This window comes from Gossypium hirsutum, chromosome A12 (genome assembly GCF_007990345.1).
Source record: "Gossypium hirsutum isolate 1008001.06 chromosome A12, Gossypium_hirsutum_v2.1, whole genome shotgun sequence".
Taxonomy (NCBI): Eukaryota; Viridiplantae; Streptophyta; class Magnoliopsida; order Malvales; family Malvaceae; genus Gossypium; species Gossypium hirsutum.
In genome coordinates, this window is record NC_053435.1 from 94,729,366 (window position 1) to 94,801,454 (window position 72,089).

The window sequence follows — 72,089 nt, forward strand, 5'->3', positions numbered from 1 at the left end:
TATAATCTCACAATCTCAGATACATATAGTTCCGCTAATCTCTCAAGTGTAAAGTTTGTTTTGACTGGAATAAAATATGTCTATTTAGTCAATCTGTCAACAATCACCCAGATCGAATCTTTCTTTCTTGGAGTTACAAGTAAACCAGATACGAAATCCATCGTGATTCGCTCCCACTTCCATTTAGGAATCATAACAGGTTGTAGTAAACCCGATGGTACCTGATGTTCTGCTTTCACCTGCTGACAAATCAAACATTTAGCTACAAATTCACAAATTTCTTGTTTCATACTTGGCCACCAATACTGTAACACCCCTAACCCCGTCCCGTTGTCGGAATAGGATTACAGAGTATTACAGGTCATTACAGTACATTTACATGTAAAACAAGGATAAATGCAACATTATACATCTAAATATAGCTTTAATGGGCCCACGGTACTTAATAAGAACATTTAAAACAAATCGGGGCTCGATCAGAAGCTTAGAAAATTTTTTCGTGAAATTTTAAAATTTCTTCCTTTGAATAGTACAACATGCCAGTGTGGCTGGTGTGACACGCCTGTGTGGCTGATGTGACACGTCTGTGGTAAGCTAACCGTGTGGCTCACACGGCCTGGGCACGCCCGTGTCCTCTACCCTTGGAGCTCTCTGACTTGTAGCTTATAAATCAACTAATTTCACACGGCCAATACACACGCCCGTGTGCTCAACCCGTGTGGCAACCTGTTTGTAGCATTTTAGGTGCAGGGGACACACGGCCTAACAACATGCCCATATGCAAGCCGTGTGTCTCACACGGTCTAGTCACACGCCAGTGTGACAAGCTGTGTAGACTCAAATGAACCTTATAATTCAAATTTACCAACCCTACAAACCTTAAATATCAAGCAATTTAAGATTCAATCTTTTAACCAATCCAAAATATGATAAAAACATACTTAACACTCATTAAAACCATCATACAATAATCTAGCACATATATTCAATATTCATTAACAAAACAACTTCAAATTTTGCATTTAAGTACCATTCAAAGCAATTCATAGTGGACTATATTATAGCACTCACATTACATTTTTTAACTATCTATTAACATTCTTCACTAACATCAAAACAACCTAGGTACATGCCATTCTTTAAGACAAGAAACTTCACAAAGTATTTGAGTTCGGGAGTTGGCTCGAATGCTGAGATATTAGTTACTTTGTACCTAATCTGCGCACGGAAACAAACCGTACGCTGAGTACACACTCAGTGGTATTTCTATAAACTAATGCGTAAAACAATAATAAGTTATGTATATGCATTGTAACTTAAACTTTTTACTTTCATAATCTTAATAGCTTAATCTCTTGCCTTCATCTTATAGCTCTTAAAATGTAGTTAAACAATTCTTTATTTATTTCATATCATTTGATACCTTTTAACAATCGTATAACAATCACAGTCACATAGTCAATAGCAGTCAGTCTTCAGTACTTTCATTTACCCCTATTAACATAACTCGGACATGGACGGATACACTGATCCAAACCACACACCGGGATATCATATAGTGTTTCATTGGCCGAAGCCGGAATACACCATAAGGGTAACAGTAACAGTAACAGTTAGGTACAGAGTACCTCTTCGAAACAAATCCAAAACAGTAACAGTAGTCGACACATATAGTGTATCGTTGACACATATAATGTCTCATCGACACACAATCGGAATATCCCTGAACACTTCCAATCCTATGGCATGCCAACTATATCCGACTAGCCCGACACTGTTAATAGGATATTTGAATCATTTCATTTTGATACAGAAACAGTAACAATTTCCATCACATCATTTATCATACATACTAACCAATTAAAAATAGCAATTACATTTATTAAATTATTAAGCATAGTTTATAGAAATACAAACCGTAATTCTCGAGTTTATTCGATAACCTCGTTCACTTTCTCCTTTCCCTTTTTCGATGACGTTTCCGGTGCTACGTTGGCTACATAATAATTAACATTTAAAATTATCAATGTATGTTATTTAATAACACACTCTTTTATTTACATGTAACTTTTACATTATTTTCAATTTAGTCCTTCCACCATAACCATTCTTTTTCTTCAAAATAAATCCTATATTTTCATTCAATTATCACTTTAAAATATTCCAAATCTTAAAATTTACAACATTAATTATAGAATTTTCTCCATTCAATCCCTACTATTACAAAACTTATATCTCTTTTTACAATTTAATCCTTCTCCCACTTCTAACTTGAATTTCTATCAATTAAACCCATAATTTTTTTCCATTTATTCAACTTAATCAACATCTAAAAATTCAATAACTTTCTAAATTTCAACATAACTCAAATAGTATTTCTTCCTAGGATTCCATAAACACCAAAATTACAAGAAAATGGATTAAATTAACTTACCAATCAAGTTTGAAACTCTAAAACCCTAAATTTTCTTTTTCTTTTTCTTTCCCTTTTTCCTCCTTTCTTTCCCTGCTATTCGTGCCTTTATTTCTCTTTTTTCTTTATGTTTTATTTCTTTTATTTTCTTTATTCATTCTTTATTTAATCAATATGTTATAATTATATAATATAATATAATTTACTTTATATCATTATTTACTTATATAATAAGTAAATACATATATATACATACATTTGTACCAATTAAAATAATACATATGTATTTATACTTACCACACCTTGTCATCTTACGGTATAATTGCTAATTTAGTCCTTTGACTTTTCTATAGTTTCTAATTAAACTTTCACACTTAATTCAATTTAATCCTTACACTAAAGTAACCTTAATTCAAGCTAATTCATTTAACTAAAATCTAATTAATCTCTCACTTAACTTCGTAAATATTTCTAATAAATATTTATGAATCTAATATTCAAAATCTTCCAATGACCTTAAAATTTGGGTCGTTACAAATACATTTGTTTCAAATCACAATAAATCTTCGTGCTACCCAGATGAATAGAGTACATACTACTATGAGCTTCAGAAAGAATATCATTTTTCAAATCTAAATTACTCGGAACGCAAATTCTGTCGCGATAACGCAATGTACCACTATCATCAACACTGTACTCTGTACTCAAATTATTCTGAACCATCTATCGTTTCAACACCAACTTCGAATCTTCATCTTGCAATTCTTGAATTTGTTGTAGAAACAGGGGTTTCGTTCTCAACTCCGCTAATACAGAACCATCTTTATTAAGAGCTAAATAAGCGTTCAACGCTCGAAGTGCAAACAATGTCGACTTTTGACTAAGTGCATCCACAACTACATTAGCCTTTTCCAGATGATAAGTAATAACCAGATCGTAATCTTTCAGCAATTCTAACCACCGTCTCTGTTTCAAAATCAATTCTTTCTGAGTCATCAAATACTTTAAACTTTTGTAATCTGTAAACACGTGACATTTCTCGCCGTATAAATAATGTCTCCAAACCTTCAAAGCGAATACAATCACGACCAACTCGAGATCATGTGTAAGATAAATCTTTTCATGTGACTTTAATTATCGAAAAGCATAGGTTACTACCTTTCTTGACTGCATCAGTACACAACCCAACACATTGAGAAACGTATCACTATAAACAACATACACTACTCTAGATTTAGGCTGAGTAAAGATTGGGGCTTTCGTCAACATTTTCTTCAGCTGATCAAAACTCTATTGGCACTTATCTAACATGAAATGATTTTAATATTGAACTTTAGATGTTAAAAGTTCCCTCGCCGGGCCTTGATCAAAACAGTAAGTCACATTATGACGAAGAACTCTCTCATGTCACGACGTCGTTCTAAAATTGTATATTTCTTGTAATTAAATCCTATTTCTATCCCGAGCTTAGCTTTAAAGTTTACGTAAGTTCGTGCAAGACTCAAAATTGATTCCATCGTATACTAATGTATGTTTTAGCTGAATTGTAATTATTAATTGCTAAGAATTGCTCGTATTTGATTGTAGTTACTTCGGTACAGTTTGTGACATCTCGTAACTTGAACTCAACGATCGGATCAGGTAACGAAGTGTTACATCTAACTTATGAACTAATAATTTATATATTATTAATTAAACTAACTACTTATATCACAAATGAATATTGTTATTTGTATTTTTGTTTATCATGTAAATTTTATTTTAATGAAACACATGGTGAATTTTTTTAAATTTCATACATAAAAAATTCATTGTAGTGTAACCTATAATGTTTTAAAATGTTTTTGATGTAAATTGCAAATTAAACTTGTTTGATCTTTTTGCTTTAAAAAGATATAGTAATGAAATTAATTATTGATTAAAGTGATATTTGTTAATAAAAATATAATTAATATATTATTTTATTAAATTCAATTGTATTTTAGGAATAAAGCTTACTTTATTACAAAGAACTTAGTGGACAACACATAATTTAGCAAGTAACACCTTTCTAAAGTTCTACTAAAGATAATCGTCACATCAAATATAATCTCATTTAGTAATCCCAACTAGCTAGACCCATTTACCTATAATAATTTCATCTAATACATTTCACACCCAAAACCAAGCTTAGAACAAGGCTTAGATTAGACTCTACAAGGAGATCATCATTAAAGGAGGGCCATTCTCAACCCTTCTCCGTCTATAAAACCTCCTCCTCCAATAAGGGAGAGAGGCAAACAAGTTGTGCAAAAACTCTCTCCCCAAAACTACATGACATACTTTCACCATCATAAATAGTAGCTATGCGCACTTCCACCATGTGAACCACCTTTTTCGTAGCAATTCTTTGCACCTCCAATAGTATGAACTGCTGTAATGAACTACTCTTATATTTTGTGTTGTGACAATTTACGTTGTCTATGGGAAGATAGCTCACCAGCTCAGGACGCTCTACAGCACAAACAGATGAGGTAGACTATGGGCAAGAGGATCAACACTAATAGGATCAATGGGAATATGGAAACGATTAGTATGACAAAAACAACTATTTTTTTTCTCAATTTATTAAGACATAAAAATTGGCAAATACACACCAAATAAAAAGCGCACAACATAGCTAATAACGCAATAAAACTAAGCTACCAATATTCTTTACCCTGATAAAATCACCAAATAAAAGCAGACAATATAGCTGATAAAACGATAAAACACAAAATTTATGCCACCAACATCCATCAATGCCTGATTTGGCCAAAGCATCTGCCCAACAATTTGCCTTTTTACATTCAATTTTAACTTGAACAATTGTAGATCAATCCTTTTGAAAAAAAACGACTATTACCAACATGACTACAACCAATAATAAAATTATCAACAACAGCTAGGGATAGAACATCTCAGAGCATCTAGGTCACGAATAGAATGGTCAACCAAATGACCAAAGGAGCTACCATTCGGGACATCAGCATGAACAGACTGTCGAGACGCTATCAGGATCACCCGAACCAACCAAGCCCCCTAAAAGGTAATCATCAATCATGACACCAAGGGGTTGAGAATCCAACTACGCAAAATCATACCCCGACGATGCAGCAGTACACAGAGATTTAAGAGCAGTTTAGGCTCTTATTGGAGAAATACAATCAGCAACAGGGACTATACAACAGAGTGCTCAGATTATTCATGAACTAAGGGTGGAGTAGTCTCCTCCAAAAATAGTGAATGTGAAACCAAAGGCATGAAGAAATCGTATCATTTGTGGCTGGGTGAAGGGAACACCCCACAAAAGAAGGAAAAAAGGACCTGAGGCGTGGTTCGGAGGAAGTACTTTCAAAAACTATAAACTTATCTGATATGAGCACGTGAACTATTCATAAAAATCAACTTCAAACCTAATTTTGTGTAACTTTAGCAAAATGAGATCAACGTTGGGGGTATTTGGTTCGAAAATTTCTATGAAAAAGTATCTTGACAAAGTGGTTTTTTTTTTTTAACAACAATAAGTAGAGAAAAATTAAAATATTTATTTTAAACATGAGGTTGGAAATTAAAAGTTAATTAAATTTAAATCATATTCAAATTCATTAATATTGTGATATATGAAATATAATTTTTAAACAATTTTTAAGTAAAGAATATAAAATATTTATAAGATTTAATTTGAATATTTAAATCATATTTTAGATATTAAATTTACATACAAATATAACACTTACAAATTAATAAAAATTTATAATTGATAAAATAATTAACTCAAATGTGAAGCATTATTATTATTATTATTATTATTATTATTATTATTTGTTCCTTAATACTAAATTAAATTAGCTGTAAGCTAAAAAAAACTATAAAGACATGAAAATTTTATAATTTTCCACCCAAAGATGCATTTCTAAAACCCAAAAACTAGATTTTATTTATTTGACTTGAAGAAGTAGTTGGAAAATAAAAGTTGATTAACATTACTTATAATGTCCAAAAGTGGTTATCCAGAGGTAAACAAAACTTAAATGGTACCACAATCGTAATGAGTTATAACTAACACCACTTATTGTTTAATAAAAAATAAAATCATTTTCTTTAATTTCTCTTCTCATTTTCAATAAGTGCAAAGAAATTTTAGAAAATACCTCCTTATAACTAACATAATTTTTAGATCAAAATTTAACTTAGAATTTAATTAAATACATTATATTGATAATTTTTTTTATTTTAAAAATATTTTAAATATTAATGTAAAATTATACTTTTAATACTAGCAAACATACACATATATTTTAATATTATATAATTTTCGTATTTTAGTAATAAATAGTATTTTTAATACTTTATTTAATATATTTTATATTACTATTTTAATAATAAAAATATTATTTTTTGAGACAATGCTTAAAGTAGACCTGTTCATGGGTCGTGCTATCCGTCCAAGCCCGAAGGTCCTCCTGAAATTTGAGAGTGTTTGAGTAAAAATATTAAGCCGAAAAAATAGACTTGGACAAAAAAATTAAGTCCATTTAAAATATGAGTTGGGCTCGGGCTTGAACATTCAAGGCCTAAGCCCAGCCAGACCCCTTTTTAAAGTTTATAGTACTTTATATTATGTTATTTTTGTATATTATGTAATTTAAAACACATTAAAAAAATAAACCTATACTAAATATCTATAATACTACTCTAATGTAAACATTAAAATGATGTTAAGATGACTATATAAAAATTTTCAATAAATAAAAAATGTATAACATTATTAAATATTAAAATAGTATAATATAAATATTTTTTTAAAATAATATGAGTGAGCTTAAAATGGACTTAAGTTAGTCTTTTGCAAATTTCAGTAAAATTTTAAGCTTGTATTTTGGGTCAAGCCGAGCTTGGATAAGCATAAAAAATGTTAATATCATGCTTAGACCTGACCTGACCTAGCCCATGAACATTTCTAGTCTGAACTACCCATAACTCACCAAATCTTTGAAGTGAAAAGTATCAAGCATTTAAATGCATTCATACCAACGTCCTTAGAATTGTTATAACAACAATAATATCAACTGAGTTAAGATAAATAAAATATCATTATTAATTTTTAATAAATATATTTTATAAATAATTATTATATTAGAATATTTTATTGGTAAATAAATACTTTAAATATTTTAATAGCAACATTTAGTACTAAAGCATTATGTTAAAATTAAATACATAAAATAATATATATTTTTTCATTCTTTAGGTTGAACGGAGTTTAATTTAACTGATTGATGCAATTTTCTTTTAAATGACACCCCATTAATTTAGATTCTATTTTTATATCATTTATGTGTATTTTATTAATCATGTTGGAAGTTTGTAATTTTTGTATTTTTATAAATTTTTTAAACATAATAAGACAATTTTTTTTTATGGATTGGATGACTTTTCATTAAGAGTATTTAATTTTTTTATTTCGATACTTCGCATGAGTTATATATATTAATGTATGCATACCTAAATTAGTTTGATCTTAACATAATCTTAGTCTCTTTAGTTCGTATAAAGTTGTGGTTGTCTAAAAAAAAAATTAAAAGAAAGCTTAAAATAGAAATGTTTGGTTAAGAACTTAGGAATCTGAAATCAGAATCATAGAGAAAAGACATTATTAGTGGAATGAAGAAAGTGGTGGGGGAAGATGAGTTGTTAGTCACTTTGCATTCACTTTTGCTTACCATATATCCCAACCCCATTCCATCTTTTCTTCTATTTTATCTCCAACACTTACTCTTGCATTTATGTAACAGTGAAAGGTACATTTAAAAAGCTCATCTTGTCTTAACCTAATAAATTTGACAATGGGTAATTTGCTCCCTTCCACTCCCCCCCCCCAATCATTAACCACAGCCAATTTTTATCTACTTATATGCTCATTCCATTTAGTGGAAGATGCTTTAGAAGTTTTGTAACGCCCCTTACCCGAGACCGTTGCCGGAGTCGAGCACAAGGCACTACTAAACTTATTTGAGCACTTAACCAAATTTAGATAATTTATATCATACTTTTCAGACAAGCTGTCCAACTGCGTCATAGTTGCTAAATAATTCATATCTCAAGTTACAAAACTCGAAACCCAAATCCGTAAATTTTCCCCGAATTTATACTCATATATCTACTTACCAATTTTTTTTTATAATTTTTGGTTGGTCCAATTAGTACAGTTTATTATTTAAATCCTCCCCTATTTCAGAGTTTGGCTACTTTGACGCCTGTGCACTACAAACCAAATTTCTCTCTGTAAAAAATTCAAATAACCATGCCGTTTGTTTCTCTTAAAAATAGACCCAATGAGGAATCCATACATATACAGTATGACTCATAATTATTTTTGTGCAATTTTTAATGATTTTCTAAAATCAGAACAGGGGAACTCGAAGTCATTCAGACTCTGTCTCACCACAATTTAAATATCTCATACATTAAAATCCAATTGCATGCACCGTTTCCTCTATATGAAACTAGACTCATTAGGCTTTAATCTCATTTTTTTTTCCAGCCCTTAACTCAATTTTCACAATTTATGGTGAATTTTCAAAGTCAAACTACTGCTACTTACCAAAAACTATTTTAGTACAAATATTGTTAACTAGTTCATAACATCTTTACTTCAATTCATTCAAACTCTATACATGCCATATAAATCTTTAAACATAAAACAAAAACTACCAGAATTGATCTGAATAGTGTGCCCTGTTGTGTTGATCCGATCTACCCACTTCACTTCAAGTCAATCTACATAAAAATATTAAACACACACAAGTAAGCTTATTGAAGCTTAGTAAGCTCATAGGCATATAAACACAAATCATATCAAATATCGTACACAATCTTATATCTATTAGTTTAACTATTTCATCCTCCAAATCACAATTTCATTAATAACTCATTGGAATAATTTCCATATGGCTACTCACAATTTAACTCCCTTAGGCCCATTTCTCATTTACTTCATTGTCAATTTAAGGAACAATAAGGGAATTGAGTGCTTCATTATCACATTGCCATAGTAAACTATGGACTTTCACATTGTTACGCATCACACACCGAAGCCATAGCCTTGCCATGGTCTTACACGGTTCACATATCATACCGAAGCCATATCCCAGATATGGTCTTATACGGAATCACATTATCACATTATACCGATGCCATAGCCCAGCTATGGTCTTATACGGAGTCACAGTATCACATTGCACCGATGCCATAGCCCAGCTATGGTCTTAAACGGGCACACTTAGCACATATTTTTCGTCAATTCATCAGGGTCACAGAATAGAAGCACTCAAATCCATTGTTCCTACTAATTTGTACTTTTAGTTACACATTATTCATTAGTTAATGCAAATTGATAGTATTCATCAACAATAAAATACTTTAACAATCATAAGATTTTCATATCAAAACATTGAACCTTTGCCATATGAACTTACCTGGACTAATTTGCAAAAGTCGTAGAAATTCAGGGACTATTCTTGAATTTTCTCCTTTCCACGATTCAGTTCGTTTTCTTGATCTATAATTATAAAATCATTCCTTCATTAGCATCCATTTCAATTCTATTTCACTTCACAATTTATGCTGTTCAAATTTCGAAATTGCACTTTTACCCCTTGCTCACATTCTTTTCTTGCTTATTTCATACCCAAACCGTCCAGCCATTAACCTTTGGGTCTAATTGCTCTTTAAATCCATCTTTTTAAATACTTAAGCTATTTACTCACAATTTAACAAATTTTGCGCAATTTTCAATTTAGTCCTTTTTAATTAATTAGCCATCCAAACGTTAAAATTTTCTAATGAAACTTTAATACTAACTCAATGACACTCCATAAATATTTATAAAAATATTTATAGCTCAATTTTCAACTTTGAGGTCTCAATACCTCATTTTTGACCCGTTTGACCTAATAAATTCTTTTAATTCACTAATTTCACCATTTCACAAATTCTTCTAAATTCTTACTTGACTCATAAATATTAAATTACTATCTTGTTCAATCTTATTTGTCAAATTTAGTGATCTCAAATCACCATTTCTTGAAAAATTCCCAAGTGATCTTCTCAGCCGGTACAACAGCTTCTATTGTTTCCCACCAGTTATAAGCTTCTTCTTTCAATAATGACACGGCACATATTAAGTAATCATCTGGTGAGCACGCCATTTGCTTAAAAACCCTCATTATACCACTGATTCATGAATCCATAAATCATATTTTTGAGTTGTTGTTCTCGCATCAATGAAATCGGAGCTTCACTACTTGTTCCTTGTTCAGAGGTTTGTACTCTGTTATTAACTTCTTCTTGCTCAGTTTGTTCTGGTCTATCTGACATCTTTTCAAATTGAAGATAGAAAAAATATGTCGGTAGAAGATGTCTGGATAAGAAGAAAAGAGAATTTCTCGACTTGCGACAGGGAAACAAGTCAGTGGCTGAATATGAAAGAGAATTTGTTTATCTGAGCAAATATGCTCGAGATATAATACCCACAGAAGAAGAAATGTGTATCAGATTTGAAGAAGGGCTTAATGATGAGATTAAAATGATGATAGGGGGCATTGAGATACGATAATTTGTTGTTCTATCAGATCGTGCTCAGAAGCTTGAAGAAGTATATAATAAAAAGATGCAACGAGATAGAAGAAGTAAAGAATCTTTCAAAAGAAGTGCATCTAAGTCATTTTCGGCTTTACCAGTGAAGAAATCTAAAGAGGAATTCAGTCGAGCCACTTCAGTGCCGGAAAGATCAGGAAAAAGTAGGCCAAGACAATCTGATTACAAAGCATCTGACAGACCTGCTGTTAGTGTGGGTAGTGTACAAAATACCCAAAGGCCTAAGTGTCAACATTGTGGAAGAAGTCACCCCGGTGAATGTAGAAGTAAGTTAGGGGCTTGTTATAAATGTGGGCCACTGATCACTTTATTCGTGATTGTCCCCAATTACAAGTAGAAGAAGTGGAACAGAGGGAGAAACAGAAAATTCGTCCTCAAAAAGGAAGACACTCTGGTCAGAGCAGTGCTACAGGGGCTACTCGTTCGGGTATGAAAGATACTGCTAGCCGATTAGAAGTTAGGGCTCCTGCTCGTACTTATGCCATTCGAGCGAGAGAAGAAGCAACAGCTCCAGATGTAATTGCTGGTACTTTCTATCTTTATGATGTTCCTGTGTATGCTTTAATAGACCCTGGGTCTACTCATTCATATATTTCCACTATGTTAGCATCTGAAAAAAACTTATTTGTTGAGCCTACTGATTATGATGTACAAGTTACAAATCCGTTCGGTCAAAGTGTGGTAGTTAATTTAATATGTCATAACTGTCCACTGAAAGTTAAGGGCTGTGATTTCCCCGCTGATTTGATGCTGCTACCCTTTTGTGAATTTGATATTATCTTGGGCATAGACTGGTTAATGAAACATGACGCGGTAGTGAATTGTCGAGAAAAACGAATTAGCTTGAAATGTCAAACAGGAGATATTGTTTTGGTTGAGTCTGGGAATTTGGATGACATGGTTAGAATGATTTCCTTTATGTCTGCTCAGAAATTGTTGCGTAAAGGAAATGAGGCTTATTTAGCCTATATTCTTGATACTTGAAGTTCTAAATCAAAGTTAGAGCAACTATCTGTTGTAAATGAATTCATGGATGTATTTCCTGAAGAATTACCAGGTTTACCACCTCATAGAGAAGTTGAGTTTGTGATAGATGTGCTTCCAGGAACAGCTCCCATATCAGTGACATCGTATAGAATGGCTCCAGCAGAATTAAGAGAGTTAAAAGCGCAGTTGCAAGAACTGTTAGACAAAGGGTTTATCAGACTGAGTATGTCACCATGGGGTGCACCTGTCTTATTTGTGAAAAAGAATGATGGTTCATTGAGGCTGTGCATAGATTACAGGCAGCTGAATAAGGTAACAATTAAAAATAAATATCATTTGCCTCGTATTGATGATTTATTCGATCAGCTTAAGGATGCTACAGTGTTTTCAAAAATAGATCTCAGATCTGGGTATTATCAGTTAAAGGTAAAGGAATGTGATGTACCGAAAACAGCTTTTAGAACTCGGTATGGTCATTATGAGTTCTTAGTTATGCCATTCGGTTTGACAAATGCTCCTGCTGCTTTTATGGATTTAATGAATCGAATTTTCCAGTCTTACCTGGATAGATTTGTGGTTGTGTTTATTGACGATATACTGATCTATTCAAAGACAGAATTCGAGCATGCTCAGCACTTGAGAATTGTACTACAGATATTAAGGGAAAAACAGTTATATGCAAAATTTAGTAAATGTGAATTTTGGCTTCATGAAGTGGGATTCTTGGGTCACATTGTGTCAGTTGATGGTATACGGGTAGATCCGAGTAAGGTGTCAGCGGTGATTAATTGGAAAACTCCAAAGAATGTTACGGAAGTGCGAAGTTTCCTTGGATTAGCTGGTTACTATCGTCGATTTGTGAAAGATTTTTCACTGATTGCTTCACCGATAACTAAATTATTACAGAAGAATGTTGAGTTTGTATGGTCTGATGAGTGCCAACAAAGTTTTGATCAATTAAAGAAAATGTTGACAGAGGCTCCGGTGTTAACTTAGCCTGAATCAGGTGTGCCATATGTAGTATATAGTGATGCGTCTCTGAATGGTTTAGGTTGTGTATTGATGCAGTCAGGAAAAGTTGTAGCATATGCTTCTCGACAGTTGAAACCACATGAGAGGAACTACCCTACACATGATCTTGAATTAGCTGCCATAGTATTTGCTTTAAAAATTTGGAGACACTACCTATATGGAGAGAAATGTTATGTGTATACAGACCATAAAAGTTTGAAATATTTAATGTCACAGAAAGAGCTGAATTTGAGACAGAGGCGATGGTTAGAGCTGTTGAAAGATTACGATCTTATCATTGATTATCATCCGGGTAAGGCAAATGTAGTGGCAGATGCACTTAGTCGGAAATCATCATTATTTGCTCTTCGAGCGTTAAATGCTCATTTGTCTGTTAATGAAAATGGTTCTATATTAGCTGAATTAAAGACAAAACCAGTATTCTTTCAACGAATTCGGGAATTGCAAGATGAAGATCCGAAGTTGGTGTTGAAACGACAAATGGTTCGGGATAATTTGAACTTAGATTACTCTATTGATAATAGTGGTATGTTATACCATCGTAATAGAATTTGTGTCCCGAATAATCTAGAATTGAAGAAAGATATCTTATCAGAGGCTCATAGTAGTATGTACTCGATTCATCCGGGTAGTACGAAGATGTATTGTGATTTGAAAAAAATGTATTGGTGGCCTGGTATGAAACGGGAAATTTGTGAATTTGTGGCAAAATGTTTAATCTGTCAACAGGTAAAAGCTGAACATCAAGTGCCTACAGGTTTGTTACAACCCGTAATGATTCCAGAATGGAAGTGGGAACATGTGACGATGGATTTTGTATCTGGATTGCCAGTGACTCCGAAGAAAAAAGATTCGATTTGGGTGATAGTAGACAGATTCACTAAATCAGCGCATTTTATTCCGGTCAGAACAGATTTTTCACTTGATAAGTTAGCGGAATTATATGTGTTAGAAATTGTGAGATTACATGGGGTGCCGACATCAATTATTTCTGATCGAGATCCGAGGTTTACTTCGAGATTTTGGAATAAACTACAGGAAGTTTTAGGTACTAATTTAAAATTTAGTACAGCTTTTCACCCTCAGACAGATGGACAATCAGAGCGAGTGATTCAGATTTTGGAAGATATGTTAAGGTGTTGTATACTCGAGTTCAGTGGCAGCTGGGAAAGGTACTTACCTTTAGCTGAATTTGCTTATAATAACAGTTATCAAGCTAGTATCAAAATGGCGCCGTTTGAAGCTCTGTATGGGAGGAAGTGCAGAACCCCATTGTATTGGTCAGAATTAAGTGAATCGAAATTAGTCGGAGTGGATTTAATTCGGGAAACTGAAGAGAAAGTTCAGATTATTCGGGAAAGTTTGAAAGCTGCTTCCGATCGTCAAAAGTCGTATGCAGATTTGAAAAGAAGAGATATAGAGTTCAATGTGGGTGATCGTGTGTTCTTGAAAGTTTCTCCGTGGAAGAAAGTTTTTCGGTTTGGTAGAAAAGGAAAGCTTAGTCCACGATTTATCGGACCATACGAAATCATTGAGAGGATCGGTCCGGTAGCTTATAGATTGGCCTTGCCTCTAGAACTTGAGAAGATCCATAATGTATTTCATGTATCTATGTTGAGACGATATAGATCAGACCCTTCACATGTGATTCCTCATACTGAGATAGAGCTACAATCAGATATGACTTATTCGGAGGAACCAGTGAAAAATTAGCTCGGGAAGTTAAAGAACTACGGAATAAACGAGTACCGTTAGTAAAAGTGTTATGGCATCAACATGTATTGGAGGAGGCAACCTGGGAAACAGAGAAGTCAATGAGATCACAGTATCCAAATCTGTTTTCAGGTAACAAATTTCGAGGACGAAATTTTTAAAGGGGGGGAGAGTTGTAACGGCCTAATTTTCAGTGGCGTCGGAAATGGTGATTTGAGATCACTAAATTCAACAAATAAGATTGAACAAGATAGTAATTTAATATTTATGAGTCAAGTAAGAATTTAGAAGAATTTGTGAAATGGTGAAATTAGTGAATTAAAAGAATTTATTAGGTCAAACGGGTCAAAAATGAGGTATTGAGACCTCAAAGTTGAAAATTGAGCTATAAATATTTTTATAAATATTTATGGAGTGTTATTGAGTTAGTATTAAAGTTTCATTAGAAAATTTTAACGTTTGGATGGCTAATTAATTAAAAAGGACTAAATTGAAAATTGCGCAAAATTTGTTAAATTGTGAGTAAATAGCTTAAGTATTTAAAAAGATGGATTTAAAGAGCAATTAGACCCAAAGGTTAATGGCTGGACGGTTTGGGTATGAAATAAGCAAGAAAAGAATGTGAACAAGGGGTAAAAGTGCAATTTCGAAATTTGAACAGCATAAATTGTGAAGTGAAATAGAATTGAAATGGATGCTAATGAAGGAATGATTTTATAATTATAGATCAAGAAAACGAACTGAATCGTGGAAAGGAGAAAATTCAAGAATAGTCCCTGAATTTCTACGACTTTTGCAAATTAGTCCAGGTAAGTTCATATGGCAAAGGTTCAATGTTTTGATATGAAAATCTTATGATTGTTAAAGTATTTTATTGTTGATGAATACTATCAATTTGCATTAACTAATGAATAATGTGTAACTAAAAGTACAAATTAGTAGGAACAATGGATTTGAGTGCTTCTATTCTGTGACCCTGATGAATTGACGAAAAATATGTGATAAGTGTGCCCGTTTAAGACCATAGCTGGGCTATGGCATCGGTGCAATGTGATACTGTGACTCCGTATAAGACCATAGCTAGGCTATGGCATCAGTATAATGTGATAATGTGATTCCGTATAAGACCATGTCTGGGATATGGCTTCGGTATGATATGTGAACCGTGTAAGACCATGGCAAGGCTATGGCTTCGGTGTGTGATGCGTAACAATGTGAAAGTCCATAGTTTACTATGGCAATGTGATAATGAAGCACTCAATTCCCTTATTGTTCCTTAAATTGACAATGAAGTAAATGAGAAATGGGCCTAAGGGAGTTAAATTGTGAGTAGCCATATGGAAATTATTCCAATGAGTTATTAATGAAATTGTGATTTGGAGGATGAAATAGTTAAACTAATAGATATAAGATTGTGTACGATATTTGATATGATTTGTGTTTATATGCCTATGAGCTTACTAAGCTTCAATAAGCTTACTTGTGTGTGTTTAATATTTTTATGTAGATTGACTTGAAGTGAAGTGGGTAGATCGGATCAACACAACAGGGCACACTATTCAGATCAATTCTGGTAGTTTTTGTTTTATGTTTAAAGATTTATATGGCATGTATAGAGTTTGAATGAATTGAAGTAAAGATGTTATGAACTAGTTAACAATATTTGTACTAAAACAGTTTTTGGTAAGTAGCAGTAGTTTGACTTTGAAAATTCACCATAAATTGTGGAAATTGAGTTAAGGGCTGGAAAAAAAATGAGATTAAAGCCTAATGAGTCTAGTTTCATATAGAGGAAACGGTGCATGCAATTGGATTTTATGTTATGAGATATTTAAATTGTGGTGAGACAGAGTCTGAATGACTTCGAGTTCCCCTGTTCTGATTTTAGAAAATCATTAAAAATTGCACAAAAATAATTATGAGTCATACTGTATATGTATGGATTCCTCATTGGGTCTATTTTTAAGAGAAACAAACGGCATGGTTATTTGAATTTTTTACAGAGAGAAATTTGGTTTGTAGTGCACAGGCGTCAAAGTAGCCAAACCCTAAAATAGGGGAGGATTTAACTAATAAACTGTACTAATTGGACCAACCAAAAATTATAAAAAAAAATTGGTAAGTAGATATATGAGTATAAATTCGGAGAAAATTTACGGATTTGGGTTTCGAGTTTTATAACTCGAGATATGAATTATTTAGCAACTATGACGCAGTTGGACAGCTTGTCTGAAAAGTATGATATAAATTATCTAAATTTGGTTAAGTGCTCAAATAAGTTTAGTAGTGCCTTATGCTTGACTCCGGCAACGGTCTCGGGTAAGAGGCGTTACAAGTTTCTTATCCTCCATCATGTTTTCACATGTAACAACTTTGTATCATACACACATTTATACTCAGTTGATAAAAAGTAAAAAAAAATTAAACTATTAAATTAAAATAAAAGGAATTAAGAATATTATGTCATTTGAAATTATACTTTTATAAAAAAATTATCCATTCCTCCAAAAAAATATCATTATTTCTCAAGATGTATTGGAATATGAATCTTTAAACTTAAACTTCTTAATTTCATAAAACAATAAAATAAAATAAACTTATTACTCCTCTTAAAATTGTTTGATAATCATTAAAAAATAATTTTATTAAAAATTAATACAATTTAATTTTTTTAAACATGTTTGATAATAAATATAAAAAGCAAATAAAAATTTTCAATAGAAAAAAAACCATTAAAATAGATAAGTAGATAATTGATCACTTAATGAAGAATATATTTAGTCAATTATGTTTTAAATTCCAAATCAGTTCACAATAATTTAAAATTAATTTTTTTATTAGTTTGGGTATTGCTAAAAAGTATTTTGAGAGAGAGTTGCTATGCAGCTAACTCCTTCTATGACTAATCTTTTGTTCATAAACTATATTCATATCAACCACTGACTGATGCCGAGATTGGTACGAAAACCCAAAACTTTTGAATCCTGTCTTGCCCATGCTGTTTCTTTTTCTGGCATTTGGAAACCCGAAACATTGATTACACTAAAATTATTAACCTCTAGTTATTGTAAGAGTGGAGAGCTTCCTTACATGACAATACAATGTGAAAAGAAGTTCAGGTCCAACCTTTGTTGAGAAAATTCTCAGCGACAGTGATCCAACCAGGTGGGTCACTTTATGGCAATCTCTTGCTGTTGGATAAAAGGTTTTTATGGTTTCTCATTGATTCAGTAGCTCAAGATTTTTTCCAACCATTTTTTAGTGCCACATTTTTTGTTGTCTAACTTCCCTTTTATAATGGCTTAAATACGAGAAATTATTACATATCATATGGGATATGGTCCCTCCCAACAATTATTTTCCACATAAACTATTTTTTATACAGCAACCTTCTTCTCATTCTCACCCAAAACATCTTGTTTTCGGATGTGTAAAATATAGCTCATGTGAACAATGACCATATCCTACGTGCTAAGGACGTACCTAATAATTTCTATAATTGCTCTTAAAATTGACAAGTTTTTTTTTTAAGATTAATAATTAAATTGTCAACAAAGAGTCTCAATCATTACTCTTTATTTACATAAAAAAATAATATATTTATTTATATCATGAAATTATATATATTTATATTAAATATGTTTTATTTTTAAAAAACATTAACTTTGATCATTCAATTTCAAACAAATCTTCCTTTAAAATCTTTCGATTTTGATAAAAGTATTTGACACAATAACATATGAGATCGATGGTTAGGAGCGAGACGAAAGGGAGCAATGGTGGGGATGAGACAGTGAAGAGTGAGAGAGAAGGCAGTGACAGTGGGGGTTAGACACAATAGCGACAGCAACTAGAGAGGAAGAGAGAAAGAGGAGAAAACAAACAAATTGAAAAAAAAAATATTAAACAATTGTGTTTTCATAAATGACGTCATCTATGATCTTGATCTTATGCTTATGTGGTATGCCATATAGGCTAGTTCGTTGACCTGCAATTTAATTAACAGTCAACTCACGTTTACAATTAAAATTAGGATGATTTCTAAAAAATTCGTAACGTTTAAGGTATCAAGGGCAAAAACCAAAAAACCAATAAACATTGAGGTTATTTTCAATAATTATGACTAAATTATATTAAAAGATTTTTTATTTTTATATTAAATTATTTAAATTATTTTATATTAAATTAAATTAGTATTTTATATTAAATTATATTAAGAGATTTTTTTTTTATTTTCTCCATCTTTTTCATCTTCATTGGTCGCCTCTCTCTCCCCAAATTCATCTTCATATTCCTCTCCAACATTTTTCCAAAATCCAATAGACCACCGTCGTTGCTGGTACCTTCCATCACCGACAGCCACCAACATGAATTTCCCTAAATTTTACCAAGAACTTTTCTTGATCTCTTTTTTCATATTTTCCATTTTGGTTTTCCTAAAAACCTTCCAAAAGCCTAGATCTACAAAGCTTTTGTATCAAAATTTCTTTTTTTTTTTTGGGTTATGTTGTTTACTAGTATTGTTAAAGGGTACTACTATCAAAATAAAAATACTGTTAAAAAGTAACATCATAATCCAACCATCATATCAACATCTACATAACATAGCCATCATCACAACATATACAAAAAATGACAATATTTGTATGACATACTTCCATGTCAATATATCATCCTATAATTACATGCAAAAACTTATATTACTCAGTACCCATTTACACATACAAAAAGTGACAACTTACAAAAAGTTATATTCATCCACCACCACAACCACATCTTTAATGGGTAGAAATAAATTTTCTCACCCATGCTAATCGCATAGAAGGTGGTAGACTTAAGAAAACGAGCATTTGCATTGGATGATCAGGAATTTTGATCAATGCATCAATTCGCTCATCATCTGTTAAACCTTTTATTTCACCTAAAAACACATAGAGAGTTTGTACCTTTTCTTGAATGATCATTTTTGACTTATTTTGAATGAGCATTTCGGAAGCAATGCTCCTACTTAATTCAAGGCCAACTATCCTTATATTATCCCCCAATAACGTGACAGCATCGATAAGTGAAGTAGAAGAATATGGTTCACTAGCCTCAGAACTCCTTCTCTTCTTCTTTGAAAATGTAGAATCAACTTTGTTTGGATTAGACAATTGCGATTGTGTAGCCAAGTCATCATCCATCTCATCTAAGAAAGCATCAATTTCGCATCCATTGTCATTGCTTCCTTCTTCAAGATTCATTTCATTAGCAACATTCTCAGCACGTAATTCTTCAAAAAAGACAGATCTATTCATCCTAACTTGTTCAATACAAGTCCCGTCACTAGCATGTACAAGTCGCTTCACATAATCTCTTTGAGCAAAAAAATCTAAAATATATGATCTAATCCTTGTTTATAAGTTTGTAGGCTAGAGACAGCACCCAAAATAACTAAGAACCAACTCGGAACTGTACATATTTGCGACCATACTGTCAATGCAAGACCAATTCTTTTTCGCCTCTCACTTTGTACTATTAAAGGCAAACAAGTCATTACTACAAGATATTAAAGTGTTATATATATTCAAATCATAGTATAAATTAATCTCAAAACAAAATGTAATGTATAAATTTAAATTATGAATAAAGAATGAGAATTGAGCAATAGAAGAATATGATGCATAAATTTAAAATATTCGTTCTACGATTGATTACGTAGGGAATTTCCTTCTTTTAAAAAAAAATAATATTGCCGATGTTATTTATATAATTTATAACATGATAAATTTCTTTAAATAAGTTATATTTCTGCTCTATCCATTGCATGTAAAAAAATCTCTATAAATAAGTTCAGAATATTGTCATGTAGTTTATTTTTATTTTAATATGTTCTTAGTTTGCAGTAATCGTACTTATAACACAGAATACATCTATACTAACAATCACAATTTCCCAAAACGATCCCAAAAAACGAACTAAAAGTACTAGAACTGTATCTTGTGCTGCTTAATATTTTATGAAATTCTATGATGTCCTACAACTAAGCTCAAGAACTTCGTGGTCTTGCACGGGCGAGAATAGAACACATCCTGCCATGGGACAGGAGCGCTAGTGAGGGACTCCCTTACTATCCTGTCCTAAGCCCAAGGTATATTCAAAAATGGCACGGTTTCACTAGAAGATCTTTCCTTTATCTTTCTTGATCCAAAAGAAAGACTCCATTAGCCTTAACCTTTGGTTATGATCGTCGCCTTGCAACTAAAACCAATGAAGCTAACTATTTTCCTCAAGATTGATTTGTTCGTATATTCTCGTAAATAAACTATCTACATATGCTTGAACCTATAAATTATCTATATTACTTAGGCTGTCGTGTGAATGTTTAACACAGATAAATATCCAATACGAAAATGAGTGTCAAACATATATACTTAAAAAGAAAATGAAGATTTGGAGCAACAGAATCTCATATCACCATCCACAAAAGCATTTACAACAGAAGTAAAGATCTAAAACTATATTGAATCCAGCTGAGTTAAACAACTCAGATTCTACAAGAGATCATTAAAAAGCTCAAAGAAAAGGGAATTTTCTAATTAATCACCCAAAATGAAAGAACTAAGCAAAACCCAGATCATAAATTGAAACAAAGGCTCAACGAATGTTGATTTCAACATTTTCAAGCTTTTTTTTCCCTTTTCAAAAAAAAAAGGCTATTTTGTCACCAAAGAAACAAACTGAGAAGCCTAAATCAGAAGGGGAAAAACAAGTAAACTCCCATTTTATTTTACTAAAAATAGATTAAAAAGGAAAAAAAAAATCTATACAAACAAGTAGATACTTTCAAGCTTAAAACAGTGAAACTAGATATTAAAAATAGCTAATTTGTCACCAAATAGCCAAATAGAAACATATAAATTCCTATTTTTATTTTACTAAAACTAAAGTTAAAAAAAAAAAGAAGAAGATATTTTCAAGCTTAAACAGTCCCTCAAAAACTACAACTTTTTGCTCAAAACAAATTCAAATACAATAAAAATGGCTAAAAAAAACAATACTCAGAAGCAAAAGAAAGTAAAAAGAAAATACCCAGATCTTCATTTTGAAAGAAAATGGCAAAGATCAAATATCTGATCGAAAAAATAAAGAAGAAAAATGAACGATATAAAAAGGAAAAAAAAAAAGAAGAAGAAAAAAAATACCTAAAATCGAATGGGAACAAGGAGACAGGGCTGGGGGTGTGGTGACTTGAGGTGGTCGGTGAGGGAGAGTGGTAAAGGGCAATAATGGGAGGTTATATTTTTTTTCTTAATTGTTGGAGGCTGTAACGTGCTAATCTTTTCTTTTATTTAAATAATTTTAATAAATATGTTTTTTTACATAAAATTTTTTATCCACGTGGTGGACATAAAATTGTTTTCCATAACCAAACCTTTTCTAACGGTTTGATTAGCACTTTTATTTCGACCTAAAATAATAAAAGCATGCAAAACAAGGGTTTGAGTTTTATTTTCATTAAACTTGCTTAAGGTAAGAGTAAGTTCACTTTTAGCCAAAACAAAACAAAACCAAAGTCGCATTTGTTTGTGGTAGAGTAGTATTTGGAGCAAATGTTTTCGATTGGATATAACTTTGTTAGATTATATCTAAGAAGCTTTAAAAACTAAGAATGATAATATAGCAAAATATCATGGACCCTATATGTTTGTCGAAATGTCTAGCTGAAGTCTAAAATGTAACAGAACCTGCAATATCGTGTTAGTCAACATTTCTCCAATGGGGTTTCTTTTTGGCTTTCTTTTATCCTCTGCTTTATATTTGCAGGAGAGAAGGGTGACATAAATCAATCAGTTTCTTATTTGCTGCTGGGGGGACTGACAGGTTTCAGTAACTACAAGCGATGGCAGTGGCAAATTTCCCTGCACTTCAGTTTAAAACTTGCGATATTTTTCGTTCCACTCCAAAATGTTTCAAATTGCTCCCCTTACAAAAGACAAGTAAGTTTAAACAATATTCCACTTACTAACTGTTCCAACTTTTTCTTCATCTGGTTCTAATGACTTGGGACATGTCTAGTTTTTCAATTCTAAATTCTATTTTTTTTCCATATATTTTTAGCTCTGGGTTGAATGTAAAATCAAGTGATTTTCCACAGATCTTTTTGTTAAGACATTAGTAGTTGAAGCAAAGGCAAATACCAGAACAGAAAGCGCTAAAATTAGGAACAGAAGAATGCTAAAGAAGGTATGCTTTCTTTTCCTGTTAAGAAAATGTGCAATACAATGGCTAGGACACATGTATGTTATTTTTATTATTCTTTTTGAAATATTTATGGTCGAAGTTTGTGTACGAAATTTATTTGGATATAGATATGGAATATGATCTTCCGAAAATCTTCAAATTTTAAAAATTGAGCCTACAAATATACACCTGAGTAACAAAGCATTCAAGGCCCAACAAAGATTGTTGAATCATTTTCTAGAGTTGGTGAAATAAATTTCATGAGTTTTTACATGTTTATGAGTCGGATGTTTTCAATGTTATTTCCAGTTTAATGGCACCCCAAGAAGACCAAGACTGTCGGTATTCTGTTCAGAGAAGCAGTTGTATGCTATGTTGGTCGATGACAAAAACAAGAAGTGTTTATTTTATGGAAGCACTTTGCAGAAATCTATTCGTGACGATCCCACTTGCACCACCATTGTAAGTATCATAGGGTCTTTGATAGCCTTCGAATATTTCTTGCTTGTGGAGAGAAATTTTGGGTTTAGATAACTGTCTAGGGCATATAACAATATAGAATAATGAGTTTAGAGACAAGTTGAAAATATGATACAAACACGACATATTTCATAGACACAACAGTGTAGTAAGTACAACAGGATATATATGCCTAAACATGACTAGCATAGTTGACACTACACTATACATTCATCTTTTGGATTTTGTCGCATTTAGTAATTTGTGTTGTAATTTATGCTTACACTGCTGACATGCACAGATTGCTAGGTCAACAAGAAGATATCACCCTATGTTTAAACACAATCAACATAGATAGCACTACACGTATATGTTCATATTTAGGATTTTGACTAGTTTATAATTTGTGTTTGACATGAGAAAAATAAAATAAAATACAAGCTCGACAGCATACTCAGATTGTTAGGTTTCCAAGAAGATTTATCCCTATGTTTAAACATGGTTTTGACACATTTAATAATTTGTGCGTGTGTTTTTATGTTTGCATGGTTAACATGAAAAAAAAGTAACTGGTGCTTCTGTTGCGTTGGTATTTTCAGGATGCTGCTAAACGTGTTGGTGAAGAGCTTGTAAAGGCTTGTATTGATCTTAACATAAACGAAATATCATATTATGATCGCAATGGATTTGCACGCGGTGAGAGAATGCAAGCCTTTGAGATTGCAATAGCAAACTATGGTTTCTTGCCTACATAGAACTTAATCCAATTACCTTTTAAACCCTCGGTTTTTAGTATTAATTAATCAATCATGTAATTTGCCAGTGTAGGATCTGAGATAGCAATTTGCAAGATTTATCGAATGTAAAAGCCCTTTATTAGTTTGATGCATTCTTCAATTGTCTACAACTTTTGTCGTATTTTTATGACAATGTAACAATCAGATTCTGCGATGTCTTGTTTCCCAAGCATCTGCTGACATCCAACGTATTTCACTGATTTCTCATTCAAAAGTGTCTCTCTCGGGTCGAACCAATGCTCACATATGAGAGATGGCAATACCTTGATTTGGGGACGTCTATGCTGAATTTGTTTTTTTTTTTTAAATTCCTTCGTTCCTTTCGAAGATTATACTCTTATATCTTAACAGGTACCAAACAAAGATGTCAGACACAAATACTTCAAAATAATAATAATAATAATAACAACATAGGCGTACATGAGACTGAACTTGGGTAAAACCTGCATATTTATGTTGGCTATGGGCTTCTCTATACAAGGCACCAATCTACCATTTTCTAATCGGTCATGTTGATTACTATGTATCCCCTACAAAAATATTGCTAATTATACACCAATTTAATTACCAACCCCATCTACCTAATATCAAAAAAAAACTTTAAAAGAATAAAAGAAACAAAAACCCACCGAGACATCCTTCTCTTACTCCGAATTTTCTTGACCCATATCAATCAAACCGGCAATGACTGACTGGTTCCCTCATCTATTTCTGGTCAAGTTAAAGTTAGCACTGGGAAAGTGCTCGTTATGAAATGTAGTTGCTGTTATTGTTTGCCGAATAACCTAAAATCCATTGCATACCTTAAAGTAGTCTGCCTATGCTTATGGATCACCACAGCATCTAGCTCTTTTTGTCTCCTGGAGTTTCTGCCACAAACACATCACCTCTCTTGGACCTTGATAGTGAGCAATAACATAACCATCCTTACAACCCTCGTTAAAGATCCTCTCTTCTTTCTCATAATGGACTTCTAAACCATCTTTTTGCATATCCGCAATCCAAATGCCCATTGCCACGTCTTCGAGTTTAAACATCTGTTATTTACACATGACATTTGTTTAACATTGAGAATTGTTATCCACACAAGGAGTTATTGATGAAATCCTATTCCAATAAACTTTCATGCTTACATATATAATGAATATATGTTTCCATAATCCAGAACAACAAAAGTAGAATAAAGGAAGAGTTAAAATTTTCATCTTACCTTTAAGCGCACTTCATTGAATCTCTTGTAAACAGCCTTTGCTATGTCATGGGACACCACATAACCAGGACCATGAGCCCAAGGTGGGTACTTCTCTTCAGACCATTCCTTCATTGAACACATCATGACAAGAAGATAATAAGCACCAGAAAACGATTTTTATCCCATTACAGTTAAATAATGGTGATTTGTCACCAACAAATACAATTAATGAATGCCTATGCAGGCTACAATAATATTAAAAACAAACTAAAGCTTTGAGTTACTTTAGCATGAGCTAGAGGAATTGTAATGCACGTAAACGTGAGCCATGTGTGAACTACTCTGGAAAAAAGCTGAGCTGATCTTGCTTTCTCTTTCTTTTCAGTGATCCCAGTAGATGTTGCTTTTATGAACATGATCACACAACATAATATGGTGTTCGATTTAAAAAAGCTAAACATGGAGCTAATCAAAATTAATAGAGAATGTAGTTCATCCTTCCAATCTTTGCTTATATCAAGCAAAAATTTAGAGTTTATGATTAACTATCTCCAGACATTGTGCCAAGTCAGAATAGTTGAAACCATTTGAGGGAATTGAGTGAAGAATTACCTCAGGGCTGATAAACCACTTGCTATCTGTACTGCGATGAGGTTGGGAATCTGAGTTAATGAGTCCATAAAGCAATCCATGAGTTACATTTATCCTGCTTAATGAAGCCATGACTTCATCCAAACGAACAAACGCATCATCATCTGTCTTCATGACAAACTTTGCAGAAACAACTTCTGTCTGTAGAAGAGATAAGCTGTATAAGGGAATGAAAATTTTTGCCTATTCAAATGAAGGGGCAAAGACTTTACCCCAAAGATGCAAATAGCCAAGGTTTTCCAGGTGATCAGGCTGTAGTAATCAACAAAAGGCATCAGCTGTATGTCTCCATATGTCCGTGCTTCATTCCAGAGTTCATCATTTACTATATGGTTTTTATGCTGCAGAACAACTCAAACTTGGTAAGTGATTATATAAGAGGCTTACAAAATTGTAAAACTTAAAACCACAAACTCGATGATGGTTTCAAGAGAGATACAACACTGGATTTTCGCACCAAAACTGTCAACTGTCTAACTATTTTATCATATTCAAAAGATAAGATCATTGCGCATTTCAGCAAAACAAAGAGTACATGAGTGCTTAGGTGACTATGAGTAGAATATATATGCTGAACTAATGGGGTAACAACTTATTACAGTAAAGCATCGTAAGCCACCTATTGGGTACAGCTATGTTCTAAAAACAGAGAAAATACTGAATGTTGCCCCCAGCTCAAGACATCTAACAGCATTTAATGCTTCTGGCACAAAATCATAAGTGATCTAGTGGTGCTACAATGGTTGGCAAACACGATCAAGATTCAAGAACCATGTAGCATTTGTGGCAAGAACATCTCAACCATGTATTGCTTCAAGAGAATGGTTCTCCTTTATTATGATAGAACTAGAACTACCCAAACATCCAAATTCTAGCTATTTTGAGTGAGAGAAATTCACAAGGAAACCTTACCAAACCAACAAAAAAGCGGACTACAACTGTCCCAGATCGAACTTCAGGATACTGCATCCATGTTCTTCTCACAGCCATTCTTCTTTTAAAATTATTGGCAGTAGAGAAAACACCAATAAAGAGATCCACTGGTCTTTGAATAGAAAGAGGAACTGATTTAAGTGCTTCTATATCAATCGTATGGTCTGAATCCTCTGAAGTAGGTAAACCACTAGCCAGCACAGAGATTAATTTCACGTCACCAGAAATTCTAACCTCACTAACAAGCCATGGCTCCAATGTCTGAATATAAAAGCAGCCAATAAGTCATTAAGCTTAACGGAACTATTAATTATTAAACAAATTTCACAAGAGGATTTAGAAATTACTTCTCGATAAGCAAAGGATGTTACATGCTTCCCATCAACTGTCATTTGTACTCCCTCCGGTCCTACTCTAAGTGTTGCAACAAAAAGAGAACCTTGCTTAAAAGGAAAATACCTTCTGGGTTTAACCCCTTGCAGCCCCATTAAAGGCAATCTTAAACCATGGGAGTGCACTCTAATTGTCCGATTATCATCTTTACCAACCAACTTATTGCACTGTTCCAACTCATCCACTGAAACAATAAACTAAGTAGAGAGTTACCTCAGAAAAAAATACACATTTCTCATGTACAAACAAATAAAAGGGAAAAGATGAAAGAAGAGGGAGCAATTGGAATTTTACATGCGTTGGGAATACTCTATCCCAACGCACATACTAAAGGTAAAGCATTTTTGTAGCTCACTGTTAATTGTCTTCATTAAGAATAGTGTTTCATGCTAGACAAAGCCTAATGACACCTTCTATGTTGATGGAATTTTCGGACTCCTTTAATGTCTTATCCAAAAGAGGAAAAAGAGCATGTTTGGGATTCAATAGAATTAAAAAAGATAAAAATGTATATGAAACTAAAAATGTACAGGTGGTACATGGACCTATTTAAGGTAAAACAAGAAGAAAGATTCTAATTCTTTTTGCGTATGCGTAAAGTACCAAAATGATGTAGCAAGTCTTTCTACCTTTTTCATTCTCTTCAGGTGTTGGAGGTGGACAACGCACCTCTTCACCCCAATCATGAGCTATAGTCCAGGTGTTTTGGACAATTACTGGGTCCTCAGTTATCTTATCCCCATGAAGCCTAACATTGTAATGCAAAATTATTGGTGGGTCTGGCTCCCCTGGAAGTGCTTCCCCTGTTAAATCAATGCGAAAATCTCCAAGAAGGCCATTTGGAATGCCAATGATTGTAATGGAAGAACCTTGAGTGAGGCCACAAGGAACTCGCACCTTGTAGTGACTCTCAGGTTCTGTAGCATTCATTTTATTAAGAAAATGGGGACACTGCTTCTCTTTTGCTTTCCTAGATGAATTATCATTCCCATAACCAAGTTTTTCCTCTTCAATTGAATCCATCAAGCTATTCCATGCACTTCCAGCTTCCTTGATAGCCTCTACTCCATTTGGTAAAGCATGAGAATGGTTAATTAAGTTCTTCAATAAATTCCAGGTCAGCAAAGACTGTTGCTCTCCCTTGGAGAGGTTCCTTAGAGCAAAGAGACTGAAGGCTATGGCATCAATAGAAATTACTTGAGAAGCATTTCCTGGATTCTGAAGTGCAGGTGGAGCTGTAAAACGCACCCATTCAAGTGGATTTGTTCCATTAGAAGAGAAGGGATTCATCAAGTAGCTTTCTTCAACAGGATTTTTCATAAAACCATATCTCAGCAGCAACAACATAAACAAAGATGAAACTAGAGCACCACCGTACCATTTCTTCATTCTGCCAATTATACAACCACATCAAAATGTTTTGCCAACAACTAGGAAATAAGCATTCAAGGCGATTTATAAAATTATAATCTGTAGACAGTAAGTAAAGTAGCAAATAAAGAGTTAAAATATGGGAGCACTTTGGACAGACAGTCAACAGTCTATTAAATGCTGAAGGATCATTTCACCTTGTCAAATGGGGTGTTTCAGCCTTCATTTTCAACCTGCTGTCCAGCCGAGCAACTACCAAAAGTTACAAGCATCACCTTCAGGCTTCATGTATAAAAACTCAAGATTTCTGCAACCATGAAGCAACTTTATGAAATATTCATTGTCACGCTTCGAGCATAAGATTGCCACACTGACAGAACATGAAACCAATCAGTCCATTGGAGAAGGTATCAAAACTTGCCACCAAAAATAAGCAACACATCAACAAAAAGAGACATTCCAACAACAAAAGTACACAACTCCAAAAAGATAAAGCAAATCAAACCGAAGACCCAGGCATCTACTCTTTAATGCTTACAACTAACCTAATTGATATTGATAAGCTACACTAAATTCATCCAAGACAAGTGACATACATTTCATAAACACCAGTATCACCATTATAATTTAGAAAATACCAAACTAACATTTTCTCCAAGCAAACAATAATCAATTTGCAACAGTTGCCATAGACAACCAAGATGTACAAGTCAAATGTATAAAGCTGTCTCACTCCAATTGCTCTTATGGAGGGAGTGGTTGAGTTTACTCTTTCAATGGGTATATTATATTCATGTTGACGGAAGCAAACAAGAAACTTTCGCTATATAAATTATGTAATATGACTAAATGAAACGAGTGACACCTTTAGCAAACAGGAAGCAATTACAGCTTCAAACAATAAATTATTACTTTGTTTACAAAATTATAATTTTGCCCCAGAGAATAAACAAATTATATTTGCTTTTAATCGAAATTATATATTGATTTTTATTCTCATTTTGCATCAAAAGTCATAAATATTTTTCTTTGTATTACACAAAAATAACATTTCCATATAAAAAATTCAGAATTCGCTTCGCTTTGGCTGCGGACTTTTTTTGTAATGAAAATTAACAGTAATTACTCATCACGGCTACGATTGGTAGGCGAGAAAATGTAGGAGAAGAAAGAAAAGGTTGAATAGAAATAAATTTTCAAATTTTGCGTCAGTTAAATCTAGGATCCGAGGGCATGGTCTTTTCCTACTCTAACTTAGCTCCATTAGTACCTTACCTTAATTGATACAAGTTTCAAACTCCAAAATTTCCATAAAGAAAAAAAATCAAGATTTAAGTTTCCATCATCTTCTAATTACGTCAGGTTTTTCCTGAAACCAAGCTAAAACGAGAATTGCACCCAAAAAAGAAAACGAAAAAAAAGTTTCGAGACAGATCCAAACGCGTTGAACTAAATCTGAACTTAACAATGAAAACCCTTCAAAAAATACAATGAAAACACGAAAAGTAAAAGCAAAAATTGAGTAACATAACTAAAGAAAAGAAAAAGCATTTCTGAATTAAAAAATTTCAAAAAAAATTGAACTGAACGAAACTAAAACGAATGCTATATGCGAAAAAGAAGAAAAGTTATTTCCAAGAAAATCAAAGACTGAAGCTTACCGGTGAAGAGAGAAATCGAAGAGAATTTGAAGAAAATGGATACAGCGTTTGGATCTCTGTCGTTTTGGACTTTGTTTTTTGAACTTTCAAGTCGTTTAAAGCTCAACGGTGGGAAATAAAACCGTTTTCCGGTCTTCCTAAATAAAAAACAGAGATTTGTGTTGTTGACTGACTTGAATAGGTTGTATCAATGTTTTTTTTTATTTGTTTTTTTTATCTCCCTACAATACATAAATAACATAAAACCTATTTCTTTTTTTACTTTTACTTTATTATATTTTATTTTCCCTTAGCTTTTACTAGCATCAGCTGATTTGACATTGACTAGAATGCCTTATGAAGTATCCACACGTGGCATACTGTCGGCTGATTTTCTTTTCTTTCTTTTTCGAACTTTGTAATTTTTCACATTTTGGTCCGCTCAACTTTTCTTTTCATATTAATTCCAGGATTTGACTACTTTCCTTAGTTATATCTTTAAATTTGAATTTCATTAACGCACAATGAAGTGATATTTTATTTTTTTATTTTTTATTATTTAATCACTTGAATTTTTTGAATTAAAATTTTTTATTTTTACATGATTTTTAAAGTTTTTTATATTTTATATAAAATTTTAGGTGGTGAAGTGGCATAATTTTGGAATTGTAACAACATTTAAGTTAACGGATCAAATCGAGAAATATTGTTAAGTTTTAAGATTAATATAGACCAAAGTTCAAGGATCTAATTGAATAATTTACTAAATTTAAGGACTAAATGTTGTCTTATCTCTTTTGAATAAACTGAAGGTTTGATTTGATAAATTTTAATTAATTTAAAAAATATGTTACGAGTTAGTATTTTAAGTAATCGGTAATTATCTATATTATATTTAACTGACTTATTAATTGATATTATACTTTAATTGAATCCCAACTCCTTCCTCCTATAAAATAATATCAACCCATTTAAACAATTACCCATAATTTTCCTTTTGTAATTTTTTTTATATTTTTACTATTTCAACTAAAATTTTATTTTATCTTTAAATTAAATTGTTATAAATAGATTTATTATTTAAAAAGAATTTCACTCATAGTAAATATATTATAATTTAATATTAATAATTTATTAATTAAAATGTAACATTGAAAACGTGACTCTACACATTGTGACTTTTGGTTGGGAATAGTCGGAGGGGCAATTCGAGAAAGAGCTTTTTTTTTATGAAGATTTAAAAAAGCAGAAAAAAGAGGGTAAAATCCAAAAATAAGAAAGTAACGGGGGAGTTAAGAAAAAAGGGGGGGAGAGGAGAGTTAGGGTTTTAATGGGAAGCAAAGACAGACAAGTAGCGTGATATGCCGACAAGCAATGATTAAGGATTTCAATAACGTAAGAACGTAGCTTAATTAATGTGAAAGCAATAGTACACCTCTCCTATGTTGTATCATACCAAAAAAATTGTTGTGGAATTTATTAATTAGCACCTTAAACGCTTTTCAAAGTTGCTGTATATGGTAAATTTTAGGTGCTTGTTTTCTGTAGTGTTAAAAAGAGAGAATACAAATTTAATAGTTAGAGACGTTATTATTGGAAAAAATAATTATAAATCTCAAATATGAATTATAAAATAGATTAAAATATTAAATTAAATTTCATAAGTATTAAATTTATATTAAAAATTTATTTGATAAATTAGTAAAAGTTAAATAATGAATGGATAAAATTAAAATTAAAATATATTTATTTATGTTTATTAATATAATGTTTTGTTCTGTTTTAGAAAAAAAGTATGATAATTTGAATTTTCTTAAAAAGAGTTTATTTCAAATATAATTTTTAAAAGTATTCATGTGAATCTATGTTTCTACTTAATAATATGATGTATAACACTAATATTTAGGACATTATTATAAAATTTGAAGCAAGTAGAAGAATGTTAAAATAGTTGTTTATTAAATAAATATTTTACGTTTTTTTGGGTCCTTAATTTTATAATATGAAATTAAATAGTTTTATGTATTTAGGGTAATTATCATTGAAGAATTTTTTTTGACTTGGGTAGTTATTAGAATTTAGTGGAAAATTAAATAGAATGAGAGAGTCTATAGTAGCAACTCTTTCTTATCTCTTTCATTCTCTCTAAAGGTTCTACATGAATTTTCATAGAGCTTTCATATACCCTCAATGGACGCAGTCCTTCAACCAATTCCATCTTTATGGTGGTTGTTTAAGCATATGAATTCTATTAGAAAATTTATAAACAATTTCAGATATCTCTAAATATTTTATATAAATTGTAAACAAGCTCATAAATATTAGAACATGGAAAATATTTCCAACTCTTACTTCCAAAGGGCATTCCCAAATGCATATATGTCGAAAACTCGATTTTCAACCTTTACAATTTTCAAATGGTGTTTTAGGAACTACCTTAGTTGGAACTTGGTTTAATATATACACTGTCATTTTAAGAGTGTATATCCACAATAAAGAAAGGAAGTTTGGAGTTGCTAAGCATACTTTATACCATATCCATTCTCTCATCTACACCGTTTTGATTTAGTGAGCCAAACAAGGTGTTCTAAGTTATAATACATTGCGTTTAAAGAAAATTAGCAAATGGACCATATGTTTGTCCAATTCCATTATATCTACCATAGTATTCTCCACCTCTATCTAAGCTGACGATTTAATTTATTTTTCACACTGTATTCCACCTCTGTTTTAAATATTTTAAAAGTATCCAATGCTTCATCTTTATTGTAAAAGTAAGTAGGGATACATGTATCATGAGTAATCATCTATAAAGATGGTAAAATATTTGCGACCATGTAAACTCATATCATGACAACAATTATTAGTGTGTATGATTTTTAATAATTCAATACTCCTTCTAGCACCTTTATTGGTTTTATTTATCTGCTTTCTGTTAAGGCAATCAATACATGAATCAAAATATGTATAATCAAGAGTTTCAAAAACCCCAATATTTACTAACTTTTTAATTCTATTAATATAGATATGTTCCAATCTCTAGTGCCACAAATTGGGAGATTTATTTGTCATTCATGACACAACGTCTAATACTAACATTATCAATAACATGCATTATTTTATAAACGGTGTTGTTTTGAAAATTAATTCCAAAAGATCATCAGACATTGTACCATTCCTGATAATATCAGATTTATAAAATAGTTTAAAACTTGCATCTTAAAAAAATCAAAGGAATAACTCAATGGCACAAGTATTGAAACTAAGGTCAAGTTTATAAAGAAATTTGGAATAATGTGCTTTCCAAGTTCAAAACAAAACCAAAATCTAAAACTAGTTTGCATGTTCCAACGACTTCCACATGTGAATACATCTTATTTCCTGAATAGATGCTCGGCTCATTGCCCACAGGCTTCCTTTGGTTTAAAAATCCTTATAAGGTAATTGAAATATGGATTGTAGAACCAAATTCAATCCCCCTAATGTTATGAAAAGCATCAGCCATATTAGATTCATAGCAAACAAAAGTGATCAAATTACCTTTCTTCTCAAGCTAAGCCTTAAATTTGGCACAATATTCCCTATATGCCCTTTATTTTTTATAGAAAAAGCACTTGGATTCAAGATTTTTCAACTTTGGTCCATTGATTGCTAAGGTAATTCAAGCCATATTAGATTCATAGCAAACAAGAGCGACCAAATTACCTTTCTTCTTATGTTGGCACAATCCTTCCCTATATGCCTTTTCTTTTTATAGAAAAGCACTTGGATTCAAGCTCTTGGTCAAATCTTGAAAGGAAATAAAGGTTTCAAGCTTTCTCAACTTTGGTCCCTTGATTGCTAAGGTAATTCAAGTTTGTTTCTTGTCATTTTTATGTTTTTGTAATCCAAAGAGCTTGATTTAGTTGACTTGTGTACTATTTTATAAAATTGTTAATTTGAAAGTTTTCATTGTTAAATAGTTAATTAAATTGGTGTTATTTTGTTAGATTTTAAACTTATAAGTGAAAAAAAGACTTTTCTAAGTTTAATTGTTAGTTTTTAAACATAAGGACTAAAGTGTAAATATTTTAAAGTTGGTATGAAATTTCTGTAATTATGGAAAGTAGAGAACCTTAGAAGGATGTAACTGAGATCATTTTCGAAATCAAGACTCAAATTTTAAATTTATGGCAATTTCGTTAAAGGACTAAACTGAATAAAATGCAAATCTTTAGGGAGCTTTCGAAAAGTGAAATTGAATTGTCATATGCATTTATCAGATGATATAAAGTATTTGGAATCGATGAATCAAAATGAATTATCATATAGATCAGGGTTTGAATCAACTAGGGGATAATTGAGGAAAAGGCAATATTGTGAATTAGTCCTCGACATCTTATTTGTTGTTTTTTTTTTCCAAGTAAGTTAATGTGTAACTCACTATGTTAAATTTTTTTATGTTTGTATTATTTTTTCTTGTTAATTGAATTAATGTGAAAATAATAACTATTGGCATCAAATGGACTAAATCGTAAAATGTAATATATAGAATAATTATGAATAGATACGAGATATCAAATAGATATGAAATGTTTATATGATTGGATGGAACATTTATATAATAATGATACAGTTATTGAAATGATACAAATGCAATAATAATGCTCGTATGAACTTAGCAAATGTTTAGGATATGAATGGTATACCACTTATGTAATAGCCCGATTTAGACCCTATTCAGAATGGTGGTTTCGGGACCATGAATCTGAGTTAGAAAAATATTTTAAAATTATTTTCTATGTTTATTATGTGTGAATTTGTATGTTTGAAATTTTCGTGATTTCGTTTTGTCGTTTGAGTGCCCGATTAAATAAAAGGGCTTAATCGCGTAAAATAAAAACTTGAGAGTTTAATGTGTAAGGGTTGAATTGTTGTTGTCTTTAAAAATGGAGGCATTTATAATGCAATATTACCATGTTAGTTTAAGGTGGACGATTATAGCCATTAAATATAATGGTTTTATATTTTTTATAAAGGTTATTTATGTAATATGTGAAATAATATATGTATAATAAAACATTAAAATTAAAAAGCCATGTTAATGTTCATAATTTGACCGAAACATATAAAAAGAAAATAAAGAAACAAAGCTTAGGGTTCAGCCATTGTTGGAGCTTAATCAAGGTATGTAACTAGCTCGGTTTTTGATAATTTTTATGTTTTTGAGATCGTTGTTATGCTATCTATCAAGCCCATGTCTCAAGTTTTGAATTTGATGATGATTTTTTATTTTCCCATTATTGAAAGCTTGTGATTTTTGTTGTTTGATGATGGAAATTAAAAGATATGTGATAGATTAACATATTTTGTATTTGAATTTTTTATTTTTGATGATTTTGAGTAATTGGGCTAATTTGTAAAAATGATAAATTAAGGGACTAAAATGTGAAACAAATGAAATGTGAGGACTTGTATGAGGAAGATGAATATTCGGCCTAAGCATGATATATTGAAATTTTGCATATTTTGTGTTTTGTGCAATAGGGACTAAATTGTAAAAAGTGTAAATGTCAAGAGTAAAATAGTAATTTTCCCATTTATGTGTTTTTGGACTAAATTGAGTGAAAATATGTTTAAATGAGTTTAATTTGAAATGTTTAGATCAAGAACCAAAGAAATCAGATTTGGATCGGGAAAAAACTAAAGTTCTTGATTAGCTGTCCCGTTTCGATTTTCATCGTCTGAGGTAAGTTTATAAGCAAATAGATATTGTTAATTTTAAATAAATATGAATTTTATATGCTGAAATGAACTATGTGGAAATATATATGTGTTCCCCGAATGTAAATAAGCTTGGGAGCTATGATTACGAATTCATTTCGACTGAGTTACGACGTCCGAAAGCCCGTACGAACCTTAGGAATAGCTAGGATACATATTTCATGATATAGGATTTTCGATATGTATTCTCGTGTAAGACCACGTCTGGGACGTTGGCATTGATATATGTGGTTACGTGTAAGACCATATTTGGGACATCGGCATCGTATTTGATTCATGTAAGACCCTGTCTAGGACAGTGGCATCGATATGAGATAGCATGTAAGACCACGTCTGGGACGTTGGCATTATATGATATATGTGATTATCCGAGTATCCTATTCAATTCCGAATGGTTCAATGGGCAATGATAAGTTGTGATCGAATGTGTAAAATGAACTAAAACAACCAGGTATGAGTTAGTTGATTACCTATTTGAAAATAAGGCAAGTTGACCATTAGATATGTGATGCAAATTATATAAGTTACTAATATGAACATATGTGCATTTGTGAGGTATATTTGGCCATATGTTATGTATATGCATGTAATGTTATATTTGATTCATGAGTATATGTATATGTGTGTAAATGTACTTGGTTATAATAATATATTGGCTTTGAAATTGAAAGAAACTTTGTTAATATATATATGTACATTCAGCCATGAATAAGTTTATATGTGGAAGTATATGATATACATGAAATCGTTAGTTTGAGATTTAATGTGATTATGATGGTTAGTTTGGTTTGGTTTAAATAAGTTGATTATGTTAGTTTGGTTTGGTTTAAATAAGTTGATTATGTTATTGAGTTGATTATTTGCTTATAACTTACTAAACTATGATAGCTTATTGTGTGTGTTTATGTTTGCCTCTGTTTTATAGATTTTGAAGTTTAGTTATGAGCTCGGGGATCATCAGCAAAGTCCGTCACACTATCGACTATTGTTTTGGTACATTATAAGTTTAAACTTGAACTTATGGCATGTATAAGCTAGGTTGTATTTAGTCAAGTATGAAGTATGTATATATTAAGCCATGAGAAAATGGCTAATATGTTATGTGAGTATATGAAACTTTAGTCAATATATATGTGTTATATGCTTTGAAAATGGTTGGTGATTTTGGATGTGGTTTGAATGAATCGGCTATGGTATATACATAGGTATGAATTATGCTTGTTATGTTACTCTTGGTTAAAATGATTCGGTTATGATTTGTATTGATAGTAATAGTTTAATTTGGTTGACAAGTATATTCGGCTAAATGTTGAATTTAGGTAATGAATATGTTTGATTGATGATTTGGCACTTGCACTTATATATCTAAGTATATGATGTATCGGTTTGTTATATATATATTATTTCATGGCATATGTGAAGGTGGTGTTTGGATATTTGAATTTGGTTTAAGTGAAGTAAACATGGTTGATCGATGTGTTTTGGTTGAGGTTTATTATTGACCTATATTTAAATGTATAATTTGTATACATATTGGTTTAGAATTGGCAATTAATGAACTTTTATATTCAGTTGATGATAGGTAAATAAAAATATATGCCTACGTCATTATTTCTGGTGATTCTGCATTAAGGGTTGAATTGCTTATATAATGTTTGATACGTAATGTGGTATGAAGATAAGTAGTTGTATGTTCGACTTTAGTATTTGACTATTTAGAATCAGTTTAGAATGGCAAAGAATGTATATAACTTAAATGTTATATGGAAGATAAACTGGATGACCGAATATAAAATAAATAGTTTGGTTGTGTATATACATTTTAGGTATTGTAATTAGCATGTGTATTGAGTGCACTCTAAGTCATTTCTTGTGCTCTAAAATGGTTAAATATATATAGATGATTTGGGTATAATTTTTAGTATGTGAATTAGGCTTGATATGTTTAAGTATTAATGGTTTGAAAATGGTCTAAATTTGATGTGGTTAAATGTGCATAAGGTTTCTATTGTTTAATGAAATATATATGATCATTTGGTGAAGTTGTTAATGCTGTATATGCTAATGGAAAAAATGCCATGTGAATTGTTTTATTTGATTTAATATGTGCTTGTAAAGAAATATGAAATAAAATGTTTGATTTTTATTAGGTATTCGAATACCATTAAAGTGTTGAATATATGATTTGTATATGTATTATGATTAATATGCTTAATATTTAATTAGACATATGCTTTATATATATGAAAGTGACTTGTGTTAATGTGTGAATGTTCGGAACTATGCTTTTGTTCAGTAATACCTCGTGACCTTAATTTGACGACGGATACAGGTTAGGGGTGTTACAACTTAGTAAATAGATGGCTTGATATCCAACACGTGTTGCATATTATCTAGAGCTTGTGTGAGCGGCATCAAATCATTCTTTACCGATGGCTTAAGATCCAACACGTGTTGCGAATTCTCGGAAGCTTGTTTGAACAACATCGAATAAATCTTATTTAGTAACCCTGATTTGAAGCTTGTATGAGCAACCCAAATATGTTAGTTTACGTTAGTAAATCTGTCTCATGTATTCAAACTCAATTTACTAAGGTTATCTGGGCAAAAATGGTAACTAAACGAAAATGAAATGGACAGAAAGGTTAATGATTATTTTGATTTTCATGTTTGTAAAATGAGTGTGGATTGAATGGCAAATGGTATAAATTGGTATGAATGTTTATGTAATTGGCTTAAGAAGTATGATTATATTATGTTAAATTATGATTATATTATGTTAAATTACTAATTCATTTTTTATGTTGATAGATTGAGTATGAATCATAAGGATGCCATAGATTATCATGTTTGCGCCAATTTATTTCTATTATGTAAACTTATTGTGAAGTTTAGGTAAGTTGAGTACTTTTATTATGAACTTACTAAGCATTCATTATGCTTATCGTTGTTTCTTTTCCTTGTAGTTGTTGGTTTGCAAAACATGTCAGTCAGATCACCTTAAAGCTCACACTATCTTGTCATCTTTTCAATATACTTTTGATCGTTTTAGTTTGGTTATGTGGCTTGTATATAAGTGTTCATACAAGTGTTAAACTTGAATTGATAGTTGGCTTAGCTTGATATAAGTTGAAGTATGGTATTAAGGTTTAAAATTTAAATATGTATGTTTAGTAACTTGTTAATTTGGTATATGGTAGTTTGGTTGCATGAATGATAATTTAAATGGCATGGTTAAATGTTGAATCAAATGGCTTAAAGGCATGTGAAGTAGATTAAATTGGAGTTGATTGCTTTGGCTTGATTTGGTGCCAAATTGTGGTATATTGGTTGTGATAAAATGTATCGATGAGTTGAAATGTGTAACACCCCAAACCCGACCTAGACATTATGGCCAAATCCAGAAGTGTCACATGAAATGGGTTGAAAAACCATTGTCGTTAAGTTAAAACCTTTCCAGTTCATTAGTCTTTGGAGTTATTATTAATTTCAAAGCTTTTTTTTCATTTAGTCATTTAGAGATAAAACGTTTTTGTAGTGGAAGCTCGTAAAAAAATGTTGTGTCCAGAAAATCCGTTTAAGATCTTAGAAAACCATCACAGCTATAAATAAGTAAAAACCAAAAACCCAAACCCAACGTCAAAATCTTAAAAGAGTTTAGAGTCCCAGAAAATACAACCTTAATGCCAAAACTTAATAACCCCAAAACAAAATAAAATAGTAAAATAGGTGGTCACCATCGAGTCCTCTGCTGTACCGATCTGCCTAAGACTGTGGGCCTGTACAGACAAACAGAAAAGGGGTGAGTTTACATAAACTCAGTGTGTAACCCAGCAGAGTTAAGCATGTACACATACAGAATATCACAAATCAGATAAGTTTACGATCGGGCTTGGGCCATGTCAGATACAAATTTGGGCCTGAGCTCATTTCAGATACAGATACAGTTACAGATATGTAAATTAGATATCAGAATCCTACCCCAATCCTCTACACACCATCTCCGACCATCCCTACACATCATGTGGGGTTTAAAACACCCACCCAGCCCTACGCACCACGTTGTACCGATGCAGCAATTATCAGATATAATGCAGCTATACTGGTAGATATTAGGCATAATTTGCCTTTCAGAACACTTCCTCCAATACACATTATCCCACCCCAATCGCAGTAACAGAACATGCATACATAATTAACAAATAAATCATGCTTTCATAAGGAGATAACATATACACAAACATAAGAATGCTCATAACCATATTTTAGTCTAACAGATCATTTGTTTATAGGGTTAGATAGCATTTACCGATGTTACGGTAGGCCCATAGTCGATTAGGATGACCCGTGTGACCCTACGAAAAATTTCAGTAATATAGGCCCACACACGCGTGTGGGTTGCCCGTGTGGGCCCACACACCCAGATTGGCCTTGCTAGTGTGGATCACACGACCTGACCCAGTTACCACACGCCCGTGTGAAGCCACTCTCCCGTGTAGCCCACACGCCCAATTCAGTCTAACTCATGTGGCCAACATGGCCACACTCCAGCCATCACACGGCTGTGTCTTACGCACAACCTAACCTTTGTCGATCATGACATAGTCGTATGGCATCAACAGTGGGGTTTTTTGGCTTTCATCGAACCTCATTTTTTTGCATTTCAGGTACACACCTGGTATCATTTAGATGCGAAACCACTCCCGAGCCTCCAGGAACCTAAAAATCGACAATCCAACACTTAGAAACAAACTTAATTCACGAATAAATAATGACTTACGAAACCAATGCCAAAATCCAACACTTACCCTAATACCACAACGATTCTGTAAGAGGATAACCCCGTTCCACACAATTTGCTACTACCAAAATAGAATTCGAGGTTCCACTTGTCAAATTGGAAAAACGAGCCTTTTAACAAAAAACTAGAATCCTACTTACCACGCGAAGAAGAAATAGAAAAAACCCTAAAACAAAGTTGACGAATGATCAAAACGGAGAAAAATTAAAGAAAGAAAACAAATAACAAAGGAAAATAGAAAAAGAAGTTGACGTCAGAAAGCTTTTTTTTGAAAGAAACAGAAATCTTGGGAAAAGGGAAAAAAGGAAAAGAAAATATGTGATACATATCCCTTAATTTTCTCCCACTATCACCATAACTCAACCACTTCAAAAATCCAACCCAATTGAAATTTTTACCAGCATCTGAGCAAAAATAAACTCCCACGCCCACTCAGGGTTTCGAACATAGACCTTCTAACAAACCCGCACTCCACCTAACCACCAGACCAACAAGCCCATTCTAATATGGTTTTACAAATAATTAAATATAAGCATACAAAATAGAGATAGGACTTAATTCTAAAAATATTCAAAAATAGAAGTAAAGCAGATACACATTTGTGTCAAACAGTTATAGAAATAGAAATAAAAATATTGGGGCATTACAACTCTACCCCTAAAAGAAATTTCGACCTCGAAATTTACCTGGTCAGAACAGATAAGGATAATGCTGATGCATTAAGTCCTCAGGTTCCCACGTAGCCTCCTCAGTGCTATGATTCCGTCATATCACCTTCACTAAGGGAATGAACTTCTTCCTCAGAACCTTAACATCCCGATCCAGAATCTGAACCGGTTCTTCCTCAAAAGTCAGGTTCGACCTAACCTTGACCTCCTCAATAGAAACAACATGAGATGGATCAGATCGGAACCGCCTCAACATCGAGACATAGAACACATCATGAATACGGTCTAACTTTGGAGGTAGCTCTAACTGGTAAGCAACCGGTCCCACACGTTTCAGAATCTGGTACGACCTAATAAACCTAGGGCTCAACTTGCCCTTACGACTGAACCTCAAAACTTTCTTTCATGGAGAGACCTTAAGAAATAAAAAATCCCCCACAAAGTAGTTAATCTCACGTCTCTTCAAATCTGCATACGATTTTTGCCTATCAGAAGATGCTTTCAAATGGTCCCGAATCAATCAAACCTTGTCTTCTATTTTAGAATCCAGCTCAGGACTCAGAACCTGACGCTCACCCAACTCAGTCTAGCATAGTAGAGTACGAAACTTACGACCATACAGAGCCTCGTAAGGTGCCATATGAATGCCAGACTAGAAGCTGTTATTGTAGGCGAACTCAGCTAGTGACAGATAATCCTGCCAACTACCTTAGAAATCAATCACACAACTCCAAAGCATATCCTCCAATATCTTAATCACCCTCTCAGATTGACCATCTTTCTGAGGATGGAACGCAGTACTGAAGTCCAATCTCGAACCTAGAGCTTCATGTAACTTCTTCCAAAATCGAGATGTAAAACGAAGATCTCTATAAAAAATAATCGACATAGGTACCCCATGCAGTCTGACTATCTCAGAAATATACAACTTTGCTAGCTTCTGCAGAGAATAATTAGTTCGAACCGGAATGAAGTAAGCAGACTTGGTCAATCGATCCAGGACGACCCAAACGAAATCCTTCTTTTAGAGTGTCAAGGGCAACCCGCTAACAAAATCCATCGTCACTTATTCCTACTTCCATAAAGGAATCTTAACTGACTACAGTAACCCTGAAGGCAACTGATACTCAGCCTTAACCTGCTGACATGTCAAACAATGAGCCACAAAGTCGGTAACTTTTTGCTTCAAACCCAGCCACCAGTACAACTCACGGAGGTTGTGATACATCTTATTGCCGCCAGGATGCATAGCATAAGGGCTACTATGCGCCTCCCTAAGAATCGACTGTCTCAGATCCGAATCATTTGGCATACAAATCTGACCTCAAAAACACAAAACACGATCACTATTTAACCCAAAGTTGGAAGTGGTACCACTTTCAATCTGACGGAACCGCACACCCAGAGTCTCATCTATTGACTGTTCATTTCGAATTCGCTCAATCCAAGTAGGCTTAACCTGCAACTCGGCTAACAGACTCCTATAATCAAACAGACTAAGACGAGTAAACATCACACCCAAATCAGACATCGCTCTTCGGTTTAAAGTGTCGGCCACCACATTGGCCTTACTAGGATGATATTGGATGGTGCAATCATAATCTTTGAGTAGCTCAACCCATCGATGCTGTCTAAGATTCAACTCCTTCTGAGTAATGAGATACTTGAGGTTTTTGTGACCATTGTAGATGATACACCTCTCACCATACAGATAGTGCCTTCAAATTTTCAATGCAAAGACCACAGCAGCCAACTCGAGATTATATGTCGGATAATTCCCTTCGTGTGTCTTAAGCTGACAGGATGCATAAGTGATAAATCGTAATTTATACATATTTTTATCCCATGCTTAGCACATTTTTGGATGAATTATCATTAGATTTGTGGAATTTGATGCTCCTAATCTTTTAGTTTCATGTTTTATACTTAGGTGAGCATAGAAGAGTAAAAAGAACGAGAAACGGGCCAAAAACGAAGAAAATGGGTTAATGTGGGAAATCAACACAGTCTGTACTTCCTCACATGGGTAGACCACATGCCCGTGTCTATTTAGCAGACTTTAACATGGCCTAAGCCACCCCATACGGGCATGGCACACGGTCATGTCCTTGTCGAGCCCAAGTCTAGTTCTACTCGGAAAAGGTCATTTTTAAGGGTTTTGGAAGCATTTTAAAGCCTATATAAACACCTGATGAGGCACCTAGATGGAACACATGGAGTAGGAGGCAAGGAATTACTCGAAGAAAGCCGATTGATCCATTTCAGAAGCTGAATTCTCCTTCAAGACTGAAGACCTCCCTTCAATTTCCTTCAAGGGTTTTTGGGTTTCTTTATGCTTTGTTATTGTTATTCTTCTGAGATGTTTTCTTTTACACATATGAACTAAATTCCCTAAATACTTAAGGGGAATAAAACCTAGGACAGATCTTGTTTCTATTTTCTAAATTATATGATAAATACTTGATTTGTTCTTAATTATGTGTTCTTAATTCTTGTTTTAATATTCCAGGATATTGATTCAAGTATTGATGTGCTTATTCAGAGGAGAAAAAGTCCCTGTCTAAGAGTAGATCTAACATAATTAAGCGGATTTGATTGCACCCCTAGACATAGGGCGACATAAATCTGCAGGATTAGGGTCAAACCTAATAAGGAAATCCATAGATTGAGTTAATGCAACACTAAGGGTTTTAATTAGAAAGAGATTTCAATTAATCAACCTAGGGTTAGACGTTTTTAGTCTCGAAAGAGATAATAATATAAATTAAGGATTTCTACGGATCGAGTCAAGTGAATAAATCGTCTAGTTTAGAGTCAAATAACAAGTGAAGGCTAGGTAGTTCCTTGGGTATTGTCTAAATCAATCAATTTCCCCAAAAGTATTTCCCCAATTTACTTCCTATGCATTCTTAGTTTAGTTAATTAGTTTAGATAAAGCAAATCCTCTTATTTTTAGGCTAGATAATAAAAAGAAGGTTAATACTAGTACTTTTAGTTCCTGTGGGTTCGACATTCCGGTCCTACTATAAGTTATACTACTGTTCGATAGGTGCGCTTGTCTTTATCGTGATATTAGTTAGTTTTCAAGTATGATCAATCATAAATATAAAACTTATCACACACATCAAGTTTTTGGCGCCGTTGCCGGGGAACTAAGATATTAGGAACGCTTAATTTTTATTACTTTAGCCATTTATTTTATTGCAATTTAAATTTTGTTTATATTACTAAATTTTCTTTTATTTACTTCTGGCAGGTTTTTATAGTTTATGACTAGAAGAAACCCATCAGGACTATTACTTTTTAATAGTGAGATCGAATGCACAGCTCGCAAAAATCGAAGAGAAAAAACGCGAAATCTACGATACATAGAGGAAGGGTAAGAGGACGATAGTCAAACTACAAACGAGGGGATGGCTGAAAATCAGAATAATAAGCTACCTCATGTGGTTGCCGCAGATCCAATAAATCAGAATCCTGCTCCTCATACTATGTATGATTATGCTAAACCTACTTTAACAGGAGCTGAATCGAGTATAGTTAGACCTGCTATTACTGCAAATAATTTTGAACTGAAACCTAACACGATTCAAACGATACAACTGATAAACCGTAATTTATACATATTTTTACCCCATGTGTAACGCATTTTATGGATGATTTTCTATTAGAATTGGTGAATTCGATGCTCCTAATGCTTTAATTTCATGTTTTACACTTAGAAGAGCATAGGAGAGCGAAAGGAACGAGAAACGGGCCAAAAACAGAGAAAATGGGCCAAAGTACGAAATCAACACAGCCTAGACCTCCTCATACGGGCAGACCACACGGCCGTGTCAATTTGGCAGGCTCGAGTACGGCCTGAAGTAATCGCACATGGGCATGTCACACAGGCGTGTCCCTGCTGAGCCCAAGTTGAGTCGAATTCGGAAAAGGCTAATTTTGAACGCTTTTGGGCATTCCAAAGCCTATAAATACACCCTAGAGAAGGAAGAAAAGGGGGAGAGATGAGGGGAGTAAGGAATTACTCCAAGGAAGCTGATTGATCCATCTCAGAAGCCGGATTTATCATCAAGACTGAAGATCTCTCCTCAATTTCCCTTCAGGAATTTTGGGTTTTATTTATGTTTTGTATTCTTTATCATTCTGAGATGTTTTCTTATTTAGTTATGAACTAAATCCCCTAAATACCTAAGGGGGATGAAACTTAAGACGAATCTTGTTATTATTTTCTGAATTGTATGATAAATATTTACCTTGTTCTTAATTATGTGTTCTTAATTCTTGTTGTGATATCCCAGGATACCGATTTAAGATAAGCTCTTATTCAGAGGAGGAATAGACCCTGTTTAAGAGTACATTTGTCATAATTAAGCGGAGTTGATTGCGCCCCTAGACATAGGGTGACAAGATTTTGCCGAATTAGGGTGAAACCTGATAAGGGGATTCCTAGATCAAGTTAATGTAACCCTAAGTGTTAATTAGAGAAAAGTCTCGGTTATTCAATCTAGGGATTAGACGTTATTAGTCTTGAATAGGGATAATAACATAATTTAGGGATATCTACGGAACAAGTTAAATGAATAGATCGTCCGATTCGGAGCCAGAATAACAAGTACAGTCTAGGTGGATTTTTCCTTAGGTATTGTCTTCATTCAATCGATTTTTCCAAAAGCAATTCCCCAATTCCATTCTCTGTGCTTTCTTAGTTTAGATAATTAGTTGGTTAAAACAAAAACCTATTTATTCTTTGGCTAGATAATAAAAAGACAGTCATTACTGGTACTTTTAGTTCCTTTGGGTTTGATAACCCGGTCTTGCTAAAACTATACTACTATTCGATAGGTACACTTGCCTACATCGCAATAATAGTTAGTTCAAGAACGAGTAATTATAAATATTTAAAACCTATCACGAAACCACGCGATCAAGTTTTTGGCGCCGTTTCCGGGGAACTGAAATATTATGAACACTCAATTTTTATTACTTTAGCCATTTATTTTTCGTGCACTTTAATTTATTATTATTTATTAATTTACTTTTTCCTTCGCTTGGCAGGTTTTTATAGTTTATGACTAGAAGAAATCCGTCAGGACCATTACTTTTTGACGAAGAAATCGATCGTACAGTTCGCAGAAATCAAAGAGAAATAAGGCGAAGCTTAAGATACACAAAGAACGAGCAAGAAGATGATACTCAACCCCCAACCGAAGAGATGGCTGAAAACCAAGGCAATCAGCTACCTCCTGCAATTGCGGTTAATCAAAATCCTGCTTCACGCACTATGTATGATTATGCTAAATCTTCTTTAACAGGAACTGAATCGAGCATAGTTAGACCTGCTATAGCTGCAAATACTTTTGAATTAAAACCTAACCTATTCAAATGATACAGCAATTTGTTCAGTTTGATGGTTTGCAGGATGAGGATCCCAACGCTCATTTAGCTAACTTCTTAGAACTATGCGATACATTTAAAATTAATGGTGTCTCTGATGATGCCATTCGTCTTCGGTTATTCCCTTTTTCATTGAGGAACAAAGCTAAACAGTGGTTGAACTCGTTACCATGAGGGACAATTACTACATGGGAACAAATGACCAAAAAATTTTTACTAAAATATTTTCCACCGGCTAAAACGGCTAAATTACGTAATAATATCTCTTCTTTTGTGCAGATAGATTTGGCTATCTATCCATGGGTTACCGCTTTGGCTACAAGTTCAAAACGTTCCATAATGGCAGATCCATCAATAATAAAACACCTGAAGATGTCTATGAGTTTATAGAGGAGATGTCACTGAATAACTATCAGTGGCAAGTCATAAGGACAAAGCCAACGAAAACAGCCAGCATTTATAACGTCGATTCGGTCACCATGCTCCTTAATCAGATAGAACTCTTAAATAAAAAGATTGATGGTTTTCTTAGTTTTTCGCAGGTTCACTCAGTAATGCAGTGCGAAGCAAGTGGAGGTGGAACAAGCCATTCGGAATACCAACCTTATGGCCACAACATGGATAACGAGCAAATAAACTACATGGGTAATAATCCTCGACCTCAAAATAATCCATATAGTAACACTTACAATGGAGGTTGGAGGAACCACCCCAATTTCTCGTGGAGCGGTCAAGGAAATCAAAGACCACAACCACCTCCAGGCTACCAACAACCACCCTACCAACAGGAAAAGAAACTGAACCTTGAAGAGACGCTCTCAAAGTTTATTTCGGTGTCAGAAACTCGTTTCCAGAACACCGAGACAGCACTTAAAAATCAACAAGCATCGATCCAAGGGCTCGAAACTCAGATAGGCCAGCTTTCCAAACTAATTTCTAAACGACCACAAGGTAGCTTGCCAAGTAATACTGAACCCAACCCAAGGGAACAGCTCAACACAATTAATATTCAAGATGAAGAAGGAGTTGTTGAGCCTGAACCAGAACCGAGGCAATAAACTGTGGTAAACAAAGGTCAAGGTGAGGTAGATAACAATAAAAACAAAACGGTAAATGTCGAATATAAACCTCGTGTGTCATACCCCAACGTGACAAGGAAAGATCGCTCAGATGAACAATTTGCTAAATTCCTTAAACTCTTAAAAAAATTACATATTAACTTACCTTTTATTGAAGCCCTATCGCAGATGCCAAACGCAATGAAATTCTTAAACGAGCTTTTAGCAAATAAGTGGAAGTTGGACGAGGCATCGCATGTGGAGCTAAACGCAGTGTGCTCAGCTATTCTGAAAAATAAGCTACTGAAAAAACTAAAAGATCCAGGGACTTTTACGATTCCTTGCTTAATTGGTAGTTTAGATGTTAATAATGCATTAGCTGATTTAGGGGCTAGTATCAACGTCATGTCTTATAAAATGTTTAAGCAACTAGGTCTCGGGAAACCCAAACAGACTAGGATGAGCATTTAACTAGAAGATAAAACTATAAGATTTCCTAGGGGTATTATTGAAAATGTGCTAGTAAAAATAGATAAATTTATATTTCCTATTGACTTCATTGTTTTAGACATAGAGGAGGTTAGCAACACTCCTTTAATTCTGGGAAGGCCCTTTCTAGCAACTGCTAAAATGATTATTGATGTTGGCACAGGTGAGCTCACACTCCGTGTGAGAGACGAAACAATCACCCTTTAAGCTCTCAATTTTGGCAACACATCGAGAATTGAAGGTGATCGTTTAACCCACTCTCCTAGAACTGACAATATGGTACAACCTACTCTACAGGAAATGAGTTTGAAGGAAGCACACGAGTCATTCTCAAGCAATAGTAGAGGACCTATTCATGAAGATTGAAGATTACAAATCAAGGAACTCGATGAATGGCGGACGCATAAACCAAGAACAACCGACAAACTGAATCTAGAACAGAACGAGCTCAATACCTTTCCAAATCAACTTAAGATTGGAGATAGAGTCTTATTAGATGCAGCAGATCCCCACATTGTCGCTACCACACCGAATGAAGAAATCCCTCTTACGGTACTTAGTATCTTCTCATTCGGTACGGTCGAGGTAAAGCACCCCAAGTTCGGCATTTTTAAGGTAAACAACACCTGCTTACAACCTTATTTTGATGAGATTGATGACAGGAATGAGGAGTATAAACTCCTCAAACCACCATGATTATTCAACGGAGAGGTAAGTCAAGCTTAGACTATAAATAAGCGCTTCTCGGGAGGCAACCCGAGCACTAACTGTATTAACTTCTTTAAAAATTTAGTCTTCAACATCTAACTTACTAACGGAGCTCTCGAATATAGGTTTTCCACAAAGACACGGCCAAACACATGGGCGTGCTTATGGCCGTGTGAAAATAGGGCAAGGATTTCCTCAAACATGGGCTACGATAAAATGCCACGGCCATGCGACATGGCCGTGGTCAAGCCTACTAAAACAACACGGGTGTGCGACACATCGGTGTAGAAGACCTGTGGTTGAAACTGAAAAACTAGCACAGGCGTGCAACACGCCTGTGTCTCACACCCATGGTCGAACCTGTTAGATTGACACGGGCGTGGGGATTTCTCACATGGGCATGGGACAAGCAAACGAAGCTAGACACGGTTGTGCAACACGGTCGTGTGAACCTATACGCCCAAGGTACACGGGCGTGGAACGAATTTCAGACGCGCTGAAATAGGAAAAACGTGAAACACACGGGCAAAAATTGGGGAACACGGGCGTGCACCATGGCCGTGTGGCCCAAAATCTATAAATACCCTGCACTATTCACTTTTTTCCCCATTCAAAAACCCTAACCCTAGTCGCTGCAAGTTCACACGGCCTTTCTGCCTCGCCCGTGCACCGCTTCCAACTTTATTTTTTACGTCCATTCTCCCCTTTCTAGCGTTTGTTTAGTCTTTCCCCTTTAATTACACTCATTTATAATGCTATTTCTCTTAGTAGTCTATATTTTTCATGTCGTTTAATCTTTCTATCACACAAATTTCATTTATAGGACAAGTCATCATCTTTTTCATGTTCAAATTCCTACTCATTACATGATTTATCTACTCCATTTAATTAGTTAAAAATGAATATCCATGGTTAGGATAGTTGAAATAATCATGCCTTTTGTATTGACAGTTCTATTCATTCATATAGTAATGTGCAATACATTATTTGCCATTTTACTTATATCACCATGCTAGTGCCACAAAAGTATACCATTGAACTTATCGTTTTTAGTTAGTTCTAGTAGTTGAGGCTTGAAATTATGATTTTTAAGATTTGACTTCGTTTTACTTTGACCACTCATCAAGATGACTTGATGATTCTAATCGCAAGTACCATGTCATCTTCACGTGGTAAAAAGGTTGTTGTCCCTGCTTCCAAGAAAAGGAAGGGAGCGTCATCTTCTGTGGGTCCAACTGCGGAAATTCGTCACCCCTTCCTACAGTTTCCCCGTGGGCCTAGGAAGAACTTTTCCAGATACTTCAGGCCCGACCTTTAATTGCGGGCCGCTACATCGACTGGGCCGCTGTAGAACAATTTCAGTTGGTTGATACGATTCAAGCCCTCTTAACCACCGACCCTTGGGAGCTGTTCTTTGGGATGATCGAACCAACATACCTCGAGCTTACGATGGAACTATGCTCAACATTCCATCTCCAGACTATAATGACGAACTACGATGATCCCGGTACGGTGCAATTTCGCCAAGGCGGATTAGTCCTCCAGCTTAACGTCTGAGAATTTGGTACGGCACTAGTTTTATATACGGAGGAGTTCAAGGAAGAGAATGACTTAGATGCTCTCACTCGCTATATACATTTCTCTCCCTCAAAGTGTTGGCACACTTTGGCCCCTGGCACAGCCTCCTACAATCCTAGTCGCTCCAAGGTATCAATTCTCTCACCATCTCTGAGGTACCTACACGCCATTTTGGCTCACACGATTACAAGAAGGCGAGAGAGCACTGGCGTCGTCAACACTTACGACGCTTACTTTTGATGGTACATGTCGCACTGGCACGTCATCGACCTTGCCTATTTCATCGCTCTCGCGATTCAGCACCAGACGGAGTGGCATAGGAAAGGGGTCATCTCTATTAGCCCCTACGTGACTCGACTGGTGCGACACTTCGGGCTCCTCAACACCGCGGCCCAAGAATCATTCCTCATCCTCATTGGCCAAATGTCTCAACAAGGCATCTCGAGCATGCTTAGTATGAGGATGATCGAGAGGCGCCGAGGAACCTACCTTCCCCAATATCGTCTCGCCCAACCTACTGAGGAGGAGGCCTACGAGGACATTCTTGATGATGTCCCCCCCACAGCACGATGACCCACCGACTCACCCACCACCACCCTCTCGACCAGTTCATGCGGCGGCTTCATATGTTGACATCTCTGAGCGCTTCACTCAATTCGAGCAGCAGTGTTTTCAACGATTTGACAATATTGATGCTACTCTACAGTAGATTTTCAGCACCTCCACATCTCATTGCCAGTCCCACCTCGCGAACCATCCAGTGATGAAGATGTTTAAAAATATTTATTTATTATTTTAAGTTTTTAATTTTTATTAAAACTACTTTTTATTTTTATTAGATTTTAAAATTTTTAGTTTTAATTATTAATTTTGGTTATTTCTTATTGAGTGAATCTGTAGTTAGGATGTGAAACTCTGTGATATTCTGAATCAAAGGTAATTACTTAAATGAGGAGAGACACCTATGTTTGCATGATTAAATACTCAACTTGGAATGTTTGAAACTTTTATGTTCTTTTCGTTGAATTCTCAATGTATGATTACCTATGGATTATTCTAAGATATTATCGATAGAAATTATAAGTTGAGAAGAATTTATTTTGATTATGAGTTGAGAATTTTCCTTGAGAATAAGCAAATACTTAAGTGTGGAGGTATTTGATAAACCGTAATTTATACATATTTTTACCCCATGTGTAACGCATTTTATGGATGATTTTCCATTAGAATTGGTGAATTTGATGCTCCTAATGCTTTAATTTCATGTTTTACACATAGAAGAGCATAGGAGAGCGAAAGGAATGAGAAACGGGCCAAAAACAGAGAAAATTGGCCAAAGTACGAAATTAACACGGCCTGGACCTCCTCACACTGGCAGACCACATGGCCGTGTCAATTTGGCAGGCTCGAGCACGGCCTGAAGTAATCGCACACGGGCGTGTCCCTGCCGAGCCCAAATTGAGTCCAATTCGAAAAAGGCTAATTTTGAGGGCTTTTAGGCATTCCAAAGCCTATAAATACACCCTAGAGAAGGAAGAAAGAGGGGGAGAGAGGAGGGGAATAAGGAATTACTCCAAGAAAGCCGATTGATCCATCTCAGAAGCCAGATTCATCATCAAGACTGAAGATCTCTCCTCAATTTCCCTTCAGGAGTTTTGGGTTTTCTTTATGTTTTGTATTCTTTATCATTCTGAGATGTTTTCTTATTTAGTTATTAACTAAATCCCCTAAATACCTAAAGGGAATGAAACCTAAGACAAATCTTGTTATTATTTTCTGAATTGTATGATAAATATTTGACTTGTTCTTAATTATGTGTTCTGAATTCTTGTTTTGATATCCTAGGATACCGATTCAAGATAAGCTCTCATTCAGAGGAGGAATAGACCCTGTTTAAGAGTACATTTGTCATAATTAAGTGGAGTTGATTGCGCGCCTAGACATAGGGTGAGAAGATTTTGTCGGATTAAGGTGAAACCTAATAAGGGGACCCATAGATCGAGTTAATGCAACCCTAGAGTGTTAATTAGAGAAAAGTCTCGGTTATTCAATCTAGGGATTAGACGTTATTAGTCTTGAATAGGGATAATAATATAATTTAGGGATCTCTATAGAACAAGTTAAATGAATAGATCGTCCAATTCGGAGCTAGAATAACAAGTACAGTCTAGGTGAATTTTTCCTTAAGTATTGTCTTCATTCAATCGATTTTTCCAAAAGTAATTCCCCAATTCCATTCTCTGTGCGTTATAATTAGTTGGTTAAAACAAAAACCTCTTTATTCTTAGGCTAGATAATAAAAAGATATTCATTACTAGTACTTTTAGTTCCTTTGAGTTCGCAAACCCAGTTTTTCTAAAACTATACTACTATTCGATAGGTACACTTGCCTACATCGCGATAATAGTTAGTTCAAGAATGAGTAATTATAAATATTTAAAACCTATCACGAAACCACGCGATCAACAACAATTTGTTCAGTTTGATGGTTTACAGGACGAGGATCCAAACACTCATTTGGCGAATTTTCTGGAGTTCTGCGACACTTTTAAGATCAATAGCATTTCTGATGATGCCATACGCCTTCGGTTGTTTCCATTCTCATTGAGAAATAAAGTTAAACAATGGTTGAACTCGTTACCACGAGGGTCAATCACAACTTGGGAACAAATGACCTAAAAATTTTTACTAAAATATTTTCCGCCGGTTAAAACGGCTAAACTAAGGAATGATATCTTTTCTTTTGTGCAGATGGATCTAGAAACCCTGTATGATGCATGGGAGAGATACAAGGACCTATTAAGAAGGTGCCCTCACCATGGATTACCTCTATGGTTGCAGGTTCAGACTTTTTACAATGGTGTGAATCCTCAACAAGACAACTCATTAACGCAGCCGCCGGTGGAACTTTAAACAACAAAACACCTGAAGAGGCTTATGAATTTATTAAAGAGATGTCATTGAATAACTATCAGTGGCAAGTCATGAGAACAAAGCTGACAAAAGCAGCCGGTGTTTTTAACCTCGACGCGGTTACAATGCTATCTAACCAGGTAGAACTATTAAATAAAAATATTGATGGTTTGTATGGTTCTACTCAGGTACATCTAGTGATGAGATGCGATTCAAAAGGAGGAGGAGTACACACATAATATCAATCCTTCAACCCTAGCACCAAGGAGGAACAAGTTTAATATATGGGTAACAATTCTAGACCTCAAAATAACCCATACAGTAACACTTATAATGCAGGTTGGAGGAACCATCCCAACTTCTCATGGGGTGGCCAAGGAAATCAAAGGCCACAACATCACCCAGGTTTTTAATAACCACCTTACTAGGAGGAAAAGAAGCGAACCTTGAGGAGATTGTAACGAAATTCATCTCGGTGTCAGAAACTCGTTTTCAGAATATAGAAACAGTACTTAAGAATCAACAAGTGTCGATCCAAGGGCTCGAAACTCAGATAGGCCGGCTTGCTAAACTGATTTCTAACCGACCACAAGGTAGTTTGCCGAGTAATATTGAAACTAACCCAATGGAGCAGCTTAATGCGATTACTGTTCGAGATAAAGAAGGGTTAGTTGAACTTAAACCAGACTCGAGGCAAGGACTTGTGAAAAGTAAAGATAAGGATGAGGTGGACCACAGTGAACAAAAACCGGTAAGTAGAGAATATAAACCTCATGTGTCATATCCAAGTGCGACAAGGAAAGACCACAAGGACGAACAATTTGGTAAATTCCTTAAATTATTAAATAAATTAAATATTAACTTACTGTTTATTGAAGCTCTTTCGCAAATGTCGAATGCAGTTAAATTTTTAAGGGAGCTTTTAGCAAATAAACGAAAGTTGGATGAGGCGTCGCATGTGGAGTTAAGCGCAGTTTGCTCAGCCATTCTATAGAATAAGCTACCCAACAAATTGAAAGATCTAGGGAGCTTTACTATTTCTTGTTTAATTGGTAGCTTGATGTTAATAATGCATTGGTTGATTTAGGGGCGAGCATTAACATCATGCCCTACAAAATGTTCAAGCAACTAGGTTTTGGGAAACCTAAAAAAACTAGGAGCATTCAGCTAGCAGATAAAACCATCATATTTCCTAGGGGTATCATTGAAGATGTACTTGTCAAAATCGATAAATTTATATTCCCAATTGATTTTTTTATTCTAGAATGGAAGAGGATAGTGACGTGCCTTTGATTTTAGGACAACCCTTTTTAGCAACTGCTAGAACTATTATTGATGTTGGTACAGGTGAACTCACACTTCGTATGGGTGATGAAACAATCACTCTTCCAGCTCGTAATTCGAGTAACACATCAAATATTGAGGGCGGTAATATAAATAATGCTACTAATACTGATCATTTGGTGCAACCTTTTTTGCAGGAAACACGTTCGAATAGCATACATGAGCCATGTTCAAGTAACAACAAAGGACCCATCTATGAAGAACAAAGGCTACAGATCGAGGAACTAGATGAATGGTAGACACAGAAACCGAGAACACACGATAACCCAAAACCACGCTGTGACAGACTCAATGTTTTATCAAATCAACTTAAGGTTGGAGACAAAGTACTATTAGATATAGTAGACCCTCGTATTACCACTTCTGAACCTAATGGAGCAATCGTTTTACGGTACTTAACATTTTTCCATTCGGTACAATCGAGGTAACTCATTCCAAATTCAACACTTTTAGGGTAAATAGTTCCCGTCTAAAACCTTATTTTGATAAGATTGATAGTAGGAATGAGGAGTGTCAACTCCTTGAACCACCATGACTTTGCGAAATCGAGGTAAGTCGAGCTTAGACTATAAATAAACACTTCTCGGGAGGTAAGCCGAGCACTAACGGTGTTAATTTCTTTAAATTTTAGTTTTTAACATCTAAATCATTATCTGAGTCCTTGAACACAGGTTTCCCAAATCTACACGGCTAGGCACATGATGGTACTTTAGGCCGTCCTCATACTACAGACGACGACGACACGGTCGTGCGATACGGCCGTGTGAAAACAGAGTAATTTTTTTCTCAAAACACGAGATTCGATACGTTACCACGGTCGTGCGACATGGTCGTGGGCAATTCTGCCAAATCAACACGGGCGTGCAACACGCTCGTGTCTATAAGCCGTGATAGAAACTGAAAAATTAACACGAGCGTGCGGCACGCCCGTGCCAACCATCCGTGGTCGAAACTGTCAAAATAACATGGGCTTGCGCATATATACGGGCATGAGAGAAGCGAATGAAGCAGGACACTACCGTGTGACACAACTGTGTGCACCAACACTCCCAAAGAACACGAACGTGGGCCGAATTCCAGACGCGCCCAAATTTGAATACCACGAAACATACGGGCTAAAATAAAGGCACATGGGCATGCCCCACAGCCATGTGCCCCAATATCTATATAAACCCCCACTATTCATCATCTCCTTTCTCAATATCCTAACCCTAACCGCCGCTCTCTCCGCCGCCGTCACCACCTAAGCTCCGACCATCACCCCAAAAATCACCTTTCTCCCCCCTTTTCCTCCATACGCATCAAATTCTTCTCTTTTATCCTTATTTCCCTACACATTCATTCCTTCTTCTTTCTTTCTCCACACTACAAACCCCCACTGTCACGCCAGTACCACCGCCACCGTCATCTGTCGCACACTGATTCCATACCCCTCCTCCGTCAAGCACCACCATCACTTATCAATCGCACACCACGACAAACACTCGTGGGGAAAAAGGCTTTCGTGCATTCCTCGAAGAAGAAAAAAGGAGCAACATCCTCTTCGGGTCCTACTAACGAGATACGGCACCCATTCTTCCAATTTCCACCGGGACCCCAAGAGGAACTATTCTGGATACTACGGGCAAAACCCCTAGGTGTGGGCCGTTGAATTGATTGGACCGCCCTAGAGCAGATCCAACTCGCTGACACAGTCTGGGCTCTCTTGACTACTGACCCATAGGGCTCTTTTTCGAGATCGTCGAGCCGACATATCTCGAGTTCACATTAAAACTCTGTTCGACTTCCACCTTCAAACTATTACGACAGAGTTTGGTGATCATGAAACGGTCCAGTTCCGTCTTGGCGGTTTAGTTGTCCAGTTGAGCGTGCCTGAGTTCGTTGTTGCATTAGGAATATATACGGAGGAGTTCATGAACAACGACGACTTCGAAAGTCTTCATCGCCACATCCACTATTCTTCTTCAAATTGCTGGAAGGCCCTAGTTCCTGCTTTGACCACTTATGACCCTAGCCGCTCCAAGGTATCGGCTCTCGCCCTATCACTGAGATACTTACACGCCATCCTAGCCCACAACCTAATAGGACGGCGAGAGAGTGCCGGCATCGTCAACACTAACGATACTTGTTTTTTATAGATCATGGCTCATGGGCACGTATTCGACCTCACTTATTTCATCGCCCTCGCCATTCGCCATCAGACAGAGCGGCAAAGGAAGGGAGTTCTCTCCATCGGCCCTTATGTGACTCACTCGGCGCGATACTTCGGTCTCCTCAACACGGCGGTGCAATCATCCTCCCTCACCCTCACCTCATCGGTCAGATGTCCTCACAGGGTATATCGAGTATGCTCCATATAAGGATGATCAAGCGACGACGTGGATTTGATCCTTCTCAGTTCCGCCTCGTCCAGCCAGCTGAGCAGGAGGACCCAGAGGACATTCCTGATAATGTCCCTCCACCTCACGAGGATCCACCATCTCAGCCACTACCTATTCATCGTCTAGGTCATGCAGCTGCTTCACTCTCTGACATCTCTAACCGTTTCACTCGAATCGAGCAGCGATGTTTTCAGCGCTTTGAGCATATTGATGCAACATTACATCAGATTTGTCAGCACCTTCACATCTCATCGCCACCCCCACCTTGCGAACCATCTAGCAATAAGGATTTTTGAAGACTTTTATTATTATTTTTATGTTTTTACTTTTATCTTTATTTATCTTTTTAAATTACTTTTATTTTATTTCTCTTTAATACTATTTTAACTTCATCTGTAGGTTTTACAATTTATATTAAAAAATTTATTTTTTCTGCCATTTCTTTACGAGTAATCGTGCTACTTTATATTTTCTAAAGAGTTATTGATTCTATCGCAGTTATGAAGAGCTCCAAAGCTCACTATTACTTAGGAATTTGCAACTCCACTGGAAAAGGTCCTCTACGACTGCCATGCTCTGCTCGACCACGATCATAGCTACCACCAGTTATAATATTCTTTTGGCACAACACTTGTGGACTAACAACCTTTACCACCACCAGAGTATCCTTCTCCAATCTCACCATTGCCTTAGCCGATTACTTTTTATGACTGCAATTCAAGGATTCCATTTAACATTCAGGAAGTTTCACTTCTCTCCCTATCTTATGATCTTATATCTATATTTTTCAGTAAATCTATCTTTGTATATTGAGGACAATGTACATCTTAAGTGTGGGGAGGTTATTTATATCATTATCATAAAAATCCCTGAATTTTTTCTTATTCTCACGTGACTCACTCATATCACTATTAGAATAAATGTTGATTAATTTATGATTTTTATTGATATGTCTTGAATTAAAACATAGGCATTTATGCATTGATTGTTTAAACTTTATGTAATTAGAGAATCAAGCATGATAAGTTGATTTTTGAGAATTAAAAATTGCTAGGTTATTTCCCCAAGTTTAGGTTTTATCTTGAAGTCGAAATTCACAGGATTAACATCAAAAAGCCAAAATTTTTGTGAGATCTTGAGCCTTTAGAGCATATATTATTTCTTTCATGCTCACTTTTATTGTTGTTATAATTGTGTCAATATTGATTTATTATTCTGAAACTTGCTTCGATTATGCATGTCAAGACCACACCATTGATTTGACATGTCGAGATGATAAAGGCACTTAGGTTTAACCCACTCATTCCATAAAAGTCTACCTTCATAATTAACCCTTAGTGAACCCTCTTAAGTCTAACAAGCCATTCATTGATTTACCCTCAATATTAACCCATAACCTATTTTTGTTGAAATCCCCTCAATTAATTTGATCCCTATTTTTGTTGAGATTTGATTTGAATAAATTGCTTAAATATGTTTTATTTTTGATAGTTAGCAAAGTTCTATGTTAATTAATTTGTTCTTTAAAATAAAAAAACTAAAGTTGCTGCAATTGAGATTTTTCGTCTAGCATATTATGAAATTATGTGATGCTTGGATTAAAATGATGTTATCCATGAAGAAAAGCTCAATTCTAGGATCATTTAACTAGGTATGTAATTTGTCAGTTTTAGTATTTTTCTAGTTAGGCAATTTTTCAATTCAATCTTGATTCTAGCCTTCTCTTTCAGCTTGTGACCACACCCCCTAACCAAAGCCACGTTACAACCCTCTAAAGACCTTCTGATTGATGTATCATCTCAATATATAGTGGTGGTGATTTGATTTTCATGCAAGCCTATGGTAATAACTTTTCATATTGACTGTTGAGTGCTAAATTTGTTTTCCTTAAACACCTCAGTGATTTGAGTGAATCTTTAGTGAGGATGTTAAACTCTGTAATATTTTGAATCAAAGGTGATTGCATAGATGAGGGTAGACACCTATGTTTTTGTGATAAAATGCTCAACTTGGAATGTTTGAAACTTTGATGTTCTTCTAGTTGAATTCTCAATGTATAATTACTTATGGATTAATTTGAGATATTATTGATAGGAATTATAAGTTGAGAAAAATGAATTCTTAATTGTGAATTGAGGATTTTGCTTGAGGACAAGTAAACGCTTAAGTGTGGGGTATCTGACAAGTCGTAATTTATACATATTTTTATCCCATACTTAGCACATTTTTGGATGAATTATCATTAGATTTGTGGAATTTGATGCTCCTAATCTTTTAATTTCATGTTTTATACTTAGGTGAGCATAGGAGAGTAAAAAGAGAGAGAAATGGGCCAAAAATGGAGAAAATGGGTCAACGTGGGAAATCAACACAGCCTGGACTTCCTCATACGGGTAGACCACATGCCCGTGTCTATTTAGAGGACTTTAACAATGCGTAAGCCACCCGACACGGGCGTGGCACACGACCATGTCCCTGTCGAGCCCAAGTCTAGTTCTACTCTGGAAAGGCCACTTTTGAGGGTTTTGGAAGCATTTTAAAGCCTATATAAACACCCGATGAGGCACCTAGAGGGAAAACACGGAGTAGGAGGCAAGGAATTACTCGAGGAAAGTCGATTGATCCATCTTAGAAGCCAGATTCTCCTTCAAGACTGAAGATCTCCCTTCAATTTCATTCAAGGGTTTTTGGGTTTCTTTATTTTTTGTTATTATTATTCTTCTGAGATGTCTTCTTTTACACATATGAACTAAATCCCCTAAATACCTAAGGGGAATAAAACCTAAGACGGATCTTGTTACTATTTTCTAAATTATATGATAAATACTTGATTTGTTCTTAATTATCTGTTCTTAATTCTTGTTTTAATATTCCAGGATATTGATTCAAGTATTAATGTGCTTATTCAGAGGAGCAAAAGTCCCTGTCTAAGAGTAGATCTAGCATAATTAAGTGGAGTTGATTGCACCCCTAGACATAGGGTGACATAAATCTGTCGAATTAGGGTCAAAACTAATAAGGGAATCCATAGATCGAGTTAATGCAACATTAAGGGTTTTAAATAGAAAGAGATTTCAATTAATCAACTTAGGGTTAGACGTTGTTAGTCTCGAGAGAGATAATAATATAAATTAGGGATTTCTACGGATCGAGTCAAGTGAATAAATCGTCTAGTTCAGAGTCAACTAACAAGTGAAGTCGAGGTGGATTCTTCCTTGGGTATTGTCTAAATCAATCAGTTTTCCCAAAAGTATTTCCCCAATTTCTTTCTGTGCATTCTTAGTTTATTTAATTAGTTTAGATAAAGCAAATCCCCTTATTTTTAGGCTAGATAATAAAAAGAAGGTTAATACTAGTACTTTTAGTTCCTGTGGGTTCGACATTTCGGTCCTGCTATAAGCTATACTACTATTTGATAGGTGCGCTTGCCTTTACCGTGATAATAGTTAGTTTTCAAGTACAATCAATCATAAATTTAGAACTTATTACACACATCAATAAGCCACAACCTTACCCTCCTGCATCAGGATGTAACCCAGTTCAACATGCGGCGCCTCACTATAGACCACAAACTCCTTACTAGATTCAAGCTGTATCAGAACAGGGGCCTGAGTCAGAACAGTTTTTAACTTCTCGAAGCTCAATTTTTTCACATCAGTCCAAACAAATGAAACACATTTACGCAGAAGCTTAGTCAACGGCGCAGCAATCAAAAAGAACCACTCAACTAAACATCGATAATGTCCCACCAAACCTAGAAAAGTACGGATCTCAGACACTTTCTTGGGCTGTTTCTAATCCAACACAGCCTCAATTTTTCTAGGATCGACTCAAATCCCTTCAGTAGAAACTACGTGCCCCAGAAAAGTCACTTCACGTAACCAGAACTCACGCTTGCTAAATTTAGCGTAAAGCTTCTTCTCACGCAGAATCTAAAACACTACTCTAAGATGCTGATCATGCGCATCCTCAGTCTTAGAGTAAATCAGAATGTCATCGATTAAGACCACAATGAACTGATCCAAATAGGGCTGGAATACTCGATTCATCAAATCCATGAATGCAGCCGATGCATTTGTCAAACCGAAAGGCATAACTAGGAACTCGTAATGCCCATAACGAGTCCTAAATGCAGTCTTATGCACATCCACCTTATTAACCCTTAACTGATGATACCCTAAACAGAGGTCGATATTAAAAAACACAGAATCCCCTCAGAAATGATCAAATAAGTTGTCAATCCTCGGAAGTAGATACTTATTCTTAATGGCCAGCTTATTCAGCTGACGATAGTCTATGCACATCATCAGGGTCACATCCTTCTTCTTAACAAACAGTATTGATGCTTTCCACGGAGACACACTAGGTCAAATGAAACCATAGTCCAAAAGTTCATATAGTTGAGCCTTAAGATTAGTAAGCTCTTTTGGTGCCATACGGTAGGGAGCGATGGTTACCGGAACTGTACCAAGAAGGATCTCAATCCTAAGTTCCACTTCCCGATTCGGAGGTAATCCTGGTAACTCCTCAGAAAAGACATTCGAAAAATCCTTTACTGTTCTAATGTTCCTAACAGAAGAGTCCTCAGAATTCGACACACTTACATAGACCAAGTATGCATCACATTCTTTTTGGACCAGTTTCTCAGCTACTATAGCGGATATCACATACGATAGATAGTCTCGACACTCATCAATCATAACCACCTCCACATCATCCTTGGTCCTCAAAATGACCCTCTTAGATGTGCAGTCTAAACTGACTCGGTGCTCTACCAAACAGTTCAAACCTAGAATTAGGTCGAACTCCCCAAACGGAAGTTCCATTAAATCAGCCAGAAATATCTCCCATTACACTTCTAATAAAATATCCTTATACAGTTTACTAACCCGAACAAACTACCTTAATGGACTTATTACGGTAACCTAACTAGAAGTGCTCTCAATTAACAACCCCAAATTTTCAGAAACAGAACATGCCATAGAGGAATGAGTAGATCCTATGTCTATCAGAGCAAAGTAAGGTGCACCAAATATAAAGAATGTACCGATGATGACATCAGGAGTATCTCTATCCTCTCGGTGACATGCAGTGTAAACCAAAACAGACTACCTCGTGTTGGTCTGACCAACACCTCTGCTCGGTGCTCTCTGTCCATGACCCAAACTGTTACCACCCCTAGCCTGTCCACAGCTCCTAGGTGGCTGCTGAACTATTTTTTGAGGCTCTACAGTACCCGGAGCTAGAGCTTGCATTTGATCTGTACATTGTGGACACTCCCTAACACGGTGCTCAAGAGACCCACACCTCAAACAGGCCCAGTCCTCCTCCAGCACTCGCCAAGATAATGTCTCCCATAGTCATTGAATGGCTGTAACCCAGTAGGAACAACAGAGGCCCCCACTCTAACTGGCCCATCAGACCTGGTTTTTTTCTTAGGCCTCGAAATAGAACTAGAGGGCTCTAACTCCCTCTTGTTCTTGCCTCTCTCTTGATCCCTATTCTGGCACTCCGCACATTTAACATTTTCAGTAATCTTCGCCTTCTCAACCATAACAGAAAACTGACGCTCCCTCTAAGGAGCAATCAGAACCCTCAGATTATCCCTCAATACATCCTCAAAATGAATACACCTCTCATATTCCGATGCAACCATACTCGAGCATAGCAGCCCAGTCTAAAAAATTCAGCCTCATACACATCCACAGATCAATCACCTTGCGTGAGATTCAAAAACTCATGCCTGCGAGCATCAATGGAACTGGCCCCCACATATTTGCTCTGAAATGTATTCTTAAAGAATTCCCAAGTTAGATGATCAGGCTAAGTGCCCTCCTTAACGGTCAACCACCACTGATATGCCTCGTAGCAAAGTAAGGAGACTGCACCCTTCAATTTCTGCTCTGGGATATAGTCTAGATAGTCTATAATCCTCTTAGTGGCCTCTAACCAGTACTCAGCCACATTAGGGGTGACTACTGTGACACCCTTAAATAACTCAGTTCCATTGGATCGAAGTCGCTCAATTATCGACCCTCGGCCCCCAGATCTAGAATTAGGTCTAGCGACCCTATCCAAATCCTCAGTATAGCTTGGGACAGTGTGTCGTCCCCAGCCGAATGATTCCGAGACCCAGCTCAGTAGCAAGTGACACAAATGTCTCACTAGTGTCCAGATTTGGCATGCTGCTAAAAAATGAGAACTTAGCTTGAGCCCCCCTACGGCCTCTACCTCGGCCTCGACTACCACGTCCTCGGATACCTCGTGTGCTCATTGTAATTTCGAAGTTATCTACGTTAAGAGTTTTATGCATCAGTTCAATGTTTATTAACAAATATTTTATGCACAATTTATCAGAAATTCAAAAGTGTTTTCAGAGGTTTTGGTCTTCTACCTATCTTAGTACAGTTTCAAAGAATACTAACTATAGTGTTTTAGAACATACTAACTACAGTGTTTTAGAATAGTTTAACCAAGTATAGAAATACTTATAGGATTGGTGTCGAAGACTTAGTGTACCACAAACTTAATCAAAATATTTTTAAACCGTTTGCAAACCAATTCTTTAAAACATATTTTGGAACCCAAAATTCACAGCCGAGTTTTGCAACTTGGCTTTGATACCACTAAATGTAACACCCCAAACCCGACATAGATGTTATAGCTGAATCTGGAAGTGTCACATGAAATGGGTTGAAAAACCATTGTCATTAAGTTAAAACATTTCCAGTTCATTAGCCTTTAGAGTTATTATTAATTTCAAAGATTTCTTTCATTTAGTCATTTGTAGCGGAAGCTCGTAAAAAACGTTGTGTCCAGAAAATCCGTTCAAGATTTTAGAAAACCATCATAGTTATAAATAAGTAAAAACCAAAAACTCAAACCTAACGTCAAAATCTTAAAAGAGTCCAGAGTCCTAAAAAATATAGCCTCAATGTCAAAACTTAATAACCCCAAAACAAAATAAAATAGTAAAATAGATGGTCACCGTCGAGTTTTCCACTATACCAATCTACCGAAGACTGTGGGTTACCTGTACAAACAAACAGAAAGGGGATGAGTTTACGTAAACTCAGTATGTAACCCAGCAGAGTTAAGCATGTACATATATAGAATATCACAAATCAGATAGGTTTACAATCAGACTTGGGCCTATGTCAGATAAAGATACAAATTCAGGCCTAAGCCCATTTCAGATATAGATACAGTTACAGATATACAAATTAGATATCAAAATCCTACCCCCATCCTCTATACACCATCTCTAACCATCCCAACACACCATGTGGGGTTTAAAACACCCACCCAACCCTACACACCATGTTGTATCGATGAGCACATATCAGATATAATGCAGCTGCACTGCTAGATATTATGCATAATCTGTCTTTTAGAACACTTCCTCCAATACGTATTATCCCACCCCAATCACAGTAACAGAACTTGCATACAGAATTAACAAATAAATCATGCTTTCATAAACAGATAATAGATAAACAAACATAAGCATGCTCATAACCATATTTTAGTCTAACAAATCATTTGATTAGAGGGTTAGATAGCATTTACCGACCCTACGGTAGGCCCACAGTCGATTAGGATGACTCGTGACCTACAAAAAATTTCAGTAATATAGGCCCACATGTCCGTGTGGGTTACTCGTGTGGGCCCACATGCCCAAATTAGCCTTACCCATGTGGATTACACAGCCTAGCCCAATTACCACACGCTTGTGCGGTGTGCCCGTCTGAGCCCACACGCCCACACTCCAGCCATCACACAGTCGAGTTTTGCGCATGGCTTGGCCTTCATCGATCAAACGGTTGTGTTATTGTACTCGGCCGTGTGGCGTTGACATTGGGGTTTTTCAGCTTTCGTCGAACCTCATTTTTTGCGTTTCGGGTACTCCCCTAGTATCGTTTTGATATGAAACCACTACTGAGCGTCCAGAAATCTAAAAATTGACAATCCAACACTTAGAAACAGACATAATTCACGACTAAATCGTGACTTACGGAACCAATACCAAATCCAACACTTACCCTAATGCCACAATGATTCCGATTACGATTCCGCAAAAGGAGAATCCCGTTCCACACGAATTACTGTTGCCAAAACAGAATTTTTGGTTCCACCCGTCAAATTGGAAAAACAAGCCTTTTTAAAATAAAAAACTAGAATCCTACTTACCATACCAAGAAGAAATCGAAGAAACCCTAAAACAAGGTTGGCGATAGATCAAAACAGAGAAAAATCAAAGAAAGAAAACAAATAACAAAGGAAAACAAAAAAAGAAGTTGACGTCAGAAAAGAAAAGAATTTTGAAAGAAATCGAAATCTTGGGAAAAAGGAAAAAAATAAAAGAGAAGATGTGATAAACATCTCTTAATTTTCTCTTACTATTACCACAACTCAACCATTTCAAAAATCCAACCCAACCGAAACTCTTACCCACATATGAGCAAAAATAAACTCCCACACCCACGTAGGGTTTCGAACATAGACCCCCTAGCAAACCCACACTCCACCTAACTACCAGACCAATAGGCTCATTCTAATTTAGTTTTACAAATAATTAAATATAAGCCCACAGAATAGAGATAGGGCTTAATTCTAAAAATATTCAAAATTTGCTAAAGCTAGGGTTTGAACTTAAGACCTTTTATACACACCCGGAACACTTAACTACTAAAGTAGATACACATTTGTGTTAAATAGTTATAGAAACAAAAATAAAAATATTGGGGCACTAAAAAATGAATATATGTGAATTGGATTAGTCTGTATGCATATTTTAGGGTGTATTTATGCACCATTTGCTTGGCTAATAGTTTGGATTGAAATAGGTGTTAAAATGCAAATTTTTTTACCTTATTGCCTTAAGGTATCGATACCTTTGAAATGGTATCAGTACTTTACCAATTTTTCTTAAAATTTTCAAACTTCGAATTCCAAATCGGTATTGATACCAGACTAAAGTATTGGTACTTTATATTAGGTTGTTGATATTTTACAAGGGTATCAATACATATGATTTTTATTTGATTTTTGTAAAATATTGAGCCGTAAAATGGTATCAATACTTTGTACTAGAGGTATCGGTACCTTATGACAAGTATTGATATTTTTTATTTGTTAAGATTTTTCTAAACATCGAAGCTAATAATGTTATCGGTACCTATATAGGGGTATCGATACCTATTGTGGAAATTCTAAAAACATTGCAATTTAGTAATTTTTCAAGCTTGGGTTTGTAAATAAGCTTTTGTAAGCTCGAGTAAGAGCCAGAAATGATAGTATAATGTAATTGTGAAATGTTTTGATTATAAATGCTTGAATTATGATATAAATTGTTTATTTTAATCTATGTAACTATTTCGGTATCGACTATAACCTCTTGTAACTCAAACCCGACGATCAGGTCGCATGAGGGGTGTTACAACTGATTTGCAAACAAGCTCCTCTTTAAGTTCGTACATCTCCTTCCTCAAAGCCTCAATAATGGCTTTAAGAGCATCATTTTTCTGTGAATGAATATCTATTGTTACATTGTAAGCACACTAAATCTCACCCTTGATCTCATCTCTTGCAAAGTCTAACTCTTCAATACGCCCCTAAACAATCTTAATGCTTTTCTACATCTCTTACGAATCCTTGATTTTAGCCACTTTACCTTCTATTGCCAGCAAGATATCCATTGAATTCTTATCTTTCTTAATTCTCTCACAATTTTTGGAGACATCTTGTGTCTTACCTTCTGTTTAAAAGGCTAAGATACCATCCCAAAACCTGTATCTTGATTAAATTATAGGCACATATACCAATTGTCATGGGCCTAGAATTTAACCAAGCAATCTATACAATCTTAGGTATTATATTCACTACCAAATTGCATAAATCAACCTAAGCTCTCAAGTTGGGAGACCCAAAGAATTCTCTAAGTCACTAAAGCTAAAAGATATTAAAGCGATAAAGGAAGAAAAAGTAAAATTTAAGAATATATAGAGGAAATATTATTAGTGTATTGATTATCTCAAAAAATGATGAAATAAATGAGGCCGAGGTAGGCCTTATTTATAGTTGAGTCCCCTAACATCAATTGTATAGATTAAATCATATCAACAACTAAAATTTAAACATATTTACATGACAGTGTCTAAGGAGTTTAACCACTATTTATCTTTGTCTCTTAGAATTCAAATGAACTTGGTAAATTACAAGTTATTAAAGTGTTTATCAAGTCACCAAGCTTCAAGTCAATGAGCCTTTTAGAATGTTTTAAGAATTGGGCTAGTATTTTTGAATTAAATGAGCCCAATTTACACAAATGAATTGCTATGCACTAACCGTGACACATGATATATAAGGTGCACTTAATTTCTCTGAACTTACCCCATCTATGTGTTAGAAATTATACCATTGGATTGCTCCCGCTTCAAAAACATAAGATTGTGTTGTTGTAAAATATGTAAATTTGTTTGTGTTGGTTGTAAAATTTGTAAATTTGTTTGCCCAACAAATTTCTTGAACATTCAATTTTATTTAAGGAATGAAATAACTAAATTATAGGTCTAACTTATTGATAAGTTTTAGAAAACCCCACTAGAATACATTTATAGCTCAAAGTTTTTTGGGTCAAATATATCTAGTCTTTACAATCAGTCATTTTCCTTGAAACTTCTTACAAAGCACTTATTTTCCTTTTTCATAATAAAATTTTATGTAAAATGCCATAACTAGAATATTCTTTTGAAATAAATAATATAAATGACTTAAACTAATAAAAATAGAAGTTTAATGATGCAATTTGATGAAAAACAACGTTTGTGACTTACATAAAAATTGATGTTATCGAAATAAGTTTGGGGTGACGAAAATATAGAAATACCAGAACCTATGGATACTGATCAAACAGATCCTTAAGGAAAGAGAAAATTAGAGTCAAATCTTCAAAAAGATGATTATATGAGATCTTTTAATAAAGATTTTGAAAAAGTTGAAAATACAACTAGAATTTTTGGTAATATAACTGAAAATATAGCTGCAAATGAAATAAAAATTGAAAATCCAGGAAAATCATCTACTCAACTAGTTCCACATAGAATAGATGATTTAAATAAAAGAAATGTTGATCAAGGAGGAATATATTTAGACTTAACTAATATTCCTATTGTAGACTATGAAAAAACTATAGATTCCTGGGCACAATTTATGACTATTGTTGTAAACAAAAGCAATATGTGGTCAAAAGAAAAAATTATAAACTATTTTGCTGGAACATTTCAAGAAGATGTTCTACACTTTCTAAGAAAATGGAAAGAATCTTGTGACGGCCCAAATTTCAGTGATATCGGAACAGTGATTTGAAATCATTAAATCTGACATGTGAGCTTAGATATGAGTAAGTAAATGTTAAGTGTGGTTTTAGAAATAATTTTGAATTAGTGAAATTATGTAGTATAGGAAGTTGTAGATAAAACGGAATAAAGACGAGGTATCGAGACCTCGAATTCATAAACCGAGCCATAAATATTTTTATAAATATTTATGGAGTGTAAATAAGTTAATATTAAAGTTTCGTCAAGAAATTTTAAGGTTTCAGTAGTTAATTAAGTAAAAAGGACTAAATTAAACTAAGTGCAAAATTGTGAGATGTGATTAAATAGCTCTAGTAATAATTAAAGGAGGACTAAATAGGCAATTAGACACCTATTATTGGGTTGGACGCATGTGTGTGCAGGAAAATTAAAAATCAAGTGTGAACAAGGGGCAAAATTGGAAATAGGGTAATAATTTAATTGTAAAATATGATATATTAGGTAAAATCTAGAGTTTTCTTCATTTTTCTTCATATTCGCCAGCTAAAAAACACCATCACAGAGGTTTTAAGAACCTGGTTTTTATATTCTATAGCATGTAAGTTTAACTCTTGATTATTTCTTACATTTTTTGTGTTTTTGAGACTTTTACAACTAGGTCCATATGTTTAATTCATTAGTTTTTGATTATATGGATAATTTTGAAAGTTTCCATGAACAAGTGCTGAAAATTTATGATGATTTATCATGGAATTGAGGTTTTAATTCTATTATATGATGATTTTATGAAGAGATTTTTATAGAAATTATTATTTAGGACCTAGTTGTGAAAGTTATGAAATTAGGTTTTGGTGATGAAACTTTGAATGTCAAAGGCTGTGAAATAGTTTATAATGTTTAAATAAAGTGTTATTTGAGAAGAATTAGTTCAATTGATGAATAAATTAAGCAGGGACTAAATTGTAAAAAATTGAAAAGTTTGGGGGTAATAGTATAATTTCAAAATTTTAAGGGTATAAATTGTGAAATAGAATAGAATTGTAATGGATGCTAATGAAGGAATGATTTTATAATTATAGATCAAGAAAACGAAGTGAATCGTGGAAAGGAGAAAATTCAAGAATAGTCCCTGAATTTCTACGACTTTTGCAAATTAACCCAGGTAAGTTCATATGGAAAAATTCGATGTTTGATATGAAAATCTTATGATTTTTAAAGTATTTTATTGTAGATGAATATTTTCAAATTATATGAACTAATGAATAATGTGTAACTAAAAGAACAAATTAGCTGGAATAATGGTTTGAGTGCTTTCATTTTATGACTATAATGAATTGACGGAAAAGATGTGATACATGATTCCGTATAAGACCATAGCCGGGCTATGGCATCGGTACCATATGATTCGTATCCCCGTATAAGACCATAGTTGGGCTATGGCATCGGTGTGATGTGATTATGTGATTCCGTATAATACCATATCCGGGATATGGCATTGGTATGATATGTGGTCCGTGTAAGACCATGGCAGGGCTATGGCTTCGGTGTGTGATGTGTGATAATGTGAAAGTCCATAGTTTACTATGGCAATGTGACAATGAAGCACTCAATTCCATTATTGTTCCTTAATTTGATAATGGAAATAAATAAGAAATGGGCCCAAAAGAATTAAGTTCGTGAATTGCATCATGAAAATTATTCAAATGAATTTATTAATGAAGTTGTGAATTGCAGGATGAAATAGTTTAACTAATAGATATATATATAATTGTGTTCAGTGTACAGTAAGATTTGTGTTAATATGCCTAAGAGCTTACTAAGCTTCAATAAGCTTACTTTTGTGCGTTTGATATTTTTTTATGTAGATTGAATTAAAGTGAAATTGGTAGATCGGATCAACACAACAAGGCACACTATCCAGATCAATTCCGATAGTTTTTTTTTATGTTTAAAGATTTATATGGCATGTATAGAGTTTAAATGAATTGAAGTAAAGATGTTATAAACTAGTTAACAATATTTTGTACTAAAACAGTTTTTGGTTAGTAGTAGTAGTTTGAATTTGAAAGTTCACCATAAATTATGAAAATCTAATTAGAGGTTGAATACAATATGAAATTAAAGATTATTGAGCCTAGTTTCTTATAAAAGAAATAATGTAAGAAATGGAATTGTAAATCATGAGATATAATAACTTTTGTGAGATAAGGTCAGACTGATTTCGAGCTCCCCTGTTCTGATTTGTAAAAATCATTAAAAATTGTACAAAAATAATTAGGAGTCATACTATATATGTGTGGATTTCTATTGGGTCTATTTTTAAGAGAAATAAACAACATGGTTATTTGAGTTCTGTACAGGAACAAATTTGATTCGTAGTGTACAGGGGTCAGAGTAGCCGAACCCCGGAACAGGGGAGAATTTAACTAATAAACTGTACTAATTGGCCCAACCAATAATTCCAGAAAAAAATTTAGTAAGTAGATATATGAGTCCAAATTCAGGGAAAATTTACGGATTCGGATTTCGAGTTTTGTAACTCGAGATATGATTTTTTTAGCGACTATAACACAGTTGGACAGCTTGTCTGAATTTGTTTAAGAGCTCAAATAAGTTTAGTAATGCCTCGTGCTCGACTCCGGTGATGGTCTCGGGTAAGGGGGCGTTACATTTATTGGTATCAGAGCTTCGGTTTAGCCGATTCTCGGAATATGTATGATGTGAAAAGTGTCTAGAATTACATGCCATATAAATCTGTGATAGTGTGATGTGTATGATCCGATCTAATCCTTGTTTTTATTATAGATTATCTTCGATTTGAAAAGATGTCAGATAGACCAGAACAAACTGAGCAAAAAGTAGTTAATAGCAGAGTACAAACCTCTGAACAAGGAACAAGTAGTGAAGTTCCAATTTCATTGATGCGAGAATAAGAACTCAAAAATATGATTTATGGATCCATGAATCAGTGGTATAATGAGAATGTGCAAGAAAGAAATCAAACTTCGCAACCTCCTCCCCCTATCTCAACATTGGTAGTACCCCCGGTTGCTCCTCCACCTCCTCCGACAACTGAATCTGGTAAACGTTCTCCATTTGAAAAGCTCAGAAAACATGGGGCTGAAGAATTTCGGCGAAGAACAGATGATGACCCTGTTAAAGCTGAATATTGGTTACAAAGTATAATG

At 34.4% G+C, this 72,089-nt stretch overlaps 3 protein-coding genes and 1 non-coding gene across 7 annotated transcripts; 1 reads left to right on the forward strand and 3 right to left on the reverse strand.

The window, feature by feature from the left end:
* Nucleotides 1-19,396: 19,396 nt before the first annotated feature.
* Nucleotides 19,397-22,127, reverse strand: LOC107920066 (uncharacterized). The gene is made up of 2 exons (XM_016849575.2): nucleotides 22,009-22,127; nucleotides 19,397-20,338 (listed from the first exon to the last, which is right to left on the reverse strand). Exon 2 carries the CDS (start codon nucleotides 20,119-20,121, stop codon nucleotides 19,603-19,605), a length of 519 nt encoding a protein of 172 aa, XP_016705064.1. The 5' UTR covers nucleotides 20,122-20,338; nucleotides 22,009-22,127; the 3' UTR covers nucleotides 19,397-19,602.
* An 85-nt stretch (nucleotides 22,128-22,212) lies between these two features.
* Nucleotides 22,213-24,457, forward strand: LOC107920067 (50S ribosomal protein L18). 3 transcript variants are annotated; one of them, XM_016849576.2, is made up of 5 exons: nucleotides 22,213-22,336; nucleotides 22,631-22,803; nucleotides 22,962-23,050; nucleotides 23,357-23,509; nucleotides 24,106-24,457. In XM_016849576.2, exons 2-5 carry the CDS (start codon nucleotides 22,707-22,709, stop codon nucleotides 24,259-24,261), a joined length of 495 nt encoding a protein of 164 aa, XP_016705065.1. In that variant the 5' UTR covers nucleotides 22,213-22,336; nucleotides 22,631-22,706; the 3' UTR covers nucleotides 24,262-24,457. The 3 variants fall into 3 exon arrangements, with proteins under 3 accessions (XP_016705065.1, XP_016705067.1, XP_016705066.1); XM_016849578.2 differs by lacking the exon at nucleotides 22,213-22,336 and adding an exon at nucleotides 22,346-22,541; XM_016849577.2 differs by lacking the exon at nucleotides 22,213-22,336 and having other exon boundaries at nucleotides 22,346-22,803.
* Nucleotides 24,458-24,684: 227 nt separating this feature from the next.
* LOC107920065 (beta-1,3-galactosyltransferase GALT1) lies at nucleotides 24,685-30,752 on the reverse strand. 2 transcript variants are annotated; one of them, XM_016849573.2, is made up of 9 exons: nucleotides 30,505-30,752; nucleotides 29,041-29,213; nucleotides 28,102-28,862; nucleotides 27,427-27,656; nucleotides 27,059-27,340; nucleotides 26,359-26,487; nucleotides 26,108-26,287; nucleotides 25,514-25,621; nucleotides 24,685-25,340 (listed from the first exon to the last, which is right to left on the reverse strand). In XM_016849573.2, exons 2-9 carry the CDS (start codon nucleotides 29,067-29,069, stop codon nucleotides 25,128-25,130), a joined length of 1,932 nt encoding a protein of 643 aa, XP_016705062.2. In that variant the 5' UTR covers nucleotides 29,070-29,213; nucleotides 30,505-30,752; the 3' UTR covers nucleotides 24,685-25,127. The 2 variants fall into 2 exon arrangements, with proteins under 2 accessions (XP_016705062.2, XP_016705063.2); XM_016849574.2 differs by having other exon boundaries at nucleotides 29,041-29,150; nucleotides 30,505-30,707.
* Nucleotides 30,753-53,663: 22,911 nt separating this feature from the next.
* Nucleotides 53,664-53,770, reverse strand: LOC121211871 (small nucleolar RNA R71). The gene has a single exon (XR_005907088.1). It is a non-coding gene; the product is annotated as a small nucleolar RNA R71 (small nucleolar RNA).
* Between the last annotated feature and the right edge of the window lie 18,319 nt (nucleotides 53,771-72,089).

Bases quoted from the DNA above. Each gene is read 5' to 3' on its own strand.
- LOC107920065 (XM_016849573.2), bottom strand. From the start codon at position 29,069: ATGAAGGCTGAAACACCCCATTTGACAAG. The intron at 28,863-29,040 runs GTGAAATGATCC...TATAATTGGCAG, and splicing joins GAAACACCCCATTTGACAAG to AATGAAGAAATGGTACGGTG. The intron at 25,622-26,107 runs GTAATTCTTCAC...TGTTCAATGAAG, and splicing joins AGTGGTTTATCAGCCCTGAG to GAATGGTCTGAAGAGAAGTA.
- LOC107920067 (XM_016849576.2), top strand. From the start codon at position 22,707: ATGGCAGTGGCAAATTTCCCTGCACTTCAGTTTAAAACTTGCGATATT. The intron at 22,804-22,961 runs GTAAGTTTAAAC...GATTTTCCACAG, and splicing joins GCTCCCCTTACAAAAGACAA to ATCTTTTTGTTAAGACATTA. The intron at 23,051-23,356 runs GTATGCTTTCTT...TGTTATTTCCAG, and splicing joins ACAGAAGAATGCTAAAGAAG to TTTAATGGCACCCCAAGAAG.
- LOC107920066 (XM_016849575.2), bottom strand. From the start codon at position 20,121: ATGAATAGATCTGTCTTTTTTGAAGAATTACGTGCTGAGAATGTTGCT.